Source organism: Hippopotamus amphibius, chromosome 11 (assembly GCF_030028045.1).
Source record: "Hippopotamus amphibius kiboko isolate mHipAmp2 chromosome 11, mHipAmp2.hap2, whole genome shotgun sequence".
In the NCBI taxonomy this organism is placed as follows: domain Eukaryota; kingdom Metazoa; phylum Chordata; class Mammalia; order Artiodactyla; family Hippopotamidae; genus Hippopotamus; species Hippopotamus amphibius.
In genome coordinates this window covers 52405943-52478031 of record NC_080196.1, presented here as the reverse complement: position 1 = coordinate 52478031, position 72089 = coordinate 52405943, and the positions used below count along the sequence as shown (strand labels likewise).

Sequence of the window (72089 nt, the reverse complement as noted above, 5' to 3'; positions counted from 1 at the left end):
TTTTGCATTTCCATACAAATCATAAAATTTTTTGGTTCTAATTCTGTGAAAACTGCTATTGGTAATTCGATAAGCATTGCATTGAATCTGTAGATTGTTTGGAGTACTATAGTCATTTTTACAATATAAATTCTTCCATTGCAAGAAGATGGTATAGCTCTCCATCTGTTCTTGTTTTCTTTGATTTCTTTCATCAGCATCTTATAGTTTTCTGAGTATAAGTCTTTTGCCTCCTTAGGTAGGTTTATTCCTAGATATTTTATTCTTTTTGATGTGATGGTAGATGGGATTGTTTCTTTAATTTCTCTTTCTTATCTTTTGTTGTTAGTGTATAAAAATGCAACAGATTTCTGTGTATTTATTTTGTATCCTGCAACTTTACCAAATTCATTGATGAACTTGAGTAGTTTTCTGATAGCATCTTTAGGATTTTCTGTGTGTAGTATCATGTCAACTGCAAAAGTGACAGTTTTACTTCTTCTTTTTCAATTTGGATTCCTTTTATTTCTTTTTCTTCTCAGATTCCTGTTGCTAGGACTTCCAAAGCTATGCTGAATAAAAGTAGCAAGGTGGACATTATCTTGTTCCTGATCTTAAAGGAAATGCTTTCAGCTTTTCACCATTGAATATGATGTTAGCTGTGGTTGTGTCATATTTGGCTTTTATTATGTCGAAGTAAATTCTCTCTGTACACACTTTCTGGAGAGTTTTTATCATAAATGGGTGTTGAATTTTGTCAAAAGCTTTTTCTGCATCTATTGAGAGAGCCATACAGTTTTTATTCTTCAATTTGTTGATGTGGTGTATCACAGTGAATGATTTGCAGATATTGAAAAATCCTTGCATCCCTGGGATAAATCCCACTTAATCATGCTGTATGATTCTTTCAGTGTATTGCTGGATTTGGTTTGCAAGTATTTTGCTGAGGATTTTTATGTCTATGTTCATCAGTGATATTGGCCTATAATTTTCTTTTTTTATGGTATCTTTGGTTTTGGTATCAGGATGATGGTGGCATCAAAGAATGAGTTTGGCAGTGTTCCTTCCTCTGCAATTTTTTGGAATAGTTTCAGAAGGATAGGTGTTAACTTTTCTCTATGTGTTTGATAGAAATCACCTGTAAAGTCATCTGTTCCTGAACTTTTGGTTATTGGGAATTTTTAAATCACAGTTCCAATTTCAGTACTTTTGATTGGTCTGTTCATACTTTCTATTTCTTCCTGGTTCAGTCTTGGGAAATCGTACCTTTCTAAAAATTTGTCCATTTCTTCTAGGTTCTCCATTTTATTAGCATGTAGTGCTTATAATAGTCTCTTATGATCCTTTGTATTTCTCTGGTGTCCACTGTAACTTCTCCTTTCCATTGCTAATTTTATTGATTTTAGCCCTCTCCCTCTTTTTCTTGACAAGTCTGGCTAAAGATTTATTAATTTTGTTTATCTTAAAAGAACCATCTTTTAGTTTCATTGATCTTTTCTATTGTTTTCTTTGTCTCTACTTCATTTATTTCTTCTTTGATCTTTATGATTTATTTCCTTCTACTAACTTTTGGTTTTGTTTATTCTTCTTTCTCTAGTTGCTTTAGGTATAATGTTAGGTTGCTTATTTGAGATTTTTCTTGTTTCCTGAGGTAAGATTGTATTGCTATAAACTTCCCTCTTAGAACTGCTTTTTCTGCTCCCATAGGTTTTGGATAGTTGTGCTTTCCTTTTCATTTGTCTCTAGGTATTTTTTGATTTCCTCTTTGATTCTTTCAGTGATTCATTGGTTGTTTAGTAGCAAATTGTTTAGCCTCCATGAGTTTGTGGTGTTTTTTTTTTTTTATAGCTTTTTTTTTTTTCTTGTAGTTGATTTCTAATCTCATGGAGTAGTGGTCAGAAAAGATGCTTGATAAGATCTCAGTTTTCTTAAATTTACCAAGGCTTGCTTTGTGGCCCAACCCATGATCAATCCTGGAGAACATTCTATGTGCAATTGAGAAGAATGTTTATTCTGCTGCTGTTTGGATGGAATGTTGTATAAATACAAATTAAGTCCATCTGGTCTAATGTACCATTTAAGGCCTGTGTTTCCTTATTGATTTTCTGCCTGGATGATCTGTCCATTGATGAAAGTGGGGTGTTAAAGTCCCCCACTATTATTGTGTTATTGTTGATTTCTCCTTTTAAGGCTGTTAGCATTTGTCTTATATATTGAGGTGCTCTTATGTTGGGTGCATATATATTTACAATTGTTATATCTTCTTCTTGGATTGATCCCTTCATCATTATGTCCTTTTGTCTCTTTTTTGTCTCTTATAACAGTCTTTATTTTAAAGTCTATTTTGTTTGATGTGAGTATTTATAATCCAGCTTTCTTTTGATTTCCATTTGCATGGAATAGCCTTTTCCATCCTCTCAATTTCAGTCTGTATTGTCCCTAGGTCTGAAATGCGTCTCTTGTAGACAGCACACATACAAGTTTTGTTTTTGTGTACATTCAGCCAGTCTATGTCTTTTTGTTGGAGCATTTAATCTGTTTACATTTAAGGTAATTATCAATATGTATGTTCTTACTGCCATTTTGTTGATTGTTTTGGATGTGTTTTTGTAGGTGTTTTTTCTTCCCTTCCTCTTTTGTCCTCTTGTAATTTGATCACTAACTTTAGTGTTGTGTTTGGATTCCTTTTTCTTTTTGTGTGTGTATCTATTGTAGATTTTCAGTTTGTGGTTACCATGAGGTTTCGATACAGCAGTCTATATATAAACAAGATTGTTTTAATTTGCTATTCTTTTATTTTCAAATGCATTTCCAATATCCTACATTTGTGCTCTCCTCTTCTCACAGTTGCTGGGTTTGGCATCATAATTGTGTGAAGATGATTTCCTAACTTTACTGTATGGTTGCCTTTACTGGTGAGCTTTTCCACTTGAAATTTTCCTGTTTCTAGTTGTGGCCTTTTCTTTTTTGCCTAGAGAAGTTCCCTTAGCATTGGCTGTAAAGCTGGTTTGGTGGTGCTGAATTCTCTTAGCTTTTGCTTGTCTGTAAAGCTTTTGATTTCTCTGCTGAAACTGAGTGAGAGCCTTGCTGGGTAGAGTATTCTTGGTTGTAGGTTCCTCCCTTTCATCACTTTAAATATATCATGCCACTCCTTTCTGGTCTGCAGAGTTTCTGCTGAGAAATCAACTAATGACTTTATGGGAATTCCCTTATACATTATTTGTTGCTTTTCCCTTGCTGCTTTTTTTTTTTTCTCAATCTTTATTGGAGTATAATTGTTTTACAGTATTGTGTTATTTTCTGCTGTACAACAAAGTGAATTAGCTATATGTATACATATATCCCCATATCCTCTCCCTCTTGAGCCTCCCTCCCAACCTCCCTATTCCACTCCTTTGGGTCTTCACAGAGAATCAAACTGATCTCCCTGTGCTTTGTAGTAGCTTACCACCATCCATCTATTTTACATTTGATAGTGTGTATATGTCAATACTACTCTCTCACTACATCCCAGCTTCCCCTTCCCCAGTGTCCTCAAGTCCGCTTTCTATGTCTGCATCTCTATTCCTGCCCCGCCACTAGGTTCATCAGTACCATTTTTCTAGATTCCATATATATGTGTTAGCATATGGTATTTGTTTTTCTCTTTCTGATTTACTTCACTCTGTATGACAGACTCTAGGTCCATCCACCTCACTACAAATAGCTCAATTTCATTATTTTATGGCTGAGTAGTATTCCATTGTATATATGTGCCACATCTTCGTTATCCATTCATCTGTTGATGGACATTTAGGTTGCTTCCATGTCCCAGTTATTGTAAATAATGCTGCAGTGAACATTGGAGTACATGTATCTTTTTGAATTATGGTTTTGTCAGGGTATATGCCCAGGAGTGGGATTGCTGGGTCATATTTCAAGTCTATTTTTAGTTTTTTAAGGAACCGTCATGCTGTTCTCCATAGTGGCTCTATCAATTTACATTCCCACCAACAGCGCAAGAGGGTTCCCTTTTCTCTACACCCTCTCTAGTATTTATTGTTTCTAGATTTTTTGATGATGGCCATTCTGACTGGTGTGAGGTGATACCTCATTTTGGTTTTGATTTACATTTTTCTAATGATCAGTGATGTTGAGCATCTTTTCATGTGTCTTTTGGCCATCTGTATGTCTTGTTTGGAGAAATGTCTATTTAGGTCTTCCTTGCATTTTACATTGGGTTGTTTGTTTTTTGATATTGAGCTGCTTGTGTATTTTGGAGATTAGTCCTTTGTCAGTTGTTTCATTTACAAATATTTTCTTTCATTCTGAGGGTTGTCTTCTTGTCATGTTTATGGTTTCCTTTGCTCTGCAAAAGCTTTTAAGTTTAATTAGGTCCCATTTGTTTATTTTTGTTTTTATTTCCATTATTCTGGGAGGTGGGTCAAAAAGGATCTTGCTATGGTTTATGTCCTATTGTTCTGTCTATGTTTTCCTCTGAGAGTTTTATAGTGTACAGTCTTACATTTAGGTCTTTAAGTGATTTTGAGTTTATTTTTGTGTATGGTGTTAGGGAGTGTTCTAATTTCATTCTTTTACATGTAGCTGCCCAGTTTTCCCAGTACCACTTATTGAAGGGGCTGTCTTTTCTCCATTGTATGTTCTTGCTCCCTTTGTCATAAATTATGTGACCACAGGTGTATGGGTTTATCTCTGGGCTTTCTATCCTGTACCATTGATCTATATTTCTGTTTTTGTGCCAGTACTATACTGTCTTGATTACTGTAGCTTTGTAGTATAGTCTGAAATTGGGAAGCCTGATTCCTCCAGCTCCGTTTTGCTTCCTCAGGATTGCTTTTGCTATTCAGGGTCTTTTGTGTTTCCATACAAGTTGTAAACATTTTTGCTCTAACTCAGTGAAGAATGCCATTGGTAATTTGATAGGGATTGAATTGAATCTGTAGATTGCTTTGGGGATAGCATAGGCATTTTGACAATATTGATTCTTCCAATGCAAGAACATGGTATATTTCTCCATCTATTTATGTCATCTTTGATTTCTTTCATCAGTGTTTTATAGTTTTCTGAATACAAGTCTTTTGTCTCCTTAGGTAAGTTTATGCCTAGGTATTTTGTTCTTTTTTTTTTTTTTTTTTTTTTTTGCAATGGCAAATGGGATTGTTTTCTTAATTTCTCTTTCTGATTTTTCATTGTTAGTTTATAGGAATATAAGAGATTTCTTTGCATTAATTTTGTATCCTGCAACTTTTCCAAATTCATTGATGGGCTCTAGCAGTTTTATGGTGGCATCTTTAGGATTTTATATGTATACTATCGTGTCATCTGCAAACAGTGACAGTTTTACTTCTTTCCAATTTGGATTCCTTTTATTTCTTTTTCTTCTCTGATTGCCATGGCTAGGACTTCCAAAACTAAACTGCATAAGAGCGGTGAGAAAGGATATCCTTGCCTTGTTCCTGACCTTAGAGGAAACTCTTTCGGTCTTTTACCATTGATAATAATGTTTTCTGTCGGTTTGTCATATATGGCCTTTATATATGTTGAGGTAGGTTCCCTCTTTGCCCATTTTCTGGAGAGTTTTTATCATAAGTCAGTGTTGAATTTTGTCAAAAGGTTTTTCTGCACCTGTTGAAATGATCATATGGTTTTTACTCCTTAATTTGTTAATATGGTGTATCATATTGATTGATTTGTGTATATTGAAGAATACTTGAATTTCTGGGATAAATCCCACTTGATCATGGTGTAGGATCCTTTTAATGTATTGCTGGATTCTGTTTGCTAGTATTTTGTTGAGAATTTTTGCATCTATGTTCATTAGTGATATTGGTCTGAAATTGTCTTTTTTTGTGTGATATCTTACTTTGGTATTAGGGTGATGGTGGTCTTGTAGAATGAATTTGGGAGTGTTGCTCCCTGTGCAATCTTTTTGGAAGATTTTGAGAAAAATAGGTGTTAGCTCTTCTCTAAATGTTTGATAGAATTCACCTGTGAGGCCATCTGGTCCTGTACTTTTGTTTGCTGGAAGATTTTTTTTTAGTTTCAATTTCATTACCTGTGATAGGTCTGTTTATATCTTCTAATTCTTCCTGATTCAGTCTTGGAAGGTTGTATGTTTCTTAGAATTTGTCCATTTCTTTCAGGTTGTCCATTTTATTGGCATATAGTTGTTTATAGTAGTCTCTTATAATCCTTTGTGTTTCTGTGGTGTCAGTTGTGATTTCTCATTTTTCATTTCTAATTTTATTGATTTGCCTCCTCGCCCTTTATTTCTTGATGTGTCTGGCTAAAGGTTTATCAATTTTGTTTATCTTCTCAAAGAACCAATCTTTAATTTTATTGATCTTTGCTATTGTTTTCTTCATTTCTATTTCATTTATTTTCTGCTCTGATCTTTATGATTTCTTTCCTTCTACTGACTTTGGGTTTTCTTTGTTCTTCTTTCTCTAGTTGTTTTAGGTGTATGTCTAGATTGTTTTCTGAGATTTTTCTTGTTGCTTGAGGTGACATTGAATTGCTATAAACTTCCCTCTTAGAACTGCTTTTGCTCTGTGCCATAGGGTTTGGTTGTCATATTTTCATTGTCATTTATTTCTATGTATTTTTTAGTTTCTTCTTTGACTTCTTCAGTAATCACTTGGTTATTTAGTGGTTCATTGTTTATCCTCCATATATTTGCATTTTTTACAGGTTTTCCCCTGTAATTGATTTCTAATCTCATAGCATTTTCATCAGAGAAGATGCTTGATATGATTGCAATTTTCTTAAATTTACTGAGGCTTGATTTGTGACCCAAGATGTGATCTATCCTGGTGAATGTTTCATGTGCACTTGAGAAGAAAGTGTATTCTGCCACTTTCTGGTGGAATGTCCTATAAATATCAATTAAATCTATCTGGTCTATTGTGTCATTTAAAGCTCATGTTTCCTTGTTTATTTTCTGTTTGAATGATCTGCCCATTGGTGTAAGTGGGGTGTTAAAGTCCCCTTCTATTAGTGTGTTAATGTCGATTCTGCTTTTATGGCTGTTAGCATTTGCCTTAGGTATTGAGGTGTCCCTATGCTGGGAGCATAAATATTTATAATTGTTATATCTTCTTCTTGGATTCATCTTTTGATCATTGTGTAGTGTCTTTCCTTATCTCTGTAACAGTCTTTATTTTAAAGTCTATTTTATCTGATATGATATTGCTGGGCCCTTTGAGGACTGAAGACCAGGCCTGGGAGCCCAACAGCCTTCCCAGTGCCAAGTGTGTAGGGAGATTGACAGCAGCATTTCCCCTGATCCTCTCATCCTGTAGGATCCCCACCACCACCACTGTCTGCCTCTCTTCCTCTTCCCCTCTTCCCCTCTCCTCCCTCCCTCCCACACCTGTAAGACCCAGGCAGCCAGAGAGGGCCCCAGAGAATGAAGGACCAGGCTCAGGAGCCTAGCAGGTCTCTGGAACCCAAGTGAGCAGAGGAAAGGCCCTCTGCACCTCTCCTGGTCCTCTGATCCTGGAAGGCCCCACCACTGGTCTGCCTCTCCTCCTCTTACCCCACCTCCCTTCTACACTCCCAGGACCAACAAGGCTCAGAGGGGCCCTGGAGGGTTGTAGATTAGCCCCAGGAGCCCGGCAGGCTTTGCGGGCTGAGTGGGCAGAGGAAATGCCTTCTGAGCCTCCCCAGATCTGCTTATCCCAGAGGGCCTCTCCCCCATCTGCCTCCCTTCTTCTCCTCTCACCACTTCCCACCTACACCCCAAGGAACAACAGCCTGGAGGGGCCCTTGGAAGGTGGAGGACCTACCCAGAACTCAGCAGACTTGCAGGGGGCCAAGTAGGTGGAGGAATACCCAGCACACATCCCCTGTTTTTCTAGTCTTGAGAGGTTCCTTCCCACCCTCACTCTGTGCCTCTCTTCCTCTTCCCCCCATCTCCTTCTCTCCCAAACCCCTAGGACCCACATGGCCAGAGGGAGCCCCTGAGAGTGAAGGACCAAGCCTGGAAGCCCAGCTGTTTTCCTGGGCTGAGTGGCAGAGGAAACATCCTCCTGCCTTCCCTGGTCCTTCAATGTCAAAATGTCCCCCCACCCATTGACCTCTCCACCTCTTCCCCCATCCTCCCTCCCTCCTACACCCTTAGGACCCAGGTGCCTGGAAGGGCCCTCACAGGGTGGAGAACCTGGCTGGGGATCCCAGCAGGCCTCCTGGCCAATTGGGCAGGGGGAACTGAGATGCACTCCCACCCAATCCTCCTAAACCCTGAGGGTTCCTCCAGGTGGGAACCTCCCCCCACCCCCAGGCACCCCTCAGGGGCACCGGTCCTGTCTGGTCGCCACTTCTCCACCCCCTTGACTTCCCCCACATCCTACCCAGTCCTTCAGGGATTCCTCTGGTCTTCTTGGGTCTGGAGGTCCCCCACCAGCATCCAGCAACTGATCTAGGTGTGGGGAGACCAGAACTCTGTGTCCTCCCATGCTGCCATCTTCACTCCACCTCCTCCCTTGTTGCTTTTAGTATGTTTTCTTTGTCTTTAACTTGTCAATTTGATTACTATGTGTCTCAGCATGTTCCTCCTTGGGTTTATCCTGCCTGGGACTCTCTGTGCTTCCTGGACTTGGGTGACTAATTCTTTTCCCATGTTAGGGAATTTTCCAGCTATTATCTCTTCAAATATTTTCCCAGGCCCTTTCCCTCTCTTCTCTTTCTGGGACCCCTATAATGTGAACGTTGGTGTGTTTAACGTCATCTCAGAGGTCTCTTAGGCTGTCCTTATTTCTTTTCATTCTTTTTTCTTTATTCTGTTCTGTGGCAGTGATTACCACCATTCTGTCTTCCATCTCACATATCCATTCTTTTGCCTCACTTATTCTGCTATTGGTTCCTTATAGTGTATTTTTTTGTTTCAATTACTTATTTTTCATCTCTGTTTTGTTCTTTAGTTCTTCTAGGTCTTTGTTAAACAGTTCTTATATCTTCTCAATTGGTGCCTCCATCCTTTTTATGAGATCTTGGGTCATCTTTACTATAATTACTCTGAATTCTTTTTCAGGTAGATTGTCTATCTCCGCTTCACTTAGTTGTTCTTCTGGGGTGTTATCTTGTTCCTTCATCTGGAACATATTCCTCTGCCATCTCATTTTGCCTGACTTTCTGTGATTATGATTTCCATTCCACAGACTGCAGGGTTGTAGTTTTTCTTGCTTCTACTGTCTGCCTCCTGGTGGATAAGGCCATCTAAGAGGCTTATGTAAGCCTCCTGGTGGGAGGGACTGGTACCTGCCCACTGATGGGTGGAGCTGGGTCTCTAGTGAGCAGGCTTTATCAGGGGGTGTGTTTATCAGGCAGCTGTGTGCTCAAGAAAGCTTTAAGCAGCCTGTCTGCTGATGAGTGGGGCTGTTGTTATTTGCTTGTCCTGAGGCATCCCAACACTGGAGCCTATAGGCTGTTGGGTGGGGCCAGGTCTCTGGGGACTCCTACTCCCAATGCCAGACCCCCAGGCTGGGGAACCTGATGTTTAGCTCAGAATTTTCATTTCTGTGGGAGAACTTCTGTTGTAAAACTATTTTCCAGTTTGTGTGTTGCCCACCTGGCATGTACAGGATTTGATTTTATCTCAGCTGTGCCCCTCCTACCATCTCATTATGACTTCTTCTTTGTCTTTAGATATAGGGTATCTTTTTTGGTAGGTTCCAGCTTTTTTTTTTTTTTTGGCCAGTGGTTGTTCAGAAGCTAGTTGTGATTTTTGCGTTTCTGTAAGAACAGATGAGCTCATGTCCTTATACTCTGTCATCTTGTCTCCTTCCCTTTTCTCCATGTTTCTTGTGATTGTCTTCACCAAGCTCTTTGAATTGATGGATTTATAATTTTCATCAAATTTAAAAAATTTTGACTATCATTTATTCAAATATTTTTCTATACTCTTCTCTCTCTTTTGTGCATTCCAATTACATGCATGCTATGTTGTTTGAAACTTTTCCACAACTCACTGAAGCTCTATTCACTTTTTCAATATTTAAATTTGTTTCAGTTTTATTGAGGTATAATTGACATATAAAATTGTATGTTATTTAAAGTGTACATTGTGGTGATTTGATATACATATACATTGTGAAAGGATTTCCCCCCATCAAATTAATAAACACATCCATTATCTCACATATTTAACTCTTTTTGTGTGTGTGAGAACATTAAAGTTCCACTCTGTTAGTAAATTTCAAGTATATATACAATACAGTGTTATCAATTATAGTCACCATGTTTTCCATTAGAGTCTCAGATCACATTCATCTTATATAAGTGATACCATGCAGCATTTGTCATTCTCTGTCTGCTTATTTCACTTAGCATAATGCCCACAAGGTCCTTCCATGTTGTTGTGAATGGCAGAATATCTTTTCTCATGTCTACATAATATTCCAGTGTGTGTGTGTGCACACGTGTACCTCACATCTTTTTTATCCATTCATCTAGTAATGGACACTGAAGTTGTTTCCATGTCTTGGCTATTGTGAATAATGTTACAATGAACATAGGAGTGCAGATATCTCTTCAATATCTTATTTTCAGATATAGACCCAGAAGAGAGCTTGCTGGATCATATGGTAGTTCTATTTTCAATTTTCTGAGAAAACTTCATACTGTTTTACATAATGGCTACAACAATTTAGCCTTTTTTCTTTCTGTGTTTCATTTTGTGATTTCTATTTGTATGCCTTCAAGTTCACTAATTTTCTTCTGTAATGTGTAATAGGCCATTAATCTCATCTAGTGTATTTTTCATTTCAGACACTGTAGTTTTCACCTCTAGAAGTTCAATTTGGTTTTTTTTCTTTATCATCCATGTTTCTATATACCATGTCAGTCTTTTTTTCTAGCTTCTTAAACATATGGAATATAGTTTTAATAACTATTTATTATTCTTATCTATTAATTCTGTCATCTGTGTTATTTTGGGTTAGATTTGATTGTTTTTTTCTCCTCATTGTGGTTCATATTTTCCTGCCTCTTTACTTGTCTGGTATTTTTGACTGGATGCCATAAATTTTTAATATTTTCTTTTTATATGCTTATTGTTATTTTTATTACTATAAATAAAGTTGAGCTTTTTTCTAGGTGTAGTTAAGTTTCAGCTCTTGCTTTCAAGCTTTGTTAGGTGAGACTGGAGCAGCATTTAGTCTGGGGCCACTCTAGCCCACTGCTGAGATAAGACCCTTGTGAGCATTATTCCCAACATCCCATGAGTAATGAGGTTCCTACACTCCTGGTGGGAACAGGAACTAGCTCCCATCAGTGTGAACACTGTGTATTAATCTCTCTCAGTCATGGTTCTTAGCTGGGGGCAGTTTTGCCCCACAGAAGACATTTGGTTTTCCAGAGACATTTTTGGTTTTCAAAACTCAGAAGGAGGGTTTTTACTCTATATTGAGTTGGTAGAAGCCAGGATACTGTAAACATCCTACAATGCAGCCCCCAAAATAAAGAATTATCTGTTCCAAAATGTCAATAGTGTTGAGGTTGGTAAAACCAACCTAGTCTTCTTGGGTGTTTTCTCCTGGGCTTGGGGTAGTTTATTCACATGCATGTGTTGCTCAGCACTCTGAGGGTAGAGGGGGACCCTACTTGGTTCTCTGGTATTTCTCTGTGCAACATTCTCCTCTCAGAACTCTGCCTTGAGAACCCTAGCCATCTTGGCTTCTCCACCTCACAAGTCTGTGTCCTCAACTCAAGGAGACTGCTGGGCTTAGTCTGGGTCCCCAACCTCACCTTGACTGCAGACTGGAATCTCTCCAGGCAGGAGCTGGAGCAATCTTAGGGCTCTCCTCATTTCTTTCTCTTCTCTAATGGATTGCTAGTCTACATTGCCTCATATTCAGTGTCTTGGAAGCCATTATTCTTGTATATTTTTTCTGGTTTTTATTAAAAAAAAAAAAAAAAAACCTTTCTCCAGGCAGAAAGATAAGTCATATCCCTATTACTCCATCTAGTCTTGGAGCAGAAGTTCTGCTATTGACAGTTTGGAGATTCAGATAGAATTAAATCATTGATCAAAAGCAGGTCAGAAGCTAGGTGTCCACAGCTGAATCTTTCTCAAGAAGTGTTTTGGTTGTTTGATTTTTTTCAAATGATTTGTCAATACTGAAAAATAATGGAATTTTCATATAAGAATAAAGATTTCCAGCTATTCTTAAAGCATCTTCCCTGGGGATATCTGAAAACAACAGAAAGGTATTGAGGAGGCTAACATTTAGCAATCAAGGCTGTGCATGGGCGGGGTGAGAATGGGGCTGGGTATCTTCTTCATTGCCCCCAGTTCCACACTCCATTCTTCTCCATCCTTCCCTGTGCCCATGATGCTGACCTTTATGACTGCATCTACAGACTTCCTGGCATTCTGACTTACAATTGGATTCAGCCAATCAGAGGCACTGGCAAGGAAGTAGAGGGTGGGAGGAGACTTTGGCTTCCTAGTTTCTGGCTGACTACGGGTTGGCCAAATTCTTCTTCAAAAGGCTGCAGCTTTTGGCAAATGTTTATTCATACTTATCCCCTTCTCCATACTGTTCTCTCTCTGGGTTCCAGTGACCCTGCCTAAGTGCAAGGGGCTGGGAAACATAGAGAAACCAATGGAATACTTGGTGGATAGTATTGCCCCAACTACAGAGACTCCAGTAAGAACTTTAATTCCTCAGTACCAGGCTAAAATGTGACTCACAAGTTGTTTCCTAAAACTCCAATGGGAAAGAGGGCATGACAGAACTCTGAAATACTTGCTTTGCCCTTTCCCAATGAATTTTTTGTCTGTTTTTGATTTTCTGAAAGGGGAAGAGGGATGGGAAGGAATCATTTTGGAGGCACCACCACCAAATTAAGGTGTAATTGTATTCTTAGAGATTCTCTTCTGTTTGCATCCTGTCTTTCAGAAGAGTGTTTCATCAGTATGCTTAGGATCACTGCCCTCAGTCTAGTCTATTTACACCATTTGTGTTTTTTTTTAAAGACCTTTTATTGAGATACAGTTAACAGAAAATAAACAGCATATATTTAGAGTGTATAATTTTGTATCCCAATCTCCCAATTCATTCCCCCCCAACCCTCCCCGCTTTCCCCACTTAGTGACCATGTGTTTGTTCTCTACATCTGTGTCTCTATTTTTACCTTCCATTTCCTCTTTCATAGTTGTCAGAAATTGCCTTATGCATTGAGGTGCTCCTATATTGGGTGCATATATATTTATAATTGTTATCTCCTCTTCTTGGATTGATCCCTTGATCTTTATGTAATGTCTTTTCTTGTCTCATGTAATATTTTTTATGTTAAAGTCTATTTTATCTGATATGAGTATTGATACTCTAGCTTTCTTTTGATTTTCATTTGCATGGAATATCTTTTTCCACCCCCTCACTTTCAGTCTGTATGTGTGCCTAGGTCTGAAGTGGGTCTTTTGTAGACAGCATATATATGGATCTTATTTTTGTATCCATTCATCCAGTCTGTGTCTTTTGGTTGGTACATTTAGTCTATTTACATTCAAGGTAATAATTGATATGTATGTTCCTATTACCATTTTCTTAATTGTTTTGTTTTTGTTTTTGTAGGTTCTTTCTTCTCTTATGTTTCCCACTTAGAGAAGTTCCTTTAGCATTTGTTGTAGGGCTGGTTTGGTGGTGCTGAATTCTCTTAGCTGTTGCTTGTCTGTAAAGCTTTTGAGTTCTCCATCAAATTTGAATGAGATCCTTGCTGGGTAGAGTATTCTTGGTTGTAGGTTCTTCCCTTTCATCACTTGAAATATATTGTGCCACTCCCTTCTGGCTTGCAGAGTTTCTGCTGAGAAACCAGCTGTTAACCTTATGGGAGTTCCCTTGTGTGTTATTTGTCATTTTTTCCTTGTTGCTTTTAATAACTTTTCTCTGTCTTTAATTTTTGTCAATTTGACTACTATATGTCTTGGCATGTTTCTCCTTGGGTTTATCCTGCCTGGGACTCTCTGTGCTTCCTGGACATGGGTAGCTATTTCCTTTCCTATGTTAGGGAAGTTTTCAACTATAATCTCTTCCAATATTTTCTTGGGTCCTTTCTCTCTCTCTTCTCCTTCTGGGACCCATATCATGCAAATGTTGGTGCCTTTAACATTGTCCCAGAGGTCTCTTAGGCTGTCTTCACTTCTTTTCATTCTGTTTTCTTTATTCTTTTCCACCTCAGTGATTATCACCATTCTGTCTTCCAGGTCACTTATTCGCCCTTCTGCTTCAGTTAATCTGCTATTGGTTCCTTCCAGTGTATTTTTCATTTCAGTTATTGTGTTTCATATCTCTGTTTGTTTGCTCTTTAATTCTTCTAGGTCTTTGGTAAACTTTTCGATCTTTGCATCCAGTCTTTTCTCAAAGTCCTGGATCATCTTCACCATCATTATCCTGAATTCATTTTCTAGAAGGGTGCCTACCTCCTCTTCATTTAGTTGTTTTTCTGGGGTTTTATCCTGTCCCTTCATCTGATACAAAGTTCTCTGCTTTTTCATTTTCTCTATATTTCTGTGGCTGTGGTTTTCAATTCCACAAGATGAAATAGTGCTGATACTGCTTGATACTGCTGTCTGCCCTCTTGTGGAGGAAGCTATCTAGGAGGCTCAGGTGTGCTTCCTGATGGGAGGGATTGATGGTGGGCAGGGCTGGGTGGGCAGAGCTCAGTAAAACTTTAATCTGCTTGTCTGTCAATGGGTGGGGCTGTGTTCCCACTTTGTTGGTTGTTTGGCCTGAGGCTACCTAGCACTGGAGCTTACAGGCTCTTTGGTGGGGCTAATGGCAGACTCTGGGAGGGCTCACACCAGTGAACACTTCCCAGATCCTCTGCTGCCAGTGCCTCTGTCTCCTCAGTGAGCCACAGTTGCCCCCCACCTCTGCAGGCAACCCTCCAAAACCAGCAGGTAGGTCTGGTTCAGTCTCCTATGGGGTCACTGCTCCTTCCCCCGGGTCTTGGTGAGCACACTTTTTTGTGTGCCCTCCAAGAGAGGAGTCTCCATTTCCCCCAGTCCTTTGGAGGGCCTGCAATCAAATCCCACTGGCTTTCAAAGTCTTATTCTCTGGGGATTCCTCCTCCCCATTGCTGGACTCCCAGGTAGGGAAGCCTAACATGGGCCTCAGAACCCTCACTTTAATGGGTGGACATCTGTGGTATAACTGTTCTCCAGTTTGTGAGTCACCCACCCAGCATTTATGGGATTTGAGTTTAATGCGATTGTGCCCCTCCTACCATCTCATTGCAGCTTCTCTCTTGTCTCTGGATGGGGGGTGTCTTTTTTGGTGAGTTCCAGTGTCCCTCTGTCAATGACTGTTCAGCATTCAGTTGTAACTCCGGTGCTCCTGCAAGAGGGAGTACACCATTTGTTTTGACAGCTCTGAGCAGAAGGGTCCCTAAAGGAAATATTAGATACCACCATATCATTGTATTCTAATCATTTCTCACTCATTCTGCTCTCAGTTTAATGGTATTTAGCCTTGGAGCATAAATACACACTCCCACATACACGCATGTATGTGCATTTTTCCACACTAACCAAACCCACGTTTCTCTGTGCTTTTCTGCAATAGCTATGTGGTCTCTACCTGCAGCCTTCTAAGTATTTAGTGATGAGCACAGTCTAGTTAGTTGGTTAATTAGACAACAATCACTTTGTTAAAAAATTGGTACACAGGAGAAAAAAAGCTGGAATCCTGGAAGAAGCACAATGTCAAAGAATGTTCTTGGATTTTAGATTCATAAGATAAAGATAAAACCTGCCTACCAAGATTAAGAAAAGCAACAGATATGTAGGGTAAATTCACTCCCCAGAGTTGAGTATAGGTCAAGATACAAGAAGAAATAGCCACCACTCCATGACACGCTTAGATTTTAGAAAAAAATGAAGAAAGATTAATCATTGATTCATTCAGATCTCAAATACTGTTCATTTCAAATATTGTTCTGAAAAACAACAGAAAAAATACTTAAATACCATGCTGTAGAATTTAATGTTTTCATGACTAAATATTTCACATGCCTCTGAAATATTTTATGTTTAATATATGGGGTCTGCACTCTGGTTTTTCTTCAGATCATATAAATCTTTTGCCTTTTAAAATATAGGGCCCACCCCATGGTATGCTGTGGAGCCAATGGACTCCTCAGGGGGCGTGGCAGCCCACAAGGGCTCTGCCTCTGTGTCCTGGTGTGCGCAGAGCTGTACCTCACTGAGCTGTCTCCCAGATCTCCCATTCAGGGACTCAAAGGCTGAGGAGAAGGCCAGTTTCCCCGGACACTAAAGTTGGGACATTCCATGAAGAAATGGTGACCGCCAAGGACAGATTGTTGCAGCCAACATTCAGACTGTTGGGTGGCCCATGGAATAGGCTATGATTGGTGTCTGGGATGGGGAAGGGGACAGGAGTGCAGTAACTTATAGTGATGCATCTACGGGTTAAAGCTACGCTTGTTATTTGCAGAATGACCATGATATTCTCAGTCACCAATTCCATCCCAATTCCAGGAATTCTGGGCTATGAATTGTAGATAGTCATCCACAATCTCACGGACTCGTCCCCGCCTCCTCCATCCCCCAGGTCCCTTCCCCAGACCTTCCTTCCACTCCAAAATCAGTATTAAGAAATTGCCTTTCCTTACGTATCATGGATGGAATCACCACCAGACTATTTGATAGTCATTTCACCACTTATGATGCTCATTAATTCTGGACATTTTTAAGGAGATTAGGAGATTGATAATTTGACCTGGGAGTAGAAAAGCAAATAGAAACATACTTTATCACTTTGTTATGCACTGATTTCTTAGCAATCTGTGTGTAGCAAACTGTTTCAATAAATGTGGATCATCTGCTAAATCTTATCAATTGATGTACTTTGTCCATTTTCTCACTTGGTTTTGTATGACCTGTGTTCCCCAGAGGGCCACAGCTACTTTCCTGTAGTGATATATAAAGAGCAGAGACCTCAGATTTTTGGTTCACTCTGTTTAATGTCACAATCAAAGTGTCATTGTGACTCACTAGCTTCAAGCGATATCTGCACCCCTACTTCCATTGCAGTATCATTCATACCAGCAAAAACACACAAACAACCAACCTAAGTGTCCACTCATAGGGGAATGGATACATGAAAACTGGCATATATACAGTTTAGCCATAAAAAGGAAGGAAATCCCGCCTTTTGTGACATGAATGGACCTTATGGGCGTTATCCATTTAAAAAATTTTTTATTTTACATTGGAGTATAGTTGATTAACAATGGTGTGTTGGTTTCAGGTATACAGCAGAGTGATTGAATTATACATATACATGTATCTATTCTTTTTCAAATTCTTTTCCCATTCTTTTCCCAGTATTGAGCAGAGTTCCCTGTGCTATACAAGTAGGTCCTTGTTGGTTATCTATTTTATTTTTTTTATTTTTATTTTTTGTTTATCTATTTTAAATATAGCAGTGTGTACATGACAATCCCAAACTCCCAATCTGTCTCTCCCTCCAACTATAAGTTAGTTCTCTAAGTCTATGAGTCTGTTTCTGTTTTGTAAATAAGTTCTTTTGCATCATTTTCTTTTTTAGATTCCATATATAAGTGATATCATTTGATATTTGTCTTTCTCTTTCTGACTAACTTCAATTAGTATGATCATCTCCAGGTCCATCCATGTTGCTGTAAATGGCATTATTTCATTTTTTTTATGGCTGAGTAATATTCTATTATATATATGTACCACATCTTCTTTATCCATTCATCTATTGATGGACATTTGGATTGTTTCCATGTCTTGGCTATTGTGAATAATGCTGCTATGAACATTGGGGTGCATGTATCCTTTTGAACCATGTTTTTTTCTGGATATATGGTAGGCATTATCTTAAGTTAGACAGAGAAAGACAAATAATGTATGGTCGCACTTATATGTGTATCTAAAAAAGCAGAACTCACAGAAATAAAGAGAAGAATGGCGTTTGCCAGGGACTTGGGGGGTGAGGGAAATGGCGAGATGTTGCTCAAAGGGTACAAGATTATAAAGTGTTCAGTTATAAGCTTAATAAGCTCTGGGGATTCAATGCATGGCATAGTGACTATAGCTAACAGTACTCTATTATATACCTGAAAGTTACTAAATGGTAGATCTTAAATTTTCTCACCCCACACACAAAAGTAGTAATTATGTGATGTGACAGAGGTGTTAACTAACTTTATTGTGGTAATCATTCTGCAATATATTAATGGACCAAATCATCAGGCTGTACACCTTAAACGTACACAATATTACATGTCAATTATATCTCAGTAAAGCTGGAGGGGGGAAACATGTGTTAAAAAAACCCAAATTGCCATTGAGTAAAACTTTCTCCTGCATATATAATAATAGCTCTACTGAAATGTACCTCCTCTGTCAAATCCTGGATGGAAAAAATGGACCTGGTGAACAGTGGACAATGGCAGGCCCAAGGAAAGACAATCCGGAAGTGAAGAGCCTCCTGGTAGAATAGACCACCAATGAGATATTGCTGCCCCAAAATAGAATTTTAATCAGATAAAGTTTTCATATCTAGCTACCGTTTTGTTGGAAATACAAGCATCAGAGGATCATGTTACCACCACAGGAATGCAATCAGCAAAATCCAGAACCTGGAAAACTAGACAGAATAAACACTCAGACTTCTTCAGTAAACGGCTTTGAAAAATAAAAGAGGGGTCGACTTCTAAATTAAGAGAATTAAGATAATCAACCAGATGTGCGGGACTTTTTTGGACCCTGATTCAAACAAACCAACTATAAAAAACAAACAAGAAGAACAACAAAAACTATATGAGCCAATAAGGGAAACATGCCTGGATATTTCATGATATGAAGAAATTACTGTTGATTCTGTAGGTGTTATATGTGTGTGTGTGTGTAATCCTTATCTTTCAGGGCTATGTATGGAAATAATTGTGTATTAGATGATGGGCTTTCTGGGATTTGTGGTGGAAAGGATGGATAGGGATTTACAGGATGAAACACGAGCATTGAGAATTGTTTGGTGTAGCTGGAAGACAGATACATGGGGGTTCACTGCTCTCCACTTTCTTGTATGTTTGCAATTGTCTGTAATCATTTTCGAGTTAACTAAAAAATCTTTCAAACAACAAGATCCTATAACACAAGCAACTGTATCCAGTCTCCTGAGATAAACCATAATGGAAAAGAATATTAAAAAAGAATATATATATGTGTATAACTGAGTCACTTTGCTGTACAGCTGAAATTAACACAACATTGTAAATCAACTATAGTTCAATAAAAAGAAAATAAAATTTTAAAAACCTACTGAAAAAAAATCTTTCATTTGCAATGCACTTGAGTTTACCACTACATGTTATAAAACTGGTAATTAATAATGCCTACTAATACTCGGGAGCTACGCGACAGTTTGCAAAACAGTGAAGTTCATGCTCTCTTCCTTCGCCCTGTGTGATACTCAGCGAGGCAGGCGTCGCTCCAATCCTCACTTCACAGATGAGCCAAGGCAGCTAGTGAGCGGTGGCCCAGAACAAGAATTTAAAGTCTTTCAACTCCAAATTCCGGGCTCCTCCCCGCAGACCGAGGAGCTTTAGGGAGGAGCAGGGGACGTGGGATGCAGGATGCAGAAGCGGCAGCGCTTGAAACGAGGCCTTGCTCGGCTGGGAAAGCCTTGCTTGCTGCGGCCGCCAGATGGCGAAGGCTGCCCGCCGCCCCGATCCCGCATCCTCCGCGCGACTGCGGCGGGAGCCACGACCAAAGGAGCGGTGCCCACAGTGCGGGGAAGGCTAGGTCTAGCCTGGGGTTACAGAAGTTCCTGTGCGCACCCTGCTGCCTCCAAGAGAGGGAATTAAGGACTTTTTAGGGAGACGGGGAAAATTTTAATGGGCGGCGGGGTGGGGGATAATGTTCACACCCTGCTGCCCAAAATAATCAGAGACTTGGCGCTTCGGGGGCTGCGAGAGATCCATCAGAATTTGGGCACTTTGGGGACCATCTCCGAGGGTCTGCTCGGTGTCTGGCGCAGCCACATCGTTCCTCCGGTGATTCGATGGGTCCTCGGTGACACGCAAAGGCTCCTAGGGCCGAAGCAGGGGGGAGAGGGTTGGAGGGGTCTCCAGAAGTTTACTTCTTTTAAGCTGTAGTAGGGATAAATTCAGTGGCCACCAAGGTCGGAGTCCCCATCGTGTTTAAAAAAAAAAGGGGGGAGGGGGGAAGAAATGTAGCTTCAGGCTGCCCAAGAACCGCTCAACTCACGCGAGGGGGAGGAAATCCAGCTCCTGCGGCTTCGGGTGGACAGAGCCCTTGAGAACCCCAAGAGCAGGCGCTGCGCCCAGGTATCTGCGAGGCGCGGGAGGGACTCCGACCCCCTGACGAAGACCCGCGCAGGTGGACGGATTCCGCAGGTTCGAGTCTCTGGGGGGCTGCACCGGCGGAGTTCGCGCACTCGAAAGCTTAAACCTGAGGGATAGGGAGTTCACAGAAGGGGACTCGACCAGGCCCAGCAACAGAGTTTTGCAAATTGCCTTTTAAAAGTGCCTCCCCATGATGCCGAAATCTCCGGGAGGTGAAAAGCCAAACTCTAGGGGCCGGATGGGCAGCGGGGAGGGGAAAATTGTGGCGCGAGCGAGGAAGGAGAAGCGTCCAGGCTAGTGGAGAATGAGCGATTTTAATTTTTGACCCCACTGGAGGCTCAATTTTGATTAAAATCAGGGGGCAGGCGGGAATATTTTTATTTCGGAGAGTTTCGGTGACACCTGCAGAATTAAAAACAAAACAAAACAAAAACAAAAAACCAAACCAAAACAAAAAAATCGGCATCGTACCCCCCGCCTTGTTTGGTTCAGAAAGAAGGAAAAGCCTGCAGAGGAAAGGGAAGACCTTGAGTCTGCCTTTACCCCCAGGCTGAAAGATATCAGAGGCGGCTGGAAAGGAAGGAGGTCCGGCTAAAAGCGGATCTCGAGCCTCTTTGAGGAGTGGGGATTTGCGTTGCTGCAGACTCCGAGCGGGCTCCAAGCCCCGGCCCTGGTTTACAGACTGGGAGTTTGGCTGCACCTTCCCCTCCTCCCCGGTTTCTTTCCAGATTCTTCTGGCCTTTCCCAGTGGGCGGCTCTCCACCCAACCCCCAGGATAGTTACCTTGCGCCCCAGCACTTCAGGGCCTCAGCACTGTGAAGGGGGAATCCTAGGGCAGCTAGGAAGGAACTCGTGCCGGGGCGGACTGGGGGGCTGGGAAGGTCCTGCTCCGAGTTCTCCCCAGAGCAGAAAAGCCTTCCCGGGGCTACGAGTGGAAGGCTTTTTTGTTTGCCTTCCTTCCACAAAGTGTTTGGCGATGTAAAAGGACACGCGTGGAAAATGACGAACAATAGTATTTCCAAGTCAGAGTTGTGTCCTTTATGCATTTTTTTCCTCTTTCGTTGCTGTTTGTCTAATTGCATATTTTTGTTTGGGGCTAAAACGGAGGCGAGCCAGCAGACCCCCCAGCCGGTGCTCCCCCCGCCGTCCCCTGCGCAGGGAGCGCCGCCTGTGCGGGCGCAATAGCTGGGACCCCGGCGGAGAATGTAAACAAACGGGGCGCCGAGTCCTTGATCTTTATTTAAATAGAAGCTTGTTTATCGGTGTCATCCTAGGAGGATTAATTAGATACATCTCTTCACAATTTGGTGTCTGACACTCCATCTTAGGAATGCCTTATCACAAGGTGTTAATTGGGGCCACTCAGCCACTTACGTTTCTATTAAACACTGTGAGGGACTTTTCACAAGTACCAGGTTCTTTTTACTGTACGGTGCAAAAATATACAGGGCTGGAAATAGACTGGGGCCAGTGTCTGCTTTATCCCCGGCGGTGATTAGCATTTGCAGTCTTTCTAGAGGGCAGAAGAGGAGAACACCGTTTCGAAATACCATCGCGTCTCCCAATGCGCTGGGGTTCCTTGGGGTTGGGGGCGGGTGGCGCACAAACCGGGTTAGGGGGACTCCGCGTCCTCCTCCCCCAGTCTTGTCATCCACAATAAACACACATAAATCAAATTTCAAAGCTTTCGCTTCCAGCTCCGGTAAAATTCGGGGCGGTTTTGGGCAAAGCATTTTAAACAGGTATCCTCGGAGACGCGGGGCTAAAGTTTGAGACCCCAAGGTCACATGCGGCGCGGGAAGAAGGACACGGAGCCGAGAAGGACGGTGGGAACAGGAAACCGGGGAGAAACGAGGTGCGAGCTCGCGGCAGCCTTAATTGGGCGCGGAAGAGAAGGAAGGCCCGGCCGATCGCTCGCCTCCCAGCACTAATCCTCTTAGCAGCTGCATTTCCGCGCCACGCAGTTAGCAAAATGACCCTCCGGGCCAGACCTTTACCCCGGGAGGGTCGGGAGGGGGCTGGAAAGGATTGCAAGCCCGGCCAGAAGCTATCTGCCGATAAGCGCGGCGGGATGTCTGGCAGGGGGACAAAGGGTCCTCCGCCCCACTCGTCCGTTTAACTCTTCCTCGGGCCCAGGGCTCAGCCGGGGGATGGAGTGGGCTTCGCCTTCCTGGGGACTGAGACCCTAAGAAGCGGCGCTAAATGCTAGGCGACAGACTCCCAGGCCGCTGCTTGTAGAGCTGCGCTGCACGCCCGCCGCATCCCCAGCGCCCCGGCCAGAAGCGGCAGGTGGCAGCGGGAGCAAGGGTGGGGGCAGCCCGCTCGCGCCAGCCCCCAGGGTTCCGGAACTCGTGGGCGCCCAGAGGGTCGCGAGGGAGGCCACGTGGGTTCGGGGATGGGAGGCCCCAAAGAGGCCTAGGAGAGGCCCGGACGCCGAAAGCTGGGGGTGGAGGTTTCCTCGGCTCCTATCAAGCCTGCGGTGGGCAATCTTGCATTTCGGCGGCAACCCTCCTCCCCTCCCCAGCCCCAGTTCCCATTGTCCAGACTTCCCCGTGCAGTGAGGAAATAACCCCATTCATCTTAAAGGAGAAAAGGTAAACAAGGGCATCCCCACCGCCTCACGACGACACTGTCCACTTGGAGATTTTAGAGCCTTACGTGGAGGGAAGTGGGTTGGTGGGACAGTGTTCCTGCTGGAGGAGGGTGTAGGAGGAAGCAAACTAAGATTTTTAAAGCAAAGATGAAAACCCATAGTACACAAGACAGAGCTATGCCTGTTTCCTTAATGAACCACATTTATTAAAAATGACTACGACTGTACATAAAAATCCAAGGTCTCTAGAAAGCCTATAGGAGCTGGGGCGTCAGGTTTCAATTCTCCACGTTTACCGAGTTGGGTGGTGGGGGTGGCGGAGGAAAAGGATGACATGGGAGTTTTCCTTAGCACGGTTCACATTAGTACAGTAGCTGAATACATTCTTAACTATCTAAGAAGTAAACAGAATATTCCCATATGTTGTGGGGATAAGGAAACTTCCCCTGCTCCTGCAGCTGTGGTCCCGTGATTTGCAAATTCTATACAAAGCAAAAGCACCAATTTTACATAATCTCATATACCTACGTAGACTATTTGTACAATATTTTCCACATTATTCTACAGTGTATCTAAGCACACACAACTGTTCACTTTAAAAATTCTTTTTTTTTTTGGCAACCCCTTCCTTTGCCATCTCCTGAGTCCTACAAGCCACCCCTGTACACAGCAGAGGCCCAACACATGAGCGATACTGGACTAGCGCAAACATGGCTTGTTTCATAAGTCTGGGAAGAATCAAAGTCAGGTCAAATCAGCACCTTTACAAGTTCTTCTCGCCTCCCAGGCCTACCATCTTTTGTCCCTAGCAGAAAGTTAACAGCAAAAAGTCCTTGTTGAAGCTTAAGTCCCACCCTTCTCTTCCAGAAGCAAAACATCTTACCACTCTGGGCTTCTATTTGCTTACAGATTTACAAATAAAAATAAGAACCAAAGCTTTCAACACCTTTGATAGTGCTAGGCACTCAATCTTCACAGCCCAGTTCTCTGAATGCCTAGTGTCTCCAATAAATAAATCCATAACTTTGAATCATCTTCAAATTTAAAAACATTTGAAAGTCCTCCATTGATTTTATTAAAAAAGAAAAAAAAATGCTAGGCATGTTTCAGTTACCTGCAGCAATCAAAAAGCTTTGGCACCTTCTTTTAGAGAATTGCACAAAACAGGATGCATCAGGGTGGAAGGCAAACATCTTTTTGGCAACCTAGGCAAAGAAGACAACAAAAACACCACCAAGTCCACTGGCAAAAAGTTAGCTCATTTTGATGAGGTTAAAATAACTCTTTAGGGAGTTGTGTAGAAAGCATAATACCCCCCCATGCCTTTTGAGGTGTCTTTACTGTACTCTTCAGCATTAATGTCCTCGCACTTTATGGAGGGAGAATTTTCATTGCTAGAGGAGCTAGGAGACAGCCGCCTTCGCTTACAAGCACTGGTATACACCCCTGAATCATTGGAGTCGAGAGACTTGATGGATGGGGGTGTCTCTATCCAGGAAGAGCTGATTTCCTCTTTAACTTTCTCCTTGGAGAGCTGATCTTCAGAGAACACAGGGGGGCTTGTTCTGGAGGTCCATGGGAGTCCAGCTGCCATCTTCCTCTGATAAGAACCTCTACCTCCCCACCCTGCCATTGCAGGGAAGGTGGGGTCAGGGTAATAGCCCAGGGCATGGGACGTCTGGAGGGGCAAGGATTTAATACCATATGGGAGCAAGGTGCTGGAAGTATATTCAGACTCATAGGAACCAATGTCTAGTTTGTTGGTCCCAGGTTGCTGGACAGGCGTGACAAGCCACCGCTGGGGAGGGTTGGCCACCTCTTCGCTCTGTTGGGGTGAAAGGAGGCCGTTGGTTTGTGGCACGGTTCTCTCGCCATTATAGTATCGGGCTTGAGGTAAAGTGTTGACAAAGGGCTCCGGGAAGAAGGACTGAACGCCGTACCGACCTCCGGGGACGATCTGATGCGATCTAGGAGAATCCGTGGGAGATGGAGTTAATCTGTCATTTTCGGAAGCGGTGTACATGCTACAACATAAAGAGAAACACTTACAAAAAAACCCTCACGTTGCCCCCAAACAATCCACCTCCCAGAAATGAAAGCTCTAGAGCGGGAGCACTGGTCTGCGAGTGGAGGGCCGGAGCTAGGGATGCACTGGGCCATTTTAGCTGGACTCAGCTCATGGTGGCAAAATTTCCCACCACGAAAGAAGAAGTTTCTTCCCAGGCATTGGACACTCAAACTATAAAAAATCCATCTTTGTAAGCCCTAGAACTTGAAGAACTTGGGGCAACTCTCCCTTCAGTGGTAGAGAAGGAATGCTGGCAGTGATGGGTAGAAATCCCAGATTTAAAAGGCATTTGTGGGGCCTTGCTGTTTGATGTTGTGAAAATGACATCCTCTTAGTGTCAGGTTTTTCTTATGTAAAAAAAATGAGAGGGAATAATAATCCCTGCTCCTGAGAGAATAAAAAAACTGGGATCAAATGGAAAGGAAGGCATATAAATGCAGATTATGAAAATTTCAAATCTCCACTCAAATGTTAAAAAAAAAACTCCTCATTTTTAAGCCCTTAACATTTCTTTAGAAATGAACAAAACCCTTCTGTGAACATTCTAAAGCAAGATTAGTCGAGGCCAAAAATATGCAAAAAAATAGGTAAAAATCTCAACCCTGAAAGCTCTTCCTCGAATATGGTCTCAAGAAAACATCTGATTCGATATGTCTCGTTCAAAGACAACCAGGCAAGAAAAAATAAAGGCGCACTTACGAGTCATAGTTGTCCCTGAACCCTTTCGCAAAGGGGTTGTGATCAATCTTTAGTTGAGTTATCTAGACAAGGAAGAAAAAACAGTCACTGAGTGCTTTCCCTTTCACACTGGACCAAGCTTCAGGGATTCTCGGAACGTGGGGCACTCACGTCGGTGTTTTGGTAGGCAGTCACTGCAATGAACTGAGTTTCTGAGAAGGTGAAGGTCTGAGTCTTGGAGGGCTCATTCAGGTCCTCCACACCGTCCTCTGTGACTTCAACAATGTGTAGTCGTGGTTGGTACTTGTGTAAAGACTGTAAGACTATCATCTGCAAATGGTACAGAGAAAAGAGCTGCCAAATCCAGAGTCAAGTCGATGTTGACAAATTCTGTGTTCTGGAATGGGGCTCCTGCTTGCTCTCCAGCAACAGCTAACTTTTTCTGTTGCCATTTTTGAAACTTAAAACAGAGCTGGGTATGTGTGCTTAATAAAAACTCTTGCCTCTTAGTTTCCTACGTTGCCAAAAGATTTCAGTATTTCTGCTCCTAATAGTTCACTGTTATTGAAATCCAGTAGGAAAATGAAAATGGGGGGAAAAATAAGTAAAAATAAGAAAGGTCAAAAGAAAAAAAAAAAAAGACTAGAAAGAGGCAAGCAACAGGTACCTGCAAATATTATAAATACAGTGAAGAGTATGGAAACTCATTTGAAAAGAGATTCACAGCCAGAAGACACCACCTCCTCTGTCACAGTACCTGAGTGTTGTTGTTATTTGCTCCTTTGTTATTGGTGAGTTTTAATTTCCCAAAGGAAATCTCCTGTCTCATCCAGTGGGAACCAGTATTAGGAGACTCTGGGTGAACATACATTTTGTTGCCTAAGAGAAAATGAAACAAAACACAAAACGCAAGCCGCTGTTTGCAAATGGAGGTAGTGGACAGATATTTATTACCTAAGGGCAAGACTTAAGAGCTAGACTCACAGTACCCTCTTCCATCATTAGGGGCTTAAGAAGGCCAGTGGTGACCAACCAGACTCTTACTGATTTCCCTCCCAGGTCCCCAGTGCTTCCAGCATTACTTGGATAAGGAAAAAATGGAGCCAACAGGCAATGCCTCTTGAAGGTCAATGTGGGGGCTTCTGAAGCTAGAAGAGCAATATCTGATGGAAGGTGGTTGGATTTTATGGTGAACTCAACCTTGGGGAGGCCTTTTCTCAAGTGAAGATGAGGCTGCCAGGAGCCCTTGCCACCTGGCATTTCCCTTCTCAGAGGTAGGGATGTGTTGGGGAGGGCTAGAGTAGGGTCATGGTTAACATTCTGTATACTAGTAGGCAAGAAATCTGACTTAGCAACTCTCTCCCTTAATCACAATCAACACAAAGAAACGCCTGCTAACCTCCAGGCCCCGGATGTGGAGGGAGGGATGCGAGATTTAAACGTGTGGAGTTGGGGGCTCCCGCCGCTCTGCCCTGCCCAGGTCCCTCTCTCCTCACCCTGCATGTTATTGTCGGCTTTTCCGCAGGTCACCCATTTGCCCCCCTGGAAGCGCCAGTGGTTGGGGTCGGCCAGCACCACTTCTACGAACACGTTGTAGTGGGCGGTGGGATTGAGTCCGTTTATATTGAAGCTCAAGAAAGGAAACATGCGTCTGTGCAAGGGAACAGAACCAGGAGATTTAAATCGGGACGCCCGGGCACAGGCCCACGCTCGAGTACATTTAGAAGTCTGCATTCGAACAGAACACCGGTAAGTAAAGTGGCCTTCACTACGTAAAATATTCTTGAATTGGCAAATCTCGGAATATCTGTTTTGCCGAAATAATTTGCCCCAATCCCTGCTCTTCTGCACCATTCACTCAAGTTATCGATGCTTTCAGATGCTCATTCATTTTCTTCCAGGATGTTTAAAAATCATTATTTTTTACATGTACAAGTGCCAGAGAACATTAAGTTGTTCTCGTAAAAGAAATTTAATTCTACTGGTAAGGCTAAAAGTCCTCTTTGGACGCCCCTCTCCCAGCACCCACCCATCCCTTTCCCCAGAAGTAACCACTGCCCGTAGTGGGATGTGTATCCGAACTTTCTCAGGCCCGAGGATCCCAACCCCCGTCTGACTCCAGGGCAGGTCTAACCCTTACTCGGACCAGCCCTCGATGCCGGCTCTCTGGTCCTCGCGCTCGTCCCCCGGATGCGCCCCGCGGAGACCATGGCGCCTAAAACTGCAGGAGCCCATCTCCTGCGCTCAGGTTAGCCACCCCTCGCGCCTTCCCGCATCCGCGGCTCTTCGCCCGCCTTCGGGGACCGGCGTACCGCCGGTTGGGCGGACCTAGGAAATCCAGCTTTGTGGACAAGCCCCAATTTTCACTTCTGCCGCCTTCTCGTCCGTCCAGGTGAGGGTGACGAGAGGGAAGGGGGGAAGCAGGCGTTAGCCTTAGCGCCAGGCACAAACCGCCCGTGCGCGGATGGAAGGGACACCGAACTGGAGATGTGGCGTCTCCCCTGACTGCGCGCGGAAACACTCTCTCATTCCCGGTCACCCTCAGGACCACACAGGCCCTCTCTGCCCCCGCGCCTCGGAGCCCCTCCGCGCTGCGCTCACCTGCCCTGTTTCGTAATGATCATCTCTGTTTGGTGGCGGTGGAATTTGAGCCACAGAGGCCTGTTGCACAGGTAGACGTGGGCGCGGAAGCCGGAGCCGGGAACCCCGAGGCCCCCCAGTCCTCCGCAGGAACCCGTGCCTGCCGCCCCGGGGTACGGCCCGTAGAGCGGAGCCCCCTGGCCGTACTGATAGGCGCCCGGACCGCCTCCCCCGCCGCCGCCGCCCGCGCCGCCGCTCGCGCCGGCCCCCGGGCCGAACTGCGCCCTCCCGGGTGGGCATACGGCCGCGGGGAAGCCGCCGGGGGGCAGCATGGAGCCGTAGGGGTAGCGCGCCCCGTTGGGAGCCGGGTACACAGATCCGTGGGGCGCCCCGGCCGCCGCCTGGTACGGGAAGAGCGAGCAGGGCGCGGGCAGCTCGGAGCCCTGAGGCCCGGGGGACTGGAGGTAGTAGCGCTCCGAGCTCAGGCTGTCCATGGAGTAGCGCGCGCTGGCGGCGGCAGCCGCGGCGGCGGCGGCGGCGGGCAGCTCGTCCTCCCCGCAGGGGGAGCCCTTGCGGCCGTCCGGGGGCCCCGGCTTGGCCACGGCCGCGGCGCCGGCAAAGGTGTCCCCGGCGTCGGCGTCACTGAGCATGGCCGCGGGGGCCCCCGAGCCGGCGGCTGCGGTCTCCCCGCTCCCCGCCTCGCACGAGAGGTTGCCCGAGAACTTCTTGGGCGCTTTGTCTAAGTCCAGCCTCTGAGGAGAGGGGGCCGCTCCCGGGAGGTGGCCGGCGCTCCCGCCTCCGCTGCCTCGCGCCCCCTCCAGCGGGTAGAAGTGAGCGCCGGGCAGGTTCACCGAGCTCACCAAGAGCTGCTCCCCTAACTGCATGCTTTGCAGAGTGCAGACGGCAGCTGGCTGCTTCCTCTCCGGCCGCGGCCTGATTATAAAGGCAGGATGCGGGAGCCAGCGCCCTCTTCCGAGGGGAAGGTAACTTCCCCTTCCTCCCGTGCCTGGCTACCCACCTGGCGACACGCGGGCAGCTAAGGCGCACACTCCTGCGCCCCGAACCCAGCGCCCTTTCCGCAAAGACAGCGCACTGAGTTTGAAGGCAGGAGGCCAAGACTGACCGAGAAGTGCTCTCCTTTTCCTTCCGCGTCCCTTCTGCCTCTCTGGACCTCTCCTCTCCTCCCCCGCACACACAGGAAGAAGAGGTCTTAGATCTCTCTCCCCATCCACCCACCAGGGCTAGCCTTTCTGGCTTTCTCGACTGACAAAACTCTGGGTCAAGTTGACCACTTGGAAACTTACAGGCTGTCATTGGCTGCTTTATATATGTGAGGCGGGGAGGGGCTTCGCGGCACCACAGCCTCGGGACCCTCCTATTGGCTGGTGGAGGTGACACTAATTCAATTAGGCATTTACTAATTGGATCAAGTCGCCTGCGACTTTCTTTTCCTTTAGCCTGATTTTTTTCTTTTTCTTTTAAAGACTCTGCCCTGCTGTGAGAATCAATCCTGGTGTCTGTATTTCGCTGGAGTTCAGGGGAACAGGGTTTGAGGTCTCCGTAGCGGGGTCCACTCTTGGCACTGAAGTCGTCACAGCGCTTTGAGCACGGGGGTGCGGGGGCGGGAGCAGGTTCTAGAGGCCGGAGGTAGAAACGCTCTGAAAGCTGATAGCCTGCAGGGAGGCATCGGTCCCGAGGGTGGGGATCTGGGGCGAGCTGGAGAGAGGCCCAAGCGAAGTCTTTTTCCTCGTCGGTGGCTGTAACTTCAGGCACACTTTCCTCCTGATTGGGGAGGACTCTCTGGCCTTCAACACGCAGGAACCACTTTTTGTTCGGTCTCACCCTTTTACCCAATAGGAAGAGTTTGTGAAGAGAAACCCGGCGTTGGGCTTTTGGGATTCCTGGGGCGGCGAGAGCACACTGCCATCCTTGAGGACCGAAGGCGAGAGCTTATGAATCAGAAGCCCCGGTGGGATGGGATACTGGGAACACCCTCATCCCCACGCTATCACGCCTGCTTTTTGAGTCAATCACTTTTACTCCCTACAATTTAAAATCCACGTTTGGTTTCCCTGAATCCCGGATCCCACCCTCTCCCATCTTTAGTTGGGCCTGACACCGAGAAACAAAGGTTCCCAAGCAGCCGTGCGGTTAAGATTCCCTGCACCTCTCCTCTGCAGTGCAACACAGAAGGTGGAATAATTAGTGAAATAATCAGTTTGATATTGAATTAAGCCCTTTTGCCCCAGCTGCCTGTTTCTCCCCTGCGTTTCTGCAGACAGCAGAGCAAGATGATGTCGTCCTATTGTATTGTTTATTAATACAGAAGGTGTGGGGCACGTTTCGATGAGGGTAAGGAGAAGCCTGAATATTTGCTGTTAATAAACAATTACAGACGCGGCTCGTAGTCTCTCCGGGAGCGTGTTTTCCTGCTGAGGGGTCGGGACTCCGCTTCCCCAACTGAACGCGATCGTACGGGAAACTCTTCGCCGGCAACACGAGGCGGTCGCAGGGTTCGTTGAGCGCGCACAGGCCGGTGCGAAAAGCTCGAAGCCTTCCAACCTAGGTTCAAACCACAGCAGGATCGACACTGGCACGTGTGGATTAGAGAGTGAGGCGGCCCTTAATGCACTAGGACGCGATCACCAGTTCTTCGCGGTAGTGGAAACCCGGAGCGCGCGAAGGTTTTCAGGGTCACGGCCCAGCCAGGGCGGGGGAGGGAGCAAGTTAGGTGAGTGGCCTGGGTAGGGGCCTCGCAGGTCCCGCCACAGCAGCCTGGGAGCAGATCCCCGGAATGCTGGCCCGGAGCGCGCTCACCCCAGCGCTTCTCCCATGTTGTCCCACCAGTTTAATTCGGGTTCAACTTGGCTTTCTGCTCTGATCACCCCACCATGCACTCCCACCTCCCCGGCTTTTGACTCAGGGAAGTCTTGGAGAATTGCATTTTTCAAGTACTTTGTGCTTTCAAGGCTTCAGGATACTCAAAGTGGAGGTTCCTTGAGCGGGACTCACAAGAACAAGACCAAGGAAAGGAAGGGAAGTTTGATGGGAGAGCCCGGGCTAGGGGATCTTATTACTACTCTAGGCTCTTCCACGTTAGCCTTGACCTGAGCTGCAGGATGCCTAAGGAAAAAGTAGGGAGGAGATCAGATCTCACGTGTCATCTCACGTGTTTTTGCAGACAGAGCGGCTGGGGTTAGATCGTAGTTTTGCGCCTGATCTCGGCGTTGCAGCGGGCCTCGCTGTCCCGAACTGCTTTCGAGGCGGCCAGGGAAGCTCTGTGCGTGGCAAAGCGCCACTGCAGGCAACAGGCATCGCTCCGACCCACTCTGGCGCAAGTAACGCGAGCCAGCTGTCCCCCGCGCCACATCAGAAAGGCTTGATTTTATTCCAGCCCCAGAGCAAGCTCTTGAAAGCGCGTGGGTTCTTTCGAGTGCTACCTAATTATGAAATATATACACGGTATGTGCAATCAGGATTAGTGCTGATTCTTGAGGCAGGAAATTGCAGTTTATATCTCCCCACCTCCCCAGTATAGCTATCCTTTTGCCCAAACTTGAACACATTTTACAGGCGGAGAAACGAAGGGAAGTTTAAAGAGAATTAAGATTTGGGCTCTACAAAACCGTTCTGGGGCCCAGATTTTTGAAACATGGAAAATACACCCATAATTTACACTTATATTACATTTATAAATATATATATACTACAAATTCCTTTTGAACTTAATGAAAAGCACTTTCAATAAAGATGATTTTTTTTTCTGCTTGCATAGAGATAAAGAAATCTCATTGAATGGTTCTGTATTAATTACATTATTATTATTACATATGGAATATATTAGTCTAAATGCCTGGAGAATTATAGATGATCAAGTCTGTGACTGATTTCCTACTTGAAATGGGCTTTCCTTTTGCTGGCTCAGTTTTACTGATAACCAGGGAAAGAGGCTTAAAAATTATTTTCATGCATCCCAGTCGCACTTTAAAATGTAAGCACCCTTTTCCAGAAACAGGAACAGAAAAGAAAGCTAAAGCACTGGCTTCAGTGAACAAATTAGGCAGCACCCTCCTTAGCTTGGAGGGTGGGGGCAAATAACACAGTCTTGCAGGCTGTTTGCTGTTTGATTTCAATTACACCCCAAGCTTCATGAAATCCAAATGAGACATTTATTGAAAGGTGCCTGGTTTTATGTGGCTCAACTGACAGTGTATGGGAATACATTGAACAAAAACATCAACACTAGGGAGGAAATGTGGAGATCCCTTGGAACCCCAGACCCAAGTGCTGGCTGGATTAACTCAAATCTTTGACCTTTCAGCCTGAGATGGAGGGAGCAGGACCCTTTGAAAGCTACAAGGAAGCCTGTGTGTGAGCCTGTTAAAGATCTTATGCTGTATTGTCTCGAGCAATAATACCAACTTCAAGCTATTGTCTCAAACTGATAACACAAAGTTATTGCCTACCAGGCCAGGGCACCTCTTCACCCTTTTCTCCTCCTTCAAGGTAACCGATATCAGTGCATTCATCTTTCAAAGGCAAAACTGAAGCATTTGGCTATAACATGGCTATTACATACCAGATACACACATGTATGAATAAATTTCAGGGGTGAGTTATAGATGAGTGCAGTGAGAAATGGTTTACCTCCCCCCCACAACCAAGGGGGCCCATATAAATGTCCCAATAAATTCTATTATTTTCACCCCCACTAAAAATGTGTTATCAAAACACTGTCCGTGTTATTCAAACACTTTGTAAATTCTGAGCAGACTTGCTGCCGGTTCTCCTTTTAACCCTAGGAAAACATTCCAACATGAACCGGTCACCAACGCTTCGCCTGGACTCTGGGCAAACGTCAATGGGTTTTTTGTGGTGAGTTGGTCCTTTTACTATTTATCTATGGCCTTTTCTTTGTTGATGTTACATTTTATTTCACCATCGCAGGTTCACTCTTTGGCCCTTTGTTCTCTGATGACCAGATTCCCACCTCCACTAGGCTTTCTGAAGGGGGGAGGGGGCTTCCATCACAGTGAAGTTGTTTGTGTTTACATTTTTTAAAAAAGAAAATGTCCTGTAAGATAACACATTTTGGCAAGGACAAATAGTGTTGATTTTGCTGAGAACAGCAACATACTCCCACCAACACACTTTCACTTTTTATAAGAATTTGAATTTACTGTGACCCTGAAATAGACTGATCACTTGCTCTAAAAGAAATCCACAAATGTGTCCACAAAGGTGTGAGGCAAAGGGTTATATTAAACCTACTGTATTTTTCTAGCAAAACTGACCAGCTTAAACTATTATCTGCACCTATCAATCCATGTATTTTGATTGCTAAGTGCAGGTGTAGTTCACTGTATATAAGGAGGTGGGGATCCCAGGATAAAAGTTAATAAACATATCAAAAATTGCTTATTACAAAAAATAAGTGATCTTAAACATTGGGTCAAGAATCCTCTTTATGAAAGTATTTTTTAAACTGCAAATGAATTCCTGGATTTAACTGCTGTTCTATATCATCATCATCATCATTATGTTTATGGAAGTTACGGATTCACATAAATAACAAGAAAGGCTACATTAGGCAAAAATAAAGTGAAATACTCTCAAAAATAAAGTAGAGGAATTTTTAGCTAATCATTGCTACGTTAAAATTTGAGTTATGTAGGGCTCTCCTTGTCTTGCTTACTTTTGCACCTCGAAAGGCCTGACTCTTAGTAGGTGCTTATCTCTTAACTGAAAGAAAGGGGTTACTAAATTTGCAGACTAGCACAGAAAAATAGCCCAAGGACAGTGTCAGGTCTCAGGTTTTATAACCATGAAGATGAGAGTGAAAGTTTTTTTTTTTTTTTCCCTAAAAGAAAAACACAGATCTTTCTAAATTAATGGACCTGGCATTTTCACCTTTTTTAGATTTCTTAAATATGTTTTCTATCTTTTTGAAAGACCTTTCCTATTCCAGAGTTCTTACATGTTTGCAAGGCTTTCCACGTGCATGTGAATGTGGACATTCTTCCACAGGAACACTGAAAAGTGAATGCGGGAATTGCAGGACAGCTGTTGATGGGAACAACTACCATGTAGCCACTGAGAAATATTATCCTGAATAGAGATCACTTGCATATCACTAACAGGGTCAGCAGAACCAATGGAAATTAATGTTTCAACAGAAGGCACCTCTATGATGCATGTGCGGCAGGATGTCTACACAACAGGTGGGCAGAATCGAATCATGCTGACCAGAGCTTCAAGGTGATAGGGGCAGCTGGAAATCTCCCATCCAGGCCCCACATGAGAAAGGGGGAGAGGGGAAATCTGGGTTGGGGAGTTCTCAGCAGAAGGTGTTAAGCCCTTAAGATAACCCATGAAGGAGAGTGAGGGGGAAGGAGGAGGGAAGAAAGATCGACAGGAAAGCGAAACCAGAGAGATCATTTCTTAAACCTGTCTTTTCAGGTCCCTAAGATAAAAGCCGATTTGTATGCAGAATCGTCTGCGTTTGTGGCTCCACCTATTCACTAGCTTGGAGGGGCTCGGCAAGTTTAACTTCTCTGTCCCCAGTTCCCACGTGTCATGACCACATACAGAATGGAAAGCAGTTAGCACAGCACCCAGCACACAGGAAAGTCACTCCCATCACACTTACGCTGAGCTCACGTCTTGCCCTGGACACTGGGCTAAATGAGGGCTCAGGAACCTAGTCTTTCTTCTCCAGAAATTCCCAGTCTGTTGGGGGAGCAGGCCAGGAGCAAACCGGTCAAGGACAACTTGAACCAGAGGTAGGGAGAGGGAGTGACTCAGTCAGAACCAGAGAGGAGAGTCCGCACTTGTTCCAGCAGCTCCTTTCCGTTTCCCCACGAGCGGGGGAAACTCAGCGCGGCCAGGGAGGGCGGCTGCTAGCACCGCCCGGGAGGCGCACTTCAAAGGGAGGCGGCGGGCGCCCGGCCCTGGTGCGCCTTCCGCCCGCCCAGGGCCCCCATTAGCATCTGTTTTTCCCAGGCCTCCCGTCCCCCGCCGGGATTTTGCCGTTCCGGCCGATTACTAGCCAGAGAAAGAAAACAGGGTATTTAGCTCAGGTTTTGTTCTCCACCTACTTGGTTAAACGCCCGACGAGGAAGGAGTTAAGTTAATAGTCGGAAGCCTCCCGCGGGGGACCCCGAACTGGGAATTCCGTAAAGGACTCCATCTGCGGCCTCAAGTTGAGAGGACTAGGGCTGGGCAAGATTAACCCAGGAGGGGGGCGTGGAGGAAGCTCCCAAGCACAGGTCCACCTGGGAGGCTTAACCGGCTCTGCAGGGCCGGGGCGCGCGTGGAAGCGCTTCCTCCTACAGATTCTGAGGGTTCAAAGGAAAGGAGTCGCTAGGCGGAGCACAGAGCAGCTGGGATCATTTTTCCACCCAGTTGGTGCTGACTTTTCGAGCATAGAGTTGATCCTCGAATCCACAGCCAAAGGGGGAAATCAATGAAAGAAGCAGCGGCTGGCTATAGGCCGGACTCTCTGCTTTACCCGTGCAACCTTTTAAACTCTACAATGTTATCATCCCATTTTACAGAAGAGAAAAGTGATGCTTGGAGAGGTGAAAGCCCTTGTCCAAAGGCACACAGCTAAAAATGGTAGCCCAGGAATTGGAATCCAGGAGGTCTGAGATGCAGGGCTCCCAGTGGAGGGGTTAAGTACTTGTGAATGGGGAGGGTTGCGGGGTTTCTTTGAGGGGGAAGGCTCCGATGTGGGCATTAGGATGGAGACCCCGCGTGGCTTCGGAGGAAGCGAGTGGACATCACTCGGTGCCTGTCTGTGGCCGCGGGACCTTGAGAATGAATCTCTTTGGAGAAAGCTGGGCCCCATAACTTCAGCCTAAATTCCAGTCCTGGGTTCAAGTTGGTCCTTCTTGCTTGGGGTAATCATAGCAGGGGTGCACTGCTCTCTGCAAGCTAGGGCTGGGTCAAGCCCTGGGCACACAATAATTCCCCATGTAAGCCCTTACTACCACCTCACAGATGTAGGTACTTTTATCCAACCCCATTTTACAGATAAGAAAACCGAGGCTGGGAGAGGCAAAGTAAACTTGCCCGAGGGCGTGCAACTTGTGAATAGCAGGTCTGGACGGACCGGGAAGATGGGCAGACCGCAATTTTCCCTGGAACTCTGAAGCTTTGAGTAGAAAACTGGGGTCTCCCAGCCTTGGGCTTTTATCGAGGGGTAATGGGCTGAATGGGAGGCGCGGAAGCAATGGCCAGTTCTTGATCTCTTGCCCGCCCAGTTTCCTCTTCTCTTCGTATCCCCAGCTGCGCCGGCTGCCGGTCCCACCTGGGCCCGGGCTGGGACTTGTGGGACGTCGGGGCCCTTCTCGCCTCCCCGGCAGAGACTCGAAGCCTCTGAATCGCGCCCGAGAGGGGAAGCGAGACTGAAGGGTGGGTCAGGCCCTCCGCTGCGAGCCGGGCTTCTGAGGCCTCCCCAGCCCCTCGATGCGGAGCTCAGGTACGCGCGGCGCGCTCGGATCAGCCAACTCCGTCTCCAAGGAGTCTCCCAGGGTTCCACGCGCGCGGCGAACTCCAGCATCACCGCGCACGGTGGCGGCCACCCGCACCCCGGCAGGCGGCCTAAGCAAAAAATGCTGGTTCCAGACTGGGGCTGGAACCCAGGCGTCTGTTTCTGGGACAGGAAGGGCGTCCCCGAGCGTGGGTTCCCGTTTTTTGCCCCGCCGCCAGCTTTGAACTCCAAAGGCACTCTGGGTTGCACTTGGGCAATGGAACACCTCAGTTCCCCTTGGTCCCTTTGTCTGGAATGAAAAGATATTTTGGGGGGCTGGCGGGGCGGGTCCCACATGTTTCCCCCTGTCTTCCCTCTTTGCCTTTTCATGCCACGAACCTTTCTCCCTATGTGTTATGTCAGCCTCGAAGGCAGAGGCTAAGTTGGACTTCTTCGACTCCATCAACCAGAGATAGATGTGTATGTGTATCATATAACGTATTGCAGAGTGTTGTATATAATAAAATATAGTATCTTTCACAACAATAGAATGTTATGTACAACACCCTACAGTATATAATATAATATAAAATCAATGTATATTTTAAAACAGAAGGCTTAAAAAACCTCAAAAATCCGCCAAGTTGCAACGTCTGGTACCTCGGCCGGTTGGCAACCACGATTAATTTCTTGTGTGTATTTCCGGGGCTTAGTATATGTTTGCATCAGCCAATAAGGATTTGTACCTGAATTTCCCTTTGTCTGTCCCCGAGACATCCGCACTCTTTTATATACAATATTCAACACTTTGCTTTTTTCACCTAAAATACATCTCTAACTTCGTTCCAGAAGAAGTCGGGGTTTTGTTAGCTCAGCACACCCCGAGGGCACAACTGGCCGGAAACACTTAGCTAAATGCCGCGGGAGCTGGGAGCTGGCCGGGGTGGGGGGGGCGCTCTCCCGGCAGCCTCGGACCCCTGGGAGGCCGCACGCGGGTCTGCGCCCCCGGAAGCGAGCAGTGGGAGGGGAGGTTTGCGCCGCGGAAGGCGCAGCGTCCCCTCGCTCCAAGTGAGCAGAACCCCGCCCAGGCCTCGCTGTGGGAGTTTTCCTTTCTTTGAGACCCTCCCATTGTTTGTCACCTGAGACCCCAGAAGCGGGTAAACAAGCTCCCGGACCCTGTGCTCCGGGGGCTCCTGGGAGGGAGAGCGGTCTGTTAGACGGGGCCGTTGCTGATCAAAGCGGAGGACCTGAGGGGACAGTCAGCCGCATTAACATCCCGCTTGGCTTGGCTGCCAGGGGCTGATGAAGTTGGGCAGATGCGGGCAGGAAATGCGTGTTACCAAAGGCCTAAGGAGTGACGCGATCTGAATTACTTCCTAAATTCCCTGTAGATTCAATGGCGACTCTTGAAGAGGCGAAGCTCCCAGAGCTTCTCCTTAGAAGTCGCTTATGAGGTTCAGCTCAAAACAGGGATGGGACTCTGGGTGCGGGACTGGACGAGTTTGAGAAGAATAAGCTTCCATGTACCTGGGAACTGGTGGAAGATGCCGACAACATCAAGTCAGCAGTTAAGAGAATATCAGAGAATATGGTTCCCAATCTTGGGAGAATCACCTGGGGAGTTCTTAAAAATCCACGTGCCCAGGTGGAACCTCGGAACAATTAAATCAGAATTTCTGAGAGTGAGACCCAGGTCTCAGTATCACTGAAGGACCTCCGGATGATTCCAATATGCGGAGAAGATGGAGAACTACTGGGCTTATGGGTTTGGAGATTGGTGGAAGTCTTTTGGAAGAATTGCCTTTTGAGCCCAGAAGTGAATGGGAGCACCCTGCGTTCCTCCCGTGCTTGATGGTGCTTTGGGTTGGCAGTGGGGAAAGGAGAAAGGGTGTTTTAAGAGCCGAGGAAGCAAGTGATGGCTGAGCCTCTGGTCAAAGTGCTCTGCTGCAACCCCCAACCCCCCCCCCCCCCACCCCAAGGTCTTTCAATTTCTCAACTCCTAGGGTAGCATTAAAGATTACTGGAAAATACCTAGTTTGAAATGATTGCTTTTTCAACATAATTTAAATGTCTAATAATGCATGGAAATAATTTGAAAATAGAATAATGTTGGAAAACTTTGACAGCAACTTCATGAAGTACTTCATGAGGACAGGTTATCAAATCTAAGATGCTATCCGTTAATACTCACCATTATTTTGTTTGCCACTAAGAAAAATAAAGGCTGATCCTCAAATTTTTATTTTGTGCTTATCAAAAGAATGGCTTACTTTGACAGTATTGTTTTCACATTTCACTCATACACACAATAAAAGCCATAAACACAGGCAGTAACAGCTATGCCACAGCTGCCACTTGACAACTGATGCATCTGGATTTCCAGAAATTAAAAGGTGTGTCATAGAATTGATGCAAGCCAGGGCCATCCAACCAGCTCATCTTTTAGCTCAACTCTAACAACAACCATATGAGGTAGGAATTATTGTTTATTAGTAACATTTTACGGATGAGAAAACTGAGGGACCTTAAGGTAAGCTACTTTGTCAGACCATTACCAAGTTGCAAAGATTGGATATAAACCCACTTTGGGCTCAGTCACCACACATACCTGAGAAAATGTCCAGTTGAGTCAACACTCAGAAGGTTTAAAGGAGGGGCCTGGGGTAGGAGAGGAGGGGAAGGATTGGAGAGCTCAACTGAGTGGTGGGCTGAGATCTCCATTTCAGTTGGACCCCAGTTTTGTAACTGTTTGGGGGGGGTGGTAAAAAAAAGTCACATGGTAAAGCAATATCATATGGCTGACAGCATTCATATCATCCATAAAAAGACCCTATAAAGAGGGGGCTTCCCTGGTGGCACAGTGGTTAAGAATCTGCCTGCAAATGCAGGGGACAAGGTTTCAGTTCCTGACTGGGGAAGATCCCATATGCCAAGGAACAGCAAAGCCCACGGGCCACAACTACTGGGGCCCACACCACTAGAGCCCGTGCACTGCAGCAAGAGAAGCCACTGCAATGAAAAGCCTGCGCACCACAGCAGAATAGCCCCCACTCTCCAAAGCTAGAGAAAGCCCACATGCAGCAAAAAAGACCCAAGGCAGCCAAAAGATATATATATATATATATAAGATATATATAACTTATAAAGAAATGATATCTGCATTTTTTAGGTTCAGTAATTTTTTCCAAATTGAACATACTTGTATAACTAGCACCCATGCTAAGAAGTCCAGTGTTTCTTGAACTCCAGAAGCCTCCCATGCCCAAGAGTTGACCACCATTTTGACTTCTATCACCATCGATTGATTAGCCTTCTCAAGTTTGGAGTTTTATGTGAATGGAATCTTACAGTGTGGTCTTTGCATCCGGCTTCTTTCATTCAACTTGTTCAGGGTATTCGCTCATGCTGGTAGGTATAATTGCATTTGTGCATTCTGCTAGCTGTGTAATATTCCTTTGTGTGAATATATAATGTCTTCATTCTACTGCTGGAGACATTTGGGTTGTTTCCGCTGGCTTGGGCCATCATGGATATTGCTGGTACGAACATCCTTGAACAATACATTTGGTGAACATTGTATTGCATTTGTCTGGCCCACACAGGAGTGGGATTGCTGCATCATAGAGATCAGACTATATGTTTTTAAACAAAGCTAGTAACATTTTAAAATCTTGGGCTATTTAAGAAAGCAACTTATGTTTTTAGGACTTACTTGTGTCAATGGTTAGGAGCATTAAGGGAAGGGATATCAAGTTAAAGAAGGGAAGAAAAGCATTTACGCACTAAGTGTTCATGAATGCTTACATTTCCCCTACAAGTAGTTGAACACCCATAGGTAAGAGTGTTGGTAAAGTAGACAGGCATCGGGGAATACTCAGAAGGCCAGAGGTTACCCCTTGCTTTCCTTTCACCTCATATATTTATGATTTTCTAGAATTGCCTAGGTTGGAATTTTCTAGCTGATACCAGTAACTTCTCAAGTCTAGATTTTCCACACTGATATATATATACATTTTCCCCCTTGATGTGATTTCTTAAGTTGAAGTATAGTTAATTTACAATATTGTGTTAGTTCCAGGTATATGGCATAGAGATTTAGTATTTTTGCAGATTATACGCCAGTATAGGTTATTACAAGATACCGGGTATACTTCCCTGTGCTATACAGTATATCCTTGTTGCTTACCTATTTTATATATGGTAGTTTGTATCTATTAATCTTATACCCCTAATTTGTCCCTCCCTTTTTCTCTCTCCCTTTGGTAACCACAAGTTTGTTTTCTATGTCTGTGAATCTGTTTCTGTTTTGCATATACATTCATTTGTATTAATTTTTTAGATTCTGCAAAGTGGTATCATATAGTATTTGTCTTTCTCTGCCTGACTTATTTCACTGAGCATAATATTTTCTAAGTCCATCCATGTTGCAACAAATGGCAGTATTTCATTCTTTTTTTATGGCTGAGTAATATTCCGTTATATATATTATATATATCACATCTTCTTAATCTATTTGTCTGTTGATGGGCACTTGGATTGCTTCCATATCTCAGGTATTGTAAATAATGCTGCTATGAACATTGGAGTGCACATATCTTTTTGAATAGTATTTTTGGGTTTTTTTTTTTTTTTTTGGATATATGCCCAGGAGTGGAATTGCTTGATCATATGGTAGGTCTGTTTATAGTTTTTTGAGAAATCTCCATACTGTTTTTCACAGTGGCTGCTCCAATTTATATTCCCACCAACAGTGTACAAGGGCTCCCTTTTCTCCACATCCTCACAAACATTTGTTATTTGAAGACTTTTTCATGATGGGCATTCTGACAGGTGTGAGGTGATATCTTATTGTGGTTTTGAGTCACATTCTCTAATAATTAGGAATGTCAAACATCTTTTCATGTGCCTATTAGCCATCTGTATGTATTCTTTGGAGAAATATCTAGTCAGATTTTCTGTGCATTTTTAATTAGGTTGTTTTTTCTACATTCAGTTGTATGAGTTTTTTGTATATTTTGGATATTAACCCCTTGTTGGTTGCATTATTTGCAAATATTTTCTCCCATTCTGTAGGCTGTCTTTTCATTTTGTTGATGGTTTCCTTTGCTGTACGAAAGCTCTTAAGCTTAATTAGGCCCCATTTGTTTATTTTTGCTTTTATTTCTTTTGTCTTAGGTGACCAATCCAAGAAGACAAGTGCTACCATTTATGTCAAAGACTGTTTTGCCTCTGTTCTCTTCTAGGGTTTTTATGATTTCCACTTTTCTTTTAAAGCAATTTTTTGACTGTTCTCTTGTTTTATTCTTCTAGATAAAATTGAGGACTGGGTTTTTGATCAGAATTGCAATGAATTTAGACTTTTTAAAGAAAAAAGTGATATATTTACAATATAAACTTTCTTTCTAAGATTAATATAAGCTTATTAATTTAATATTACTCTAACATTTACTCAACCCTTCTCTCAGTATAGCTGTATGTTTTGTAGGCCTGTATCTTCCTCGATAAATTTATCCATATGTATATTGTTATTCCTATTGTAAAGGTAATATTTTGTCACATTTTCTAACTGGATCTTATTTGTTGTAGTAAAGCTATTGATTTTTTAATAAATCATGTTATTAACTACTTTCTGAATTCTCTTATGCCTTTCAGTAGCTTTGTATTTGATTATCTTTTGTTTTTCTACATCGTTCCCTCATATATGGTTATTTTCCTCCTCTATTCCAATAGTTTAATTCTTGGGTATTGAGCTGTTACTCAGAATGAATCATAAATAATAGTTGAAATAGCTAAATCATAGTTAAATAATAAATAATTAAATAAATAAATAACTAAAAACATAGTTGAATAATCATGTCTTATACCTAACTTTAGCGGGAATGCTTCTTATGCTAAATCATCCATCCTGATGCTAAATTTTGAATAGATAAAACAAATATAGGAATTTAGGATACATTTTTTTAAATAAATTTATTTATTTATTTGTTTTTGGCTGCGTTGGGTCTTCGTTGCTGCACATGGACTTTCTCTAGTTGTGGCAAGCGAGGGCTACTCTTGCAGGCTCTAGAGCACAGGCTCAGTGGTTGTGGCACACAGGCTTTGTTGCTCCACAGCCTGTGGAATCTTCCTGGACCAGGGTTTGAACCCTTGTCCCCTCCATTGGCAGGCAGATTTTTAACCACTGCACCACCAGGAAAGTCCCAATTTAGGATACATTTGAATATGTTATTTATTTATTTATTTATTTATTTATTTATTTATTTATTTTTTTAATTTACTGGCTGCATTGGGTCTTTGTCACTGTGCACGAGCTTTCTGTAGTTGTGGAGATAGAGGGCTACTCTTCATTGCAGTGCATGGGCTTCTTATTGTGGTGGCTTCTCCTGTTACGGAGCACAGGCTCTAGACTCATGGGCCTCAATAGTTGTGGCTCAATAGTTGTGGCTCTTGGGCTCTAGAGCACAGGCTCAGTAGTTGTGGTGTACAGGCTTAGTTGCTCCGTGGCATGTGTGATCTTCCCAGACCAGGGCTCGAACTTGTGTCCCCTGCATTGGCGGGTGGATTCTTAACCACTGTGCCACCAGGGAAGCCCTGAATATGTTTTTATAAGTACATATTTGTGCATATATTTTGTGGCTATATACAAATTAAGAAATTTGCCATTGATTCTTATTTTATCTGAGATAATATGCCATTTTTTTCAAATCTGAAATATCATGTTAATTCAAATGAATTATTTTGAAAGTCAACTTTGTTAAGGTTTACTTTACATATAATAAAAATTCACCCATTTTAGAAGTGTGTAGCTGATAAGTTATAACAAATGTATGTGCTTATGTAACTAATACCTGATCTATTAGCACATTTTCACCACCCAAAGTTCCCAAGTGTTCCTCTGTAGTCAGTTTTCTTTCCCAGCCCTCAGCCCCTGGCAGCCCTGGTTTCTATGAAGATTAGCATACTTTCCCCCATGTAATCCATCTTTATGGTGAATATTACTAAGAGATTTTTCCAATAGCCAACACCTTGTGTTCCTGGAGTAAACTGGCTGTGGTCATATTTTATACCCACAATGCATTGCTAAGCTCTTCATGCTAATCTATTATCTGAGAGTTCTGCATCAGTGCTTAAAAGGGAATTTGGTCTGCGTTGTCTGTGTTAGGTTTTGATTACTATTGTATGCTAATTTTGTAAAAATAATTTGGTGACTTGGTTTTATTCTCTATGAAACAACTTAACTATGTGTCAGTTTAATAAGAATTTATCCCTGAAATGAATACTTTGGAAATACTCTTTTCAAACTTTTTCATTTTTTCTCCTATTTTTTATGGGTCTATTTAATTCTTAAAATTTCAAATGTTTTAGCAGAGAGTTCTACCAAATAATGTAATCATAATATAGCAATCTATTTTACATAGAAATATAGTCATGTTTTATATTTGGTCTTGATTCTGCCATCTTATTTTATGATTTGACTTCTTTGATGCCTTTTTCATTTTCTTCTTTTGCTGTGTGTGATATAGGCTATATATTTTTTTGCCTCCCTTTCTCCTTCCTCATATTTTATTAGTATTTCAGAAAATGCCTGTCCTTAATGATTATTTTTATGGCTTTAAATAATATACCTATGCTTCCCCCCGAGTCTAAGAAATAAAACAACATCTATAAACTATTGTGAAACAGGAGAACCAGCTGAAATGGAAGCATCAGGACACAGTGGAAACTTGTCCATTTTTTCACCCAGTTCCTAGCATGAAGCCTGACAGAGCTGGTGGGTGATGATTGGGTGAATGAATTAGAGCAGTCATTGGCTCCCACCTTGGAATTTTTGACAGCAAGCTTTGAACTTTAGGGACCAGTCCATTATATCTATATTATCCTATTCTATGTTTTTGTAAGTTTGACATTATGTTTTCTCTTTAAAAATATGAATATTTAAATTTATTTTACAATTGAAATTGCTGGGGCTTCCCTGCTTGAGCAGTGGTTGGGAATCTGCCAGCTAACACAGGGGACACGGGTTCCCTCCCTGGTCTGGGAAGATCCCACATGCCCTGAAGCAATTAAGCCAGTGTGCCACAACTACTGAGCCCACATGCCGCAACTACTGAAGCCTGTGTGCCTAGAGCCTGTGCTCTGAAACAAGAGAAGCCACCACAACGAGAAGCCTGAGCACTGCAATGAAGAGTAGCCCTGCTCTCCACAACTACAGAAGGCCCATGCGCAGCAATGAAGACCTAACACAGTCAATAAATAAAAAATAAAATAAGTAAATAAATTTAAAAAAATAATTGCAATTACTATAATGATTTACTGTAATTTATAATTGAATTGATCTTGAGCTTCCTACCAGTTCTCTGTGCATTGCCCTCTACATTTCTAATCTCTTTTGCATAACTGGATTCTGTTACTACATAGATTTTTTTTTTCAGGAAAACTTTGCAGGTGTTATTTTCCTATAATCTGATCTTCTTTGCTCCCTCCTTCCTTCCTTATTTCCTCTTTCCTTTTTATTTTCTAAGACATTTATTTATTTTTAGAATAAGTAATACCTTCACATCGTTTAAAATTGAAGAATAAAAAAAGGGACATTTTCTTTCTTCTTTTTTTTTTCCAGCCACTCAATTCCTCTTCCCAGTTACAATCAATATTATCAGTTTTTTAATTAATGCTTCTAGAGATATTTTATTCAAGTAGAGGCATATTTATAATTTTATTTTTTCCAATGGTAGTACTCTTCTTTCCAATTACAACACCCTTCCACATCATGCTTTTCTTTTTCTCTTACGAATGTATGTTGGAAATTATTTCATATTAGTACATAAGGAGCTTCCTCAATTTTTTGGCCAGTTGCAAGAGAATTACATGAGTGCACCATGGTTATTTATCCGTTTCCCCACTGATGATCATTTAGGCTGTTTCCAGACATCTGCTGTATAGGTAGTGCTGCAATAGATAACCTTTGGCATTGCTGAGTCCTTTCTTACTCAGCACCGCCTGAATCAGAATTTCTGATGTTGTGCCTTTTTACGAAAGCCTCCTGGTTGAATGTGAGGTACTGTGACCCATACTTCCAGCAGTTATTCCTTAGACCCTCTGAAGCCTTCATTTTGTGCACCTTAGCTCCCCATTACTTACTACCGGTGATAGGAGGAGGGCGCCATCTGAGATGTTCTGATCTTCGCCTGGGGCCAGCTGTGCTCCTGGGCCTTGTGAGAGTTTCCAGAAGTGTAACCAGCATCTTCAGTTGGACTTAATGCTCTTGTTTTGTAACAAGGTAGTATTGATTCTCAGAGTCTTCTTTCAACGTGTTGCAGATTTTTTTGTCTCTGGATGGTTCTTACCACAGTTGATAATATTGGGTTCTTTTCCCTTTTATTTTGGCATGGCTGGCTTATTATTTTTGACTTTATGTCTTTTGTTCATTTTGTTCCATTTTGTACAAGGGGGTGTTCTGTAAGCCTGGGTGACCTTCTGCAGAAGTCTATCTTACATTTACTGTATTATTAAATTGACTGTTTAGAAATGTGATTATTAATTTCACAGTTTTAAAAATAATTTGCTATTACAATAATGTAAAAATTTTTTTCTTTTTACTTTTTAAAATTTTATTGGATTATAGTTGATTTACAATGTTGTGTTAGTTTCAGGTGTACGGCAAAGTAATTCAGTTATACATGTACATATATTCATTCTTTTTCAGATTCTTTTCTCCTATAGGTTATCACAGAATATTGAGTAGAGTTCTCTGTGTTATACAGTAGGTCCTTGTTTGTTATTACAATAATATAAAAATTGAATAGGTCTACGCTTGAACGTTCTAACACCTGGTGTTCTAAGTTCAATTTGCCTCATCCAGACAACTACCTTTTTTTGATGGGGGGATAGTTCTTAGACTTATTTTGAAATTTAAACCTAAATTCAGGGTGACCAAATCGAATAGTTCTAAGGGCCAGGCAGTTAAAGTAAATGAGGGAAGCAGGGTTAATGCCATTTTCTTTTCTTTTAATACATTACTGTGTTTTACATCAAGACATCAAGACATCAATATTGCTTAAATTAAAAAAAAAAAAAACTTCTGTTAACCCCCATCCTTTCTTTAGATAATCCTCTCCCAGCATCATCTTGTATTTCTGGTTGAAGCTCTTGCTATGAATTGTTTCATAGTGGCGTCCTCCTTTTCCTTGACACAGACATAGCCCGCATGAAAGAAGAGTCTTAATTTTCCAAGTCCATTGTATATTTCCCACTTTTGATTGAGACAGAAGAGTAGGTGCTATTTCACTTTTTTCTTAACCTTACCATAAGAAAACACAGCTCAGGTAAGGTGAGGGTGATAATTGATGTTTACTGGCTGTGATGTGTGAGGCACTGTTCTGAGTTACTTCATGTATAGAATCATTTAATCCTCATCATAAGGTGGGTATCAATTATCATCCCACTTCACACATTAGGAATTGAGGTACAGAAAGATTAAGTAAATTCCCCAAGGTGAGCACTGGTCATACATCTATGGGATCTGGATTCAAATCTAGGAGGTTGGGTGAGAGCCCGTGCTTGCTGCCTGTCTGCAATCCAGCCATCACAAATGCCACTGACATTGGAGACTGCAGACAGAATTGGAGGTGGTGTGTCTGGCACAGAGGAGAACATGCCCTCCTCTAAAGGGGAAATCCCCAGTCAGGCCCAGCCCACCGTCACTGGTGAGTATCTAGACATTAGCTTTGTTAAGTCTGCTGATTTTTCAAGAAAAGACAGAATTTAGATATTTATGCAAAACTTCTGAATTTAAAAATATTGGGGACTTCTCTAGTGGCACAGAGGTTAAGAATCCGCCTGCCAATGCAGGAGACATGGGTTCTATCCCTGGTCCAGGAAGATCCCACATGCAGCAAAGCAAATAAGCCCATGTGCCACAACTACTGAGCCTGTGCTCTAGAACCCTCAAGCCACAACTACGGAGCCCAAGTGCCACAACTACTGAAGCCCGTGTGCCTAAAGCCTGACCTCTGCAGCAAGAGGAGCCATGGCAATGAGAAGCCCATGCACCTCAATGAATAGTAACCCCCACTTGCCACAACTAGGGAAAGCCTGCATGCAGCAACAAAGACCCAATGCAGCCAATATACAAAATAAATAAATAAAATAAATTTAAAAAAATATTGGAAATTATCCAAATATCTTTTTTTAAAGGTTTTTTTGATATGGACCATTTTTAAAGTCCTTATTGAATCTGTTACAGTATTGCTTCTATTTTATGTTTTAGTTTTTTGGCCATGAGGAATGGGATCGAACACACACCCCTGCTTTGGAGGACAAAGTCTTAACCACTGAAACACCAGGGAGGTCCCCAAATATCATAAAATCTGGGAAAATTTTGCCCAGGGCCAAGAAGGCACATCTGTGGGCTGAACGTGGATGATGAGGTGCCTGATCAGGCACCTGTATAGACCATAACCTCTGGGACTTTGGTGGATTTTGACCCACCTCTTGGATGGCTCATTGTGAACAAACAGCAGTAAGAGCGAGAAGGTGAAGTTTCATGGTCTCTATACCTTCCTTTTCTTTTCTTTTTCCCTCTATGCCTTGTCCCCTTCCTACTCCTCCTTCTGTAATAGATTGTAAAGAAAATGGTAGCATCAGAGAGCTAATGTTGGATTAAAAATGCTTCCAGAAAGGAGAGAAAAGCTTTGGTAGAGGACCATTTAACAGTGCCACAAGTATGTGGTTTGTCTCGGGTGGCACCAGACTGCTTTTTCTGGGATCATTTTGACAGTGGCACATGTGCTCATTTAACACAAATTTGTGAAGGACTTACTAGGTGCCAGGCTCAGTGTTGGCCCTAAGGACACTGGGTTTCATAAGGTTAGATTTATGTCTTTCAGGATTGTTAACTCAGTTCCAAAACATTGTTATTCATTTTTTGTTGCTATTACTCTTACTTTCTTAATTAAAAAAATTTTTTTAGATGGAGAACTTTTTTTTTTCACATTTTTTTTTAATTATTATTTTGGGGGGTACACCAAGTTCAATCATCTGTTTTTATACACATATCCCCGTATTCCCTCCCTTCCTTGACTCCTCCCCCCCTCGAGTCCCCCTCTCCCTCCCCGCCCCAGTCCTCTAAGGCATCCTTTATGTAATTTTTAAAAATTTATTTATTTATGTATTTATTTATTGGCTGTGCTGGGTCTTTGTTGCTGCATGCAGGCTTTCTCTAGTTGTGGCAAGCAGGGGCTACTCTTCATTGTGGTGCACAGGCTCCTCATTATGGTGGCTTCTCTTGTTGCGGAGCATGGGCTCTAGGCACTCAGGATTCAGTAGTCACAGCACACAGGCTCAATAGTTGTGGCACACGGGTTTAGTTGCTCTGAGGCATGTAGGATCTTCCTGGAGCAGGGATCAAACCCGTGTCCCCTGCATTGGCAGGCGGATTCTTAACCACTGTGCCACCTAGGAAGTCCCCCCTTTATGTAATTTAAAAAGCAGGTTTTTAATGTTATAATTTAGAGTGGCATAAATATTTAGAGTCATTACAGTTGGAAAATTGTTACTCTTATTTTTAAGAGAAGTTACAAAAATTACTGGTAATCCAAAACCAACAAAACAATGGCAACAACAAAAACAAAACAATTTAATATCAAAGAAAAAATTATATTTTGAAGATGTTATCTAGAAAGAGTGAAGGCTTTAATTAAATGAAAGAATGATTATTTATGAATTTATGATTACTCACTGGTTTTTGTGTGCCTAATTCTTTAAAGATAGCATGACTGGTGCTGAATACTATGATTCAGCTTGTGAATCCCAAGAAGAGGAATGGGTGTCACTTTATCTCTTCTACTGATCTTGTAAATTCAGGAAGTGACACTGTTATCAGTACATTATCTTTGTCTAGGAGGACAACAGTACACCTTTTTAAAAATTTTATAATCCATGTATTTACCTTTACTGGAGATCTTTATTTCTTCATTATCTTTTTTTTTAATATACAGCTTTATTGGAGTATAATTGCTTTACAATGTTTTGTTTGTTTCTGTGGTACAACAACGTGAATCAGCTGTATGTATACATATATCCCCATATCCCTCCCTCTTGAGCCTCCTTTCACCCTCCCCGTCCCAAAAGTATACTTTGAATTAACTTCCTATGTTAGGAGTTCACAGTATACACAGTAATACAGAATGAACTGCAGCAACTGCTTGTGGGAAACAGGATTGTAAATGTCGCAGATTAATGAAAATGGTGCGATTCCCCTCAGACTTCCCCTTTCTGAACATGAGGAGAGCAGCCAATTATTTTTTGCTGAAAATTCTCAGATGTTGTATGACAGTGAGGGGAGTGAGCTATTACTTCATTCCCTTCTTCATTAAGCTATTAAACTTCTATTTCTTTTCTCTCTGAAAAGATTTGATGGCACAAGGCGTAGAGAAAGAACTATAGACGAAATTCTTGGTTTTCATTCTTAGCCTTACAATGCACAATAGGCAAAATTTAACAATTAGATGGTAGAGACTTAAGTTAATATTTATTTTCAAAGTTGTGGGGCAGGACATTTCAAGAATTTGAAGAAATTTTATAAAAATTGTTCATAAATAAAACCTCAAATTTCTTTTTAGCTTCCAAAATAGTTGAAATTGCAAGATCATGTTTTTTTGACCATTGCAAAAAAATAAATAAATAAATAAATCAGCAATACAAATTTGGATATTTAAAACCACTCTTTTATAACTTATTAGGACTAAGGAGAAATCAAGAATAGAATTAAAGTTATATTTAAAGCTTATAAACAGCACATGTCCAAACTAATGGGATGCAACCAAAAACTGCGGCTGTTCCAGACCTCTGCATTTCCATTTGAACTTTGGAATTAGCTTGTCAACATTTATAAAGCTGTGACTTTAAATGAGTTTATAATACAAAATGTAAAAGAGGAAATAAACATTCAAGTTAACATTTTAGAAAAAGAAATATCATGTATTCATATATATTTCCTGTATTCATTTCCCTTTGGTAATTTCTTCATTTTACTGAGATTTTACTTTTTAAAAACTCTGTTGGGATTTTCATTGGGATTATATCTATATCAAGTCTAATTCACATCTTAACAATATTGAAGAAAAAGGCAGAGTCATCCCCAGAAGCCCCCAGCTTCTTCTCCATTCTCAGAGGCCTGAATTAGGTACCCTGTTCATCACCGAATCAATCTCTATGCCCAGAGAGATGGGGGCACTCCAGGGTCTGGGGAAGGCACAGAAACAGCCTCCCAAACTTAGGGTTATAAGGAAAGGGAAAGGGAAAAATGCATATTTGGGTGGTAACAAGCAATGGTGTCAATATCCTATGATAAACCATAATGGAAAAGAAATATTATATATATATATATATATGCATAACTGAATCACTTTGCTGTACAGCAGAAATTAACACAACAATGTAAACCAACTATACTTCAATGAAAAAATATTGATTAAAAAAAAGCAGTAACGTACTGCACAAGACATCAATCTAAGGATGGAGGGGCTAGGAAAGAGTCTACCTGCAAACTTGGAGACAATTGTATATTCATCTATCTATCCACCCATCCATTCTTTCCATAGGTAGTTACTGAGCACTCACTACCTGACATTCACTATTCAAGGTGCTGGGTTTAGTAGTGAAGGAGACAGACAAGATCTTCCCTATCAAGGAATTTATAAAAGGAGAGACATAAGACAAAAAAAGACAGTGAGTATATAAGGCAATTGCAGACCATGATAAGAGTGATGCAGAAAATAGAGCAGATTGGTGTGGAGGGCAGATGGGAGAATTGCTCTGGTCAGGGAGCTTGGGGAAGAACACTGAGGAGTCAGGGTTGGTACCTCCCAGCACAGGGGTGGTGAGCAGAGTAGCCTTGAGCTGAGAGCCAGTTCGCTGTGGTCTAGAATCCGAGAGGAGACTGGTTCCAGAGACTGACTTGAGATAAAGTGAGAGAGGTGGTCTTCGGCCAAATTATCCATGGCCTTATGTGCTTAGAGAAGCTTTTCAGGTCTTAATCTAAAGACTATAAGAAGCTACTGGAAGGTTATAAGCAGGGGATAAATAAGATTTGATTTATGTTTTAAATTATTCCTCTGGCTGTCGAGAAATAAAGAGCTTCTACACTGGTCCAAGCAAGACATGATGGTGACTGGTTGGTTGTTGCAGTGAATGTGGAGACCACTGATTTCAAGACACATCTGAGTAGAGACTGCTGGACTTTTGATTAGGTAGATGATGTATGTTGATATATATATCTGGAGTTAAGGTGGGACAGTAACCACAGATGGAACTTGAACTTGATTCTGTGCAGAATTCTGATGAAGTTGGCAGAAACTTTAAGATATAAGAATATATGATGATCCTGCTCCTGGGCATATATCTGGACAAAACTAGAATTTGAAAAGATACATGCACCCCTGTGTTGATAACAGCACTATTCACGATAGCCAAGATATGGAAGCAACCTAAATGTCCATCAACAGATGAATGGATAAAGAAGATGTGGTACATATATATAATGGAATATTACTCAGCCATCAAGAAGAATGAAGTATTGCTATTTGCAGCAACATGGATGAACCTAGAAATCATCATACTAAGTGAAGTAAGTCAGAAAGAGAAACACAAGTACCTTATGATATCACTTATATATGGAATCTAAAATATGACACAAATGAACCTATCTATGAAACAGAAACAAAATCATAGACGTAGAGAACAGACTGGTGGTTGCCAAGGGGGAGGGGTTTTGGGGGAGGGATGAAGTGGGAGGTTGGGGTTAGCAGATGTAAGCTTTTATATATAGAATGAATAAATAATGAGGTCCTACTGCATAGCACAGAGAACTATATTCAATATCTTATGGTAGACCATAATGGAAAAGAATATTAAAAAAAGAATATAGTCACTTTGCTGTACAGCAGCAATTAACACAACATTGTAAATCAACTATATTTCAATAAAAAAGATTATAAGATCAGAGAGTCACCACAAATGAGTCTAGAGAAGAATTCTTTATGAAAAGATAATGGGAGGCCAGCCCAGCAATTGTCAGAGGGAAGAGACTATATTTTAAATCTATACCTTAAACAATATGTCAAAATTAACTCCAGGTGACTTTAAAGTGAGAAATTGAAAAAATGAGAAACACATTTGGATATTTATCACATTTTTGGAGACTGCTTAATTTTCTAATCTTAGAAAAGATGTTTTTATAATTACCAAGGAAAAGAGAGACAAACTTGGCTATAAGAAACAGAAAACTTCTATAACTGAAAAAGCCCCAAACCAAAATGAAATGGAACCGTACAGTAAGGAATACTCATAGTAAATAGAATATGTCAAATAAGGGAATAATAATGTTTAAAACATTTTTAAAAATTGAGATATAATTGACATAACCTTGTGTAAATTTCAGGTGTACCACGTGTTGATTTGATACAGTTACATATTGTGATATGATGACCACTGTAGCTTTAACTAACACCTCTGTCACATCACATAATTCTCATTTCCTTTTTGTGGTGAGAACATTTAAGACAGTCTCTTTAGCATTCTCAACTTCTACTACAGTGATTTCTTTGATAGCTGGGAGAAATCAAATACTGTGTGCAGAAGAAGTCTTAGACTCCTTCAGGATTAAGAAGTGACTAAATTCTGATTGTTGAATTTGCTTGTGATTAGACTGGTTCTCAATTCTATCAGTGATGCACAGAAGGGCAGAATAGAGGTTTTTTCTTTTTTACATAAAGAACATAATTGCTTTTATTTGTTCTCAGTATATAGCTGATGATCTCCAGTTTAGTGGATTTTCCAGATGAAATACTACGAAGTTCCACAGAAGGATGGCTGAAAACATCCATATTTAAATTGTACAGTTGACAAAATCCTCACTGGTGTGAATAAAGTAGAAAGTGGTTATTTTCCAAGGTTTCCTGTTTGACATTCTCCAGTTGACCTGAGGAATTGTAGGCAGGGGTCTTGTAGCATCTGGCTTGTCTGTTAACCAAGATGCCTTTAACCAAGACAAGGACCCAAGATCCAGCAGGAAGACCCAAGCCCAGTTGGGTCCCTAACTGTCAAGGACAAGGTCAGCAAAGGAAAGAGAAGCAGATTAAGTTAAAAGTGAGAATGGAGCAGGACCATCTGAGTTTCTTCCTGTGGCCACTTGAGTTGCCTGTGCTTTTATTCCTGGGTGTTGATCCAATGCCTGGAAAATGAAAGGTTTAGCTCTGGTTAAAGTAAGGGTTGGGGCAGACACTGTGCCACTTGGTTTCATGTGGATATAGAAGATGTGTCTTTTTAAGGTTTGAACACGGTGCTTGGAATCCTGTTCTCTTAAGAGGCACTCTCTTGGGACAGTGGGGCAGGGTGTGTGCTTATGTACCTGTGCAGGGAAGAGGGGATGGAAAGCAGTCACCAGGAAATCTAATTAAGAGGCCAGAGTGCAAGGAAAAGAGGACCTATCCACACTCTATCACCTACTAGATGGGGGACATGGAAAGTTTCTTAATTTCTCTGTGCCTCAGTTTCCTGGAGACAGTGAATACTTTCTACCTCAAAGGTTTGCTGTGAAGATTAAAAGAGCTAGTTCATGAAAAGTGTTCAGAAAAGTGTCTGGAACTAGTAAGTGGTCAATTAGCATCATCAGGATAATAGTCTTTTTAAAAAAAATTATTGGAGTATTGTTGATTTACAATATTGTGTTAATTTCAGGTGAAAAGCAAAGTGAGTCAGTTATACATATACATGTATTCACTCTTTTTTAGATTCTTTTCCCATATAGACCATTGAACAGTATTGAGCAGAGTTCCCTGTGCTATACAGTAGGTCCTTTTAGTTATCTATTTTATATATAGTAGTGTGTTTATGTCAATCACAATCTCCCAATTTATTCCTCCCCTCTGCCCCCTTACCCCCTAGTAACCATGAGTTTGTTTTCTATATCTGTAAATCTATTTCTGTTTTGTAGATAAGTTCATTTTTACCCCCTTTTTAGATTCCACATATGAGTGATATCATATGATATTTGTCTTTCTCTGTCTGACTTGCTTCACTCAGTATGACAATCTCTAGGTCCATCTATATTGCTGCAAATGGCATTATTTTGTTCTTTTTTATAACTAATATTCCATTGTATATATGTACCACATCTCTTTTATCTGTTCCTCCGTTGATGGACATTTAGGTTGCTTCCATGACCTGGCTATTGCAAATAGTGCTGCAATGAACATTAGAGTGCATGTGTCTTTTCAAATTTTGGTTTTCTCTGGGTACATGCCCAGAAATGGGATTGCTGGATAGGATCCTCATCTTTGAGAAGTTCTCTGAGGTCCATCTGTGACAACTCTGTTTTTTATTGGTTGAAATCTCTGAAGGTGGATGATAGAGATTTTTGTGCTAAAGGAAGAGGGAGACTTTCCCAAGAAGTAGATGCAAGAAGATAAGAGAGGAGAAGAGGGGGAGGGGAGAGGAGAAACAGAGAGAGAGAGAGAGAGATTGATTTTGAATCATACCCAAGAGGAGGACTCCTGGGAGCAATGAGACTACAAGTGACAGAAACTCTGGAGTGACTGCTGGAAAATTCCAAGGAGCAGGGTGGAGAATGGCCAGAGAGATAGGAAATGCTTTACCCACATCACAGGAAGTACATGTTTCCATTGATGGTCTCTGAACAAACTATGAAAGTTCCCAAGAAGAAGAATTAACTTTCATCATTGGCTGTGTTATGTATGCCACTCACAGGACCAGTCAAGAAAGAAACTTTGAGGTCCCTTTCACCATCTTCCCTCTTCTGTTTTGACTCCTGAGTGAGGCAGTAACCATGATGAGGGAGGAGGCAGGAGTATGAAGGGCAGGTTCACACTGCTTTCCCTGGCTTCAGAGCCCCCAGAACTAGGAAGAGAGAAAGTTTTAACTCAAAATCATGTTCAAGTATATGATTATTACATGGGACTACAAACATTTAATTATCAAACTTAGACAAGTATTCCAACTTAAAAAGACTGCAAGCTATTTATTTATTTGCATTATTGGAATTTTCATTCAGGGCAGAGGGAACAATTTCCACATGAAATACATTTTAACAGGACAGTAGGGGACTTAAGTTCTATTTTTACATGCCTTAATGTCTTTGTTTAATATACTGGTTATTTTTTATGCCTTATTTAGTTGGGGTTCTATGGCTTGCAACTGAAAGCATCCTAACTGATATATTAGTTTCCCCAGGGTTTATATTGTAAAGAAAGAAACCATATTACAGTTCACACTATTGTGTTTTAGTCTCCAACATTTAATTATTATTTGATGAGAACTGAGTCATATGTCCAGAAAACAGAATTATAAAGTTATCAAAGCCTACCCACCCCCAAAGAAGTAGGATACATAGGAGAGTATAACATTTTTTAATGTCATTAAGAAAGAAGGATAAAAAACTATTTGAAGACAACTCTTCTTAACAGGAATATGCATATCAAATATATTGTCTACGTTTATATTACATGTTTTATTTTGGGGTCATTGCTAGTTCTGAAGGATTTATATTTGACAGATGGTACCTAATGTAGCTTTTTCCCCTCACGTATTGTGAAGAGGAAACTTTTGCCAAGGTTTCACAATATAAAACATTTTATTTACTTATTTGTTTATTTTGGCTGTGTTGGGTCTTTGTTGCTGCACACGCGCTTTCCCTAGTTGTGGCAAGTGGGGGCTACTCTTTATTGTGGTGCACGGGCTTCTCATTGCAGTGGCTTCTCTTGTCGCTGAGCACAGGCTTTAGGTGAGCGGGCATAGTAGTTGTGGCATACAGGCTTGGTTGCTCCGCGGCATGTGGGATCTTCCCGGACCAGGGATTGGACCCATGTCCTCTGCATTGGCAGGCGGATTCTTAACCACTGCACCACTATGGAAGTCCTCATAATATAAAAATTGCTCCTGTTGCCTAAAGAACAAAAATGAATCACTTTCTTCTTGGATTAAGAACAAGTTAGGGTGGCTCAGCAATACACTGACGTGGTCTCCTTGCCAGGTGCTGACATTCGATGATGTGTGTAATTGTGGAAGAAGAGCTCTTGTTTGTCTCCCTAGAATAGCCAGTTACAGTGTTAAAGGTGGAGTCAAGGCATTTGGCATCATGTAGATCTCCTCACGTGGAGTCACCGGAATTCAAAGTAGTTTATAAAATAAAGAGTTTGGGAGTGTGTGCCTACAATGGCTCTTCCATTCCTGATCTCACCACTGTTGGGAGTTCTTAGTTCATCCCCTGGAAGGTGAAGAAAATAATAACTTGTCTTGAAATGAGAGGTCAAAATATAAGGTCAGTTTATTTCTGTTTTATCTAAATTCTAGTTAACTTTTAAGACCCAACATCCTCAGAAGTCTTTCCTGTAATTTCACTTTTACCAACACTTACTGTTTTGGTATTTGACTTTTATTTTCTCTCTAATGTGTTTTGTTCTGTATTTGTATAATTTAGGTAACAGTGCATTCTCAACATGTCTGTGTGCTTCATGATTTAGACATAAGTGTCTATCACATATTCATGACATAAATATCTGTGTGTAAATTATGATCTGCAGCCTCATAACCTAGTACTATAGTACCAGGCACACAGTCAGACCTTGCCCTGATGATAAGAATAACCCAGTTTTTAGAGAATTAGTCTGATGAGGAACTATGTTATTAATTAAATAATTAGACTAATGAAATTGTTCATAAGACAGCCATGAGCTACCATTTCCCCCCTTAAAATCTGCTAGTGGTCCCAAGTTCTCTCTCTACCTCTCCTCTGCCACTTTCAATCCCTCTTCCATTCTAAAGCCAGAGAACTCTTTTTAAACAGAAAACTTGATTGTGTCACTCCTCTGATTTGAATTCTTCTGTGGCTTCCTATGATCTTTGGGATAAAAGTCAAAGCGTGGTTTGGCCCCCGAGGCCTCTGTGATCTGATTCTGCTGGGTTCCCTCTCACTCCCCACAATGTGAGCTTGAGCCCCACTTGGAGTCCTCCCTCAGTGACCAGTGACTCTACAGGCCCTGACTTGGCCTAGCTGGTCCTTCCCCCCATTACGGGTCACCCCCTTCATATATTTGTCCTAACCCCAGTACCTTTAGGATATGGCCTTATTTGGAAATACATTAATTGCACATGTAATAAGTTAAGGTGGGATAACACAGAAGTGTATGGGCTCCTAATCCAATGTGTCCTTTGTGTCCTTAGAGAAAGAAGAAATTTGAACACAGAGACACACACACGGAGAGAATATCACATGAAGACTGGATCACTGCTGCCACAAGCTGAGGAACCGCCAGAAGGAAGGAGACAGACTCAGGACAAATCCTCCCCTAGAGCCTTCGGGGGGAGCACGAAACTGCTGACACCTTGGCTTTGGACCTCTGATTTTAGAGCTCAGAGATGATACATTTCCGTTGCTCTAAGCTACCTAGCTTGTGGGCATTTGTCATGGCAGCGCTAGGAAACTCATGTGCCCTCTCCGCTCTTGGTGGACTCTTGCGCCTTGTTCAATATTTGGCTCAAGTGTCACCTCTTTGGGGAGCTTTCTCTGACATCCCCACCGTCTCCTGCAGCTGGATGAGTGGAGTCTCCTTTGTTCTTCTCCTCACATATTTGCTTGCATTCTGACAACTGCTTTCCTTGCCTGTATCTCACCATCATCTGTCATGTTTATCTCTTTATTATAACTCCCTACATAAATGCCTTAATACATGTTATTGAACAAATGGATTTTACCTTTTTGATGACTTTAGCAGCATCTCTATGGAGAGACATTTGTCTCATAGGAATGTGGTGACATTCATTTTATAGAGGGAAGTCCAGAGGCATAAAACTTTGGAGTGAAAGTAAATTATCAAGGTCAGCCAGCAGCCCTATGGCATAGCCAGGAGCACGCTTCCACATCTGGGGTTTAAAATCAAACTATTTTGGAGACTTCCTAAATCTCCCCTTGCAGAAGAAGAAGCTGAGATCTATTCTGTTAGAAGAATCCAGAAAAGAAAGACATTCACTCCTTTGGAAGCTTATGGAACTATTAATAAAGTTGGGAAATTCTTTATGAGAAATTTAAATGAAGGTTCAGAATTTAGGTTTATCCTCTAAGAATTTAGATTTATCCTCTAATGTAAACTCCTCTTAACTCTTTCCAAAAAACCCAAAGAAGTGTGTCTAAATTTCATTTAGGATGAATGTTGGTATGCTTTCCTCCAGATTCCACTAGTCAGAATTTAGTTGACCAATTTTGTATATGACAGAAGAAAGCTCATTTAAAATAGTAGCTAGAATTTATGAACTCTGACTGGTCCAGCTCAATGCTCTATGGATAATAATGTTAATACTGTTAGTCACAATTCTAGTGTTGTCTCAATACAAATTCATAAAGATCCCATGGCTACCACAGGATACCGAAGAATATTCTGCAGTGGTCTCTTGGCATCAGAAAATTCACTGTGGACGCAGTTGAAAAACAAAATGGAAAAGAGTGGAAGGATCACGTTTGTGTCATAAGCAAATCCTTTATAAATCATCAAGAGACTGCATAGATGGCCACAAAGAGATTTTGTCAAGGGTTTTATACAACTAAAATCAATTCATCCACTTTATCTGTTTTGAACGTACTGGGCATGCAACTGGAGATGTCACTAAGAGTTAGAGCTGCTCAGAAACCTTTAAGGTGTCAATTGACCACATTTTTAGGTGCAGAAATGTTACATGGACACAGCACAGATTCACCAGTGATTTACTTTTTAAAATCTGCAACAAATGGACTCAGGAATCTACAAGGGAATAAAAATATCATGAGAGCAAAGCTGAGTTGAAGCAGGGTAACTCAAAATCAATATTTTGCTTTTAAACTCTTAAGGAGAGACCCAGGAGGGCTGCACTCATTTTGTCCTCCTTACTTATTATCCTCAGAGGATGGGGTAAAAAGTGACAAGTCTGCTCCTTACTTCAGCCAGGACATTCTTCATTAATGAGCCACTTGTTAGAATTCTTAGCTTCAATTTCCTGTCGAGTGGCTTTTTTTAATAGCTATGCTATCAGATGCTGGTTAAAAAAAAATCAAACTTACTTTTCATATTATGTAAGTGAGATTGCATTTGGGGAACCAGGCAAAGACCAGTCAATAGCAAACTTGATGGAGAAAAGGGGATGTTTTTTTAGCTCTACCTGTGCAGAAAGGGGACTGAGCACCACCAATGACAACTTAGCTGAGTTTTCTACAATGGGTTAGAATTCCTTGTTATTAAAGTCCAATTATTTTCTGACCTTGTACACTGACAGGCAAAACCTCCATATTCACGACTTTGCTGGTGCCTTTGATAGGTGCAAATAGTGAATTAAAGAGTGGATAGGAATTTTCTTTAAGGAGCAGCCTAGAAATAGGTTGTATTCCAAGTGAATGACATCATTTAAATATTCTCCTTACCTCCTTCACCATTGGTGGGAATGTAAATTGGTACAACCACTAAGGAGAACAGTATGGAGGTTCCTTAAAAAACTAAAAATAGGGCTACCATATGATCCAGCAATCCCACTTCTGGGCATGTATCCAGAGAAAACCATAATTAAAAATGTACATGCACTGCAATGTTCATTGCAACACTATTCACAATAGCCAAGACGTGGAAGCAACCTAAATGTCCGTGAACAGAGAAATAGATAAAGAAGATGTGGTACATATATACAATGGAATACTACTCAGCCATAAAAAAGAATGAGATAATGCCATTTGCAACAACATGGATGGACCTAGAGATGGTCATACTAAGTGAAGTAAATCATATACGGAAAGAAAAATATCATAGGATATCACTCATATGTGGAATCTAACTAAAAAAGAAGATACAAATGAACTTATTCAGAAAACAGAAGCAGACTTACAGGCACCAAAAACAAACTTATGATTACCAAAGGGGATATGTGGGGGGAGGGATAGATTAGGAGGTTGGGATTAACAGATTCACACTACTATGTATAAAATAGATAATCAAGAAGGACTTACTGTATAGCACAGAGAGCTCTGCTCAATATTCTGTAATAACATATATGAGAAAATAATCTGAAAAAGAATGGATATATGTAAATGTATATGTATAACTGATTCACTTTGCTGTACACCTGAAACTAATACAACATTGTAAATCAACAATACTCTAATAAAATTTTACAAAATGTTCTCCTTAAAGAGTGCACTTTTTAACAAAACCAGAGTACATGTTAGGTAATTTCTGGTGTTGGGACTATTTAGGAATCAATGCCACCGGCCTTGGTTTAGTGCAGAATGCCCCCTACCCCCACCTCCACATCACTCCTCACACTTGCTCCATGAACACGGCCAGCTGAGCAATTTCAGGAAGAGATGACCTTAGTGGCTCAAATTTTCTTTTATCAGGGAAGATTGGGAGGAATATGGGGCTAAATGAGCAAAGGAGAGATTAAGCTCAAATTACTTGTATATAAAAATGTTTCTTGGCATAGTATTTAGGGTCCAAACAGGAAAACAGAAAGTGGAACAGTTATGTTAACAGTAAGAATTTAATATGGGGAATTAGTTTAATGGATTTGTAAGACTGAAAAGCTGGAAAGGAGTAATTGAGGTAACTCAGAGATGGTAACTCCAGGAAGCAACTACAGCACCCAGGCTAGGGAAACAAGGAGGTGGAGTCAGGGTTACTGGAATATGACATTTGGAAATAAGATCCTGTGACACATAAGCTTTAAATGACACATTAGACCATCTCAACTTAATTGATATTTACAGGACATTCCATCCAAAAACTACAGAATACACTTTCTTCTCAATTGCACATGGAACATTTTCCAGGATAGATCACATCTTGAGTCACAAATCAAGCCTTGGTAAATTCAAGAAAACTGAAATCATATCAAGCATTTTCTCTGACCACAATGCCATGAGACTAAATATCAATTACAGGAAAAAAAAACTGTAAAAAATACAACCACATGGAGACTAAACAATATGCTATTAAACAACCAAGAAATCACTAAAGAAATCAAAGAGGAAATCAAAAAATACCTAGATACAAATGACAATGAAAACACAACGACCCAAAACCTATGGGATGTAGCAAAAGCTGTTCTAAGAGGGAAGTTTATAGCAATACAGTCCTACCTCAAGAAACAAGAAAAATCTCGGATAAACAACCTAAACTTACACCTAAAACAATTAGAGAAAGAAGAACAAAAAATCCCCAAAGTGAGCAGAAGTAAAGAAATCATAAGGATCAGAGCAGAAATAAATGAAAAAGAAATGAAGGAAACAATAGCAAAGAACAATAAAACTAAAAGCTGTTTCTTTGAGAAGATGAAAAAATTGATAAACCATTAGCTAAACTTCTCAGGAAAAAAAGGGAGAAGATGCAAATCAACAGAATTAGAAATGAAAAAGGAGAAGTAACATCTGACACCGCAGAAATACAAAAGATCATGAGAGACTACTACAAGCAACTATATGCCAATAAATTGGATAACCTGGAAGAAATGGATACATTCTTAGAAAAGTACAATCCTCCAAGACTGAACCAGGAAGAAATAGAAAATATGAACAGACCAATCACAAGTACGGAAATTGAGACTGTGATTTAAAACCTCCCAACAAACAAAAGCCCATGGCCAGATGGATTCACAGGTGAATTCTATCAAATATTTAGAGAAGAGCTAACACCTATCCTTCTCAAACTCTTCCAAATTATAGCAGGAGGCACACTCCCAAACTCATTCTACGAGGCCACCATCACCCTGATTCCAAAACTAGGCAAAGGTGTCACAAAAAAAAGAAAGTTTCAGGCCAATATCACTGATGAATATAGATGCAAAAATCCTCAACAAAATACTAGCTAACAGACTCCAACAGCACATTAAAAAGATCATACACCATGATCAAGTGGGGTTTATCCCTGGAATACAAAGATTCTTCAATATATGCAAATCAATCAATGTGATACACCATATTAACAAATTGAAGGATAAAAACCATATGATCATCTCAATAGATGCAGAAAAAGCTTTTGACAAAATTCAACACCCATTTATAATAAAAACTCTCCAGAAAATAGGCATAGAAGGAAATTACCTCAATATAATAAAAGCCATATATGAGAAACCAAGAGCCAACATTGTTCTAAATGGTGAAAAACTGAAAGCATTCCCTCTAAGGACAGAAACAAGACAGGGGTGTCCACTCTCACCATTATTATTCAACATAGTTTTGGAAGTTTTAGCCACAGCAATCAGAGAAGAAAATGAAATATAAGGAATTCAAATTGGAAAAGAAGTAAAATTGTCACTCTTTGCAGATGACATGATATTATACATAGAAAACCCTAAAGACTCTACCAGAAAACTGCTAACACTAATCAATGAATTTAGTAAAGTAGCAGGAAACAAAATGAATGTGCAGAAATCTCTTGCATTCCTATACACTAACAATGAAAGAGCAGAAAGAGAAATTAAGGAAACTCTTCCATTTACCATTGCAACAAAAAGAATAAAATACCTGGGAATAAACCTACCTAAGGATGCAAAAGACCTGTATGCAGAAAAGTATAAGACACTGATGAAAGAAATCAAAGACGACACAAACAGATGTAGGGACATACCATGTTCTTGGACTGGAAGAATCGATATTGTGAAAATGACTATCTTACCCAAAGCAATTTACAGATTCAACGCAATCCCTATCAAATTACCAATGACATTTTTCGCAGAACTAGAACAAGAAATCTTACGATTTGTATGGAAACACAAAAGACCCCTAATAGTCAAAGCAATCTTGAGAAGGAAAAACAGAGTTGGTGGAATTAGACTTTCTGACTTCAAGCTATACCATAAGGCCACAGTGATCAATACAGTATGGTACTGGCACAAAAATAGAAAGGTAGATCAATGGAACAGAATAGAGAACTCAGAGATAAACCCAAGCGCATATGGGCAGCTTATCTTTTACAAAGGAGACAAGAAAATACAATGGGAAAAGAGACAGCCTCTTCAATAAGTGGTGCTGGGAAAATTGGACAGCCACATGGAAAAGAATGAAATTGGAACACTTCTTAACACCATACACAAAAATAAACTCAAAATGGATTAAAGACCTAAATGTAAGGCCAGACACTATAAAACTCCTGGAGGAAAACATAGGCAGAACACTCTATGACATACATCAAAGCAAGATCCTTTTTGACCCACCTCCTAGAATAATGGAAATAAAACCAAGAATAAACAAATGGGACCTAATGAAACTTAAAAGCTTTTGCACAGTGAAAGAAACCATACACAAGACAAGAAGACAACCCTCAGAATGGGAGAAAATACTTGCCAATGAAGCAACAGACAAAGGATTAATCTCCAAAATATATAAGCAGCTCATGCAGCTTAATACCAAAAAAGCAAATAACCCAATCCACAAATGGGCAGAAGACCTAAATAGGCATTTCTCCAAAGAAGACATGCAGATGACTAACAAACACATAAAAAAGATGCTCAACATCACTAGTCATCAGAGAAATGCAAGTCAAAGCCACAATGAGGTATCGCCTCACACCGGTCAGACTGGCCATCATCAAAACATCTAGAAACAATAAATGTTGGAGAGTGTGTGGAGAAAAGGGAACTCTCCTGCACTGCTGGTGGGAATGTAAGCTGGTACAGCCACTATGGAAAACAGTTTGGAGATTCCTTAAACAACTAAAATGGAACTACCATATGACCCAGTAATCCGACTCCTGGGCATATACCCAGAGAAAACCAGAACCCAAAAAGAAACATGTACCATAATGTTCATTGCAGCACCATTTACAATAGCCAGGACATGGAAGCAACCTAAATGCCCATCAACAGATGAATGGATAAAGAAGATGTGGCACATATATACAATGGAATATTACTCAGCCATAAAAAGGAATGATATTGAACTATATGTAATGAGGTGGATAGACCTAGAGACTGTCATACAGAGTGAAGTAAGCCAGAAAGAGAGAAACAAATACCGTATGCTAACTCATATATATGGGATCTGTAGAAATGGTACTGATGAACCCAGTGACAGGGCAAGAGTGGAGATACAGAAGTAGAGAATGGACTTGAGGACACGGGGCTGGGGTGGGGGGTGAAGGGAAAGCTGGGACGAAGTGAGAGAGTAGATAGACATATTTACACTACCAACTGTAAAATAGCTAGTGGGAAGTTGCTGTATAACAAAAGGAGATCAACTTGATGATGGGAGATGCCTTAGAGGGCCAGGCCGGGGGCGGAGGGGCTGGGAGGGAGGGGATATGGGGATATATGTATAAATACAGCTGAGTCACTTTAGTGTACCTCAAAAACTGGTACAAGAGTGTAAAGCAAATATATTCCAAAAAAGAGCTAAAAAAACCTCAGCGGTAGCCAGAAAAAAAAAAAAAAATCCTGTGACAGTGACACTCAGATCCTAGTGAGATAGGGGTGGAGAGTAAGAGGGTGTTGCCTGGATGGTGCTGGCAGTTCAGGAACCCAGAAGAGGGATATCTTGGGGCTGGGACCTTTGAGGAGGGCACACCCAGCTGATGTGAGTGTCTCTGAGGGCTCCAGACGAGGCTGGTCCTCAGAATGCTGTGAAAATGCTGGAGACCGGAACTGCTGGCCACCACCAGAGGGAAGGGCTACTGCTGAGAGATGCTAACCAAATTGAGCCGATGGGAAAAATGAAGCCCCTCAACACCATGACCACCACCACCACCACCACCTTCCAGGCCTCCTGTGTCCCTCCATAGCCCTCCTCACAAGGAGCCAGCCTGAGAAGGAGAAATGAAATGTGCAGAATCTCCAAGCCCAGCATCCCAGAGCAGAGTCTGGAGAAATGGGTTTGGAGCTAAGAGAAGTTTGCTTAACAACTGGCTGCTGGATTCACAGCATCTGACCCATTGGGGGAGGTTGCATTATGGTACAATAAACAGCCCCCAGATCTGGATGGCCCCAGACAGCAAAGGCTGACTTTTCAGGCATCCTACAAGTCTTGTGCAGGTTGGCTGGGACTCTGCTCGGTGTCATAACTCCTGAGCGCAGCCTGTTGCAGCGGCCACCGCTGGAAGCATTGGTGGTCACCACGGCAGAGGGAAAAAGAGCTGTGGTAACTTGTGCATCATCTCTTAAACCTTCTTCACGTTTCTGTGGCCAAAAGAAGTAGCAAGACATTTCTGATTCCAAGATTGGTAGAAGGAGTACAATTCTACTACCTGGGAGAAGAACCAGAAATACTTGGTTGATATCAGGGCAAATAGATTAGACAAATTTCAACAGAAATTTTTGTGTAGTTGACATAAATTTGGTAAAGCAAATCAATCAGTACTTCTTCCTTTTCCATCTGAGGACTCTTTAAGGTAAATTTGCAGCCATGACAGCAATAAAAACTTACAATACAAATATTGTCTTGAAATGAAGGGAACTTAATACCAGAAAATTACTGAACCACAAAGGGTTAAACTAAGATTTATTTCTTTTAAGGTATTAAATTTTATTGCTCTCAATATAACTTAATATCTCAAGTGCAAAAACCTTTTTTTCCTTGCTTATTTACCCCACAGTTTTAATTTTTTAATTAATTTTTTAACCAGGGATTGAACCTGGGCCACAGCAGTGAAAGGGCCGAATCCTAACCACTAGACCACCAGGAAACTACCTCCCCCTCCCCACACGAAGTTTTTAAATAAACTTAACTCCATTATCACATTATTGGGTTAGTGAATTCAAATACTTAATGGTTTGAGTATGAGATGAAAATAATTTGGAGAGAGCAGATCTAGAGAGAAACATAAACAAGCAAACAAACAAAAATCCTACACTGTGAACTACACGAGGGCAGGAAACAGGTCTCTTTCATTCAGCCCTTTGCTGGCAGCCTCTTCTACAGTGTCTGGACCAGAGCACGTGGCTGCTCAATACTATTTGCTCTGATGGAGACAGGTCTGCAAGTTCTCTGAGCATGAAAGTTGCAGGGTATTGTGGAGCTCACAGGTGAGGCACCCAAAGCTGACCTGTGTGGTTAGGGAAGAATCCCAGAGGCAGGAGGAAGAGGAGGTGGTGGTCAGTGCGGCAGGATGTTAAGCCACCTGGAATTCTCCTGATTAGTGCACCACTGGCAATGCCACATTCAGGGTTTCAGCTGCTTTCTGAGTTAACTGGAAATTTATATTTTACCAGGGAATGATGTATTTCACTGAGAAGCTAAGTAACATTACTACATCATACTGCTAAGATGTATATAAATAAAAACCTTTCAAGATAGGTAGCACTGAGTGAAATAAGTTAGGAACAGAAAAATCAAGTGAGAATTTGCAAAAGGGCAAACTTCTTAGCCACTATGGGATCAAACTGCATGTGTAAGCTCTATCTATTGATTCTGAAGGAATTTAAAACAACGAATGTATTTATTTATTATCAATTACAAAAGTGAATTCATTTTTGTAAAAATGTAATCAGGACAGACAAAACTTTTTAACTAGCCCAAATTGAAATTCCCCTATCTTGATGTGAACACTGTTATGAGTTTGATTTATCTCTCTAGGGTTTTTCTATGCGTTTATTTATTTTTTCTTTGAGAACTCTATGCATGTATATACATATATATGAACCTGTAGAAAAATGTAGAGTTCTAGTGTTATTTTTTAAACATAAGTAGCATCTGTATTTTTCCCCAACTAGCTTTTTTCCATTTAACATTAATGATTGGAGGGTTTTTCATGTGAGTGACCTAGATCTAATTTAATATTCTTAATTATGAAACAATTTTCTAAGTATGGGGGTGCCACCATTTGTTTCATTTTCCTACTGATTGAACTCTAAGTTGTTTCCAATTTTTAGCTGTTACAGACAACGTCAAAATGAACCAAATTCTGCCCTCATAGAATTTATTCTAGTTGGGAAAGAGACAATAAACAAGATGAGATGTAAAATACATAGGATATTAGACAATGATAAATTCTCAGGAAAAAAATTAGAGAGGATACAAAGTGTCAGAGCTGGAGGGGTGCATTATATTTTAGGTAAGGAAAGGCTTTGTTGAGAAGATGGTTTCTAAGACCTGAAGAAAGTGGCAAGTGACACAGTGCCACATTAGAGGGAGATTTGACTTCTTTGTTACTCGGAAAACACATCAGCTTCACTAGAATTATTTGTAAGATATAGGAGCCAATTTAAGTATTTTTAATACTACTCTATTATAATAAATATGACCTTCATCTTTGCTAAATTGTATTTTTAATGACACTGTAAGTTTTCCATCTTCTGCCTTGGTTAACCAACATTTATCAGCTCACTGTATTTATTTGCTAAACACACTTCCCCAGTTTTGCAAGGTATAAAGAGTTTTTGGATCCCCAGTTGAAGCTCCATATCAAGTACTTTCATTTCATAGATTTTCCCACCTATATGAGGTTTGCCAGACTAGCTGATATAGGTTTACCTACAGCATATATATATGTATTCTCTCCACTCCTCTGGGGAAGTAGGTCTTGATGCAGGGGTCACAGACTCCATTGAGAATCTGATGAAAGCTATGTATCATCTCCCTGAAATATACGTATATTTTCACAGGATTTTACATCTGATGATAGTGGGTTCAGAGATATCCAGAAATCCAAGCATAGATCAGCGTCCAGAAACCCTATGCTAAAAAACAAAACAAAACAAAACAAAAAGAAATTGTTCTAAAACTCTAAAATTTACCTCCAGTAGAGGAAGATTCTTTAGAGAACTTTATAGCTGAATCACATAGCATGAAGCTCCTGCAGCTTTATCTGTGCTTCAGTACTGGGGCCATGGTGAAGAGTGAAATTAAAACAAAACCAAAAGTTTCTGCAGCTCATCACCACATTTACTATAAGATATGTAACTCATCCTATTTTGTTAAGGTCCATGGGAGAAACTTTGTTGTCTAGTCTCAGGTTCAGGAAAAATTTTTATGCTTTTTCTGGAACAGTGAATTTGTTTTAATCTACAGTGTGCCCTGTAAATCTTATCATCTTGGTGGCTGCTAGAAAGCTCAGATCCCATGTTGAGTGCACTGCAAGGGAAGGTCCCACTTTCCAAGTGCTGCTTGGTAAACATTGCAATAAATACTTTATGAGGAGTTTCTCATTTATTCCTCATAACAAACAGGACTATGAAGTAGGCGCACTTTTCAGTCTCCATTTCATAGAGGAGGAAACTGAAACTTAGGCAGGTTAAGTGACCTTGTTCAAGGTCACAGAAGAATAACAGAGCAGGAACACAGATCTAGTTTTGTCTGACAGCAAAATGCTCTTAACCACCCTGGAATACTCTTCTTGTGGCTGGTATTTTGGATACTAACCCCACTCCTTTCTCTATCTTGCTATTCTACATTGATTCTCAATTAGTTAAATTTTTATTTGTTTAAAATTTATTTTATCTTTATGTATTTTATACTTTCTTATAAGTCACCTAAAATTCTTTTTGGAAAAGGGAAAGTATAAATAAATAAATACAGATATTTCCAGGTATTTATTTAATCATGTGATGAATAAATTTAGATGAAAATTTAGTCTCTCTCTCTCTTTCCCTGTTTCTCCCTTTCTCTCCTAATTTATTTTTCCCTATCTCAGCATTCTATTAATACTGAGATGCTTTCAAAATCTTATTTAATTAAGACACTGAATATTTTATTTTGTTTAAAAAAATTCCAGGTCCCAGTTTTTTCTTTCTTTTCCCAAACACAGTTTTTGCCACTCTCTCCTCCCCTTTTAGCTATTATACCCATAATCTTCTTTCAAATGATCTTTAAGCCTCTCACTACCTTCAGCCATCCTGTAGGAATTAGCAAAGGTTTTTCTGAGATACTAAGTTCTTCTTTACAGAAGGGTGATCCTGTAGAAGGGCAAGAAATTGGAATTTAAAATGTGCGTTGCCCAGCATTTCTTGGAAAGTCACTGATCTGCTGGGCATATTTGCATCAAATTGCACAATTTCTCAAGGCCTCAGCTTTGCCTTCCAGGGGGCGAGCGTCCTGGCACTCATTCTATCTTTCTCGCAGGGAAGAGGTAGAAACTGAGAGGACCATCCACAAGGCAGGGGAGGTGGTGGGTGCCTGGGGAGTATTACCCAACCAAACGTGGGCCCATTCACCCACGTGCAGTAAAGTCAATCTGTTGATACCTGGTTGTGGTGAAGGAAAGGGCAGCATTAATTACAGACACCAACCAAGGAGTCCAGGAGCTAGTACTTAAGAGACCTGAACTGCCTGAAGGCTTTCAGGGAAAGGTTTTTAAAGATAGAGTGAGGGAGGGGGTTTGTGGGGTGAGTGATCAGCTCGCAGACATTCTTCTGATTGGTTGGTGGTGAGGTAATTGGAGTCAACATCATCAACCTTCTGGTTCTACGCAGCCTGGGGTCTATGTGCTGGCGGACAGTGTACAGTTAACTTCTTCCACCTGGTGGTGGTTTCAGCATCTATAAGACAGCTCACAGGACATGCCTCAGAATATTATCTGTGGCCCTTGAGGAAGGACTAAAGTCCTTGACTTTGTTTAATGGCTAAACTATTTTTATTTTGTCTTGCTTGAATGTTTCTCTTTCTGTAATTTCTCACTTATCTGATTACATTTATTCTTTGATTAAAGTTTTTCTACAGACAAGAGGCAGGTGGAGGAGATGGGGGTGGGGGGGGAGTCCTGTTCTGAGAAGGCCCCACAGGGTCCTGCTTGGTTACAGGAGCAGGGCTCCAAGCTGTCCCTGAAAGGTCGAGGAGCCAGGCATCTCCTCAAGCCTCTGCTGCCTCTGTTACCACACAAACCTGGATGGAGGCCATGGAAGGAATGTGGTGGAGGCAGAGGAGGGCAGGAACCTCCAGGAATGAAGTATGTGTGAACGTGGCCCTTGGCCACTGTCAAAAAGGACCTGACTGTGTCCACTCCCCGTCAAATGGGAATGATGCCTTCTGGACGTTTTGTTCTCCATGTTTTCCAAGCCTGAAGAGCTGCTTTTCTGCCCTTCTCCTTACTGTCCTTTTCCTTCCTTGCATGTGGCACACACCCCTCCATGCTGGGTGACGTCACCCTTCACTGTGAAGCTGTCAGCTTCAATGGGTGTGGCTCTCACTTGTTCTATGTTCTTTGCCTTATAAACCTCCTCAAAGGACCTCATTGAATGTCACTGAGATCATTTTCCTCTTCCTTTTTTCAATGGTTGTAACCTCTCCAAGCATTTGTCTCCCACGCAGGAGAGCTGGATCGACCCCCATTGCTGTTGCTGCATAAACACTTCTCTTGGTCCTGTTTGGAACAGAAGAGTACAACTTAGCAAAACCTCACTTTGGAAAACAAATGTAAAATGCATCTGCTGGGAAAGCCAATTCTGTAAAGAAGGCAAGCAAGCATCTCCCCTTTCTGTCTGGTTGGGGAGCTCTGGAAGCATCCACATGGCCCCCTTTTCAGGTGGCCTCACCTCCTCCTGCTCTGCTCAACCTAGGACTTTTACTTTGAGTCTCACCGTAAACAGGGCACAACCCTCTCTTGAGGGTGGCTGCTTTAGTCAGTAGCATGACAAAAGTTTGATCCACTATGATTTGGTTTCTTTTTAATGACTTCAGGCCTGGTGGTGCTAGGAATGCAGTTTGTGAAGTTTGGGGGTCAGCATCTGCTCCCTCATGGCAGTCACATCCCCCATCCTGCCCCCTTAACTTGCTTTGCCAGTTTCTCTTCTCCACATGGTGGAGGGACTGGTCCAGCTTCATTCCCACAGGATGTGTGTGTGTCCAGACCACATTCCTTCCTCCAGCTGCTCAGAACTACAATAATCACTGTATATTCTTCCTCCTTCACTTCTGTATAGAAGACTGTCTCAGGACTTACTGAATAAATAGTAAACAAATAAACGGACAGAGAGATTACCCAGGGAGATGGGGCTGGATTCTCTTTGGAGATGGGGTGGGACCTAGGTTGTCAGGATGACTAAATTTGGCAGAACTTCTGTGGCAAAAAAATCAGTTAGTAAAAAAAAGATGTTTTCTCTCTCCAATACCACGAGGAGCTACTAGATCTCAAGGCCTTCTCACTTCTTGGTTTCCTCTGATTTTAGTTGAGAAAGTGTATACTTTGTGAAATCAGGTGTACTCAGGTTTCTTGGCAGTTGGGGTTTATCGGTCCTCACTCATCAGTCTGGGTGAGTCCAGATGCACCAGGAGGAAAGGTCAGCTGGAGACAAGGCACATGCTAACTGGAATCCAAGCTGGCTGCAGCATGGGGGGCAGGTGGGAAGTCATGGGGGCCATGACTGTGACCTTCAAGGATGTTGAGGCAAGCTGGGCACTGAGCTTG

At 42.0% G+C, this 72089-nt stretch overlaps 1 protein-coding gene across 2 annotated transcripts; it reads right to left on the bottom strand.

The window, feature by feature from the left end:
• Window positions 1–24178: 24178 nt before the first annotated feature.
• On the bottom strand, window positions 24179–29143 carry EOMES (eomesodermin). 2 transcript variants are annotated; one of them, XM_057699555.1, is made up of 6 exons: window positions 28281–29143; window positions 27176–27330; window positions 26437–26558; window positions 25851–26009; window positions 25701–25762; window positions 24179–24957 (listed from the first exon to the last, which is right to left on the bottom strand). In XM_057699555.1, the coding sequence occupies exons 1-6, from the start codon at window positions 29141–29143 to the stop codon at window positions 24219–24221; spliced, it is 2100 nt and encodes a 699-aa protein (XP_057555538.1). In that variant the 3' UTR covers window positions 24179–24218. The 2 variants fall into 2 exon arrangements, with proteins under 2 accessions (XP_057555538.1, XP_057555539.1); XM_057699556.1 differs by having other exon boundaries at window positions 24179–24900.
• Between the last annotated feature and the right edge of the window lie 42946 nt (window positions 29144–72089).

Coding starts and splice junctions, on each gene's coding strand:
- EOMES (XM_057699555.1), bottom strand. CDS start 29,143: ATGCAGTTAGGGGAGCAGCTCTTGGTGAGCTCGGTGAACCTGCCCGGC. Junction 26,010..26,436: donor CAAATAACAACAACACTCAG/GTACTGTGACAG, acceptor TACCATTTGCAG/ATGATAGTCTTACAGTCTTT. Junction 25,763..25,850: donor CTGCCTACCAAAACACCGAC/GTGAGTGCCCCA, acceptor TTCCTTGTCTAG/ATAACTCAACTAAAGATTGA.